General features: G+C 45.4%; 28 non-coding genes and 3 pseudogenes across 28 annotated transcripts; 10 read left to right on the top strand and 21 right to left on the bottom strand.

Annotated features, from left to right (window-relative positions):
- Positions 1-11985: 11985 nt before the first annotated feature.
- On the bottom strand, positions 11986-12148 carry LOC135035395 (U1 spliceosomal RNA). The gene has a single exon (XR_010230438.1). It is a non-coding gene; the product is annotated as a U1 spliceosomal RNA (small nuclear RNA).
- A 7601-nt stretch (positions 12149-19749) lies between these two features.
- Positions 19750-19913, top strand: LOC135035362 (U1 spliceosomal RNA). The gene has a single exon (XR_010230406.1). It is a non-coding gene; the product is annotated as a U1 spliceosomal RNA (small nuclear RNA).
- A 152-nt stretch (positions 19914-20065) lies between these two features.
- Positions 20066-20228, top strand: LOC135035335 (U1 spliceosomal RNA). Its single transcript, XR_010230389.1, has one exon. It is a non-coding gene; the product is annotated as a U1 spliceosomal RNA (small nuclear RNA).
- Positions 20229-20889: 661 nt separating this feature from the next.
- LOC135035365 (U1 spliceosomal RNA) lies at positions 20890-21053 on the top strand. The gene has a single exon (XR_010230409.1). It is a non-coding gene; the product is annotated as a U1 spliceosomal RNA (small nuclear RNA).
- Positions 21054-21205: 152 nt separating this feature from the next.
- On the top strand, positions 21206-21368 carry LOC135035340 (U1 spliceosomal RNA). The gene has a single exon (XR_010230391.1). It is a non-coding gene; the product is annotated as a U1 spliceosomal RNA (small nuclear RNA).
- A 1041-nt stretch (positions 21369-22409) lies between these two features.
- Positions 22410-22573, top strand: LOC135035394 (U1 spliceosomal RNA). The gene has a single exon (XR_010230437.1). It is a non-coding gene; the product is annotated as a U1 spliceosomal RNA (small nuclear RNA).
- Positions 22574-22725: 152 nt separating this feature from the next.
- On the top strand, positions 22726-22888 carry LOC135035336 (U1 spliceosomal RNA). Its single transcript, XR_010230390.1, has one exon. It is a non-coding gene; the product is annotated as a U1 spliceosomal RNA (small nuclear RNA).
- A 671-nt stretch (positions 22889-23559) lies between these two features.
- Positions 23560-23723, top strand: LOC135035370 (U1 spliceosomal RNA). The gene has a single exon (XR_010230414.1). It is a non-coding gene; the product is annotated as a U1 spliceosomal RNA (small nuclear RNA).
- A 152-nt stretch (positions 23724-23875) lies between these two features.
- On the top strand, positions 23876-24017 carry LOC135035351 (U1 spliceosomal RNA; annotated as a pseudogene).
- Positions 24018-24712: 695 nt separating this feature from the next.
- LOC135035380 (U1 spliceosomal RNA) lies at positions 24713-24876 on the top strand. The gene has a single exon (XR_010230424.1). It is a non-coding gene; the product is annotated as a U1 spliceosomal RNA (small nuclear RNA).
- Positions 24877-25028: 152 nt separating this feature from the next.
- LOC135035397 (U1 spliceosomal RNA) lies at positions 25029-25191 on the top strand. Its single transcript, XR_010230440.1, has one exon. It is a non-coding gene; the product is annotated as a U1 spliceosomal RNA (small nuclear RNA).
- Positions 25192-27266: 2075 nt separating this feature from the next.
- LOC135035391 (U1 spliceosomal RNA) lies at positions 27267-27430 on the bottom strand. The gene has a single exon (XR_010230434.1). It is a non-coding gene; the product is annotated as a U1 spliceosomal RNA (small nuclear RNA).
- A 694-nt stretch (positions 27431-28124) lies between these two features.
- On the bottom strand, positions 28125-28266 carry LOC135035349 (U1 spliceosomal RNA; annotated as a pseudogene).
- A 153-nt stretch (positions 28267-28419) lies between these two features.
- LOC135035377 (U1 spliceosomal RNA) lies at positions 28420-28583 on the bottom strand. Its single transcript, XR_010230421.1, has one exon. It is a non-coding gene; the product is annotated as a U1 spliceosomal RNA (small nuclear RNA).
- Positions 28584-29253: 670 nt separating this feature from the next.
- LOC135035359 (U1 spliceosomal RNA) lies at positions 29254-29416 on the bottom strand. Its single transcript, XR_010230403.1, has one exon. It is a non-coding gene; the product is annotated as a U1 spliceosomal RNA (small nuclear RNA).
- A 152-nt stretch (positions 29417-29568) lies between these two features.
- On the bottom strand, positions 29569-29732 carry LOC135035375 (U1 spliceosomal RNA). The gene has a single exon (XR_010230419.1). It is a non-coding gene; the product is annotated as a U1 spliceosomal RNA (small nuclear RNA).
- A 671-nt stretch (positions 29733-30403) lies between these two features.
- LOC135035341 (U1 spliceosomal RNA) lies at positions 30404-30566 on the bottom strand. The gene has a single exon (XR_010230392.1). It is a non-coding gene; the product is annotated as a U1 spliceosomal RNA (small nuclear RNA).
- Positions 30567-30718: 152 nt separating this feature from the next.
- Positions 30719-30882, bottom strand: LOC135035387 (U1 spliceosomal RNA). Its single transcript, XR_010230430.1, has one exon. It is a non-coding gene; the product is annotated as a U1 spliceosomal RNA (small nuclear RNA).
- Positions 30883-31576: 694 nt separating this feature from the next.
- On the bottom strand, positions 31577-31718 carry LOC135035338 (U1 spliceosomal RNA; annotated as a pseudogene).
- A 152-nt stretch (positions 31719-31870) lies between these two features.
- Positions 31871-32034, bottom strand: LOC135035374 (U1 spliceosomal RNA). The gene has a single exon (XR_010230418.1). It is a non-coding gene; the product is annotated as a U1 spliceosomal RNA (small nuclear RNA).
- Positions 32035-32695: 661 nt separating this feature from the next.
- On the bottom strand, positions 32696-32858 carry LOC135035342 (U1 spliceosomal RNA). The gene has a single exon (XR_010230393.1). It is a non-coding gene; the product is annotated as a U1 spliceosomal RNA (small nuclear RNA).
- A 152-nt stretch (positions 32859-33010) lies between these two features.
- Positions 33011-33174, bottom strand: LOC135035350 (U1 spliceosomal RNA). Its single transcript, XR_010230400.1, has one exon. It is a non-coding gene; the product is annotated as a U1 spliceosomal RNA (small nuclear RNA).
- Positions 33175-35804: 2630 nt separating this feature from the next.
- Positions 35805-35967, bottom strand: LOC135035357 (U1 spliceosomal RNA). Its single transcript, XR_010230401.1, has one exon. It is a non-coding gene; the product is annotated as a U1 spliceosomal RNA (small nuclear RNA).
- Positions 35968-36119: 152 nt separating this feature from the next.
- LOC135035389 (U1 spliceosomal RNA) lies at positions 36120-36283 on the bottom strand. The gene has a single exon (XR_010230432.1). It is a non-coding gene; the product is annotated as a U1 spliceosomal RNA (small nuclear RNA).
- A 671-nt stretch (positions 36284-36954) lies between these two features.
- On the bottom strand, positions 36955-37117 carry LOC135035344 (U1 spliceosomal RNA). Its single transcript, XR_010230395.1, has one exon. It is a non-coding gene; the product is annotated as a U1 spliceosomal RNA (small nuclear RNA).
- Positions 37118-37269: 152 nt separating this feature from the next.
- On the bottom strand, positions 37270-37433 carry LOC135035382 (U1 spliceosomal RNA). The gene has a single exon (XR_010230426.1). It is a non-coding gene; the product is annotated as a U1 spliceosomal RNA (small nuclear RNA).
- A 675-nt stretch (positions 37434-38108) lies between these two features.
- On the bottom strand, positions 38109-38271 carry LOC135035403 (U1 spliceosomal RNA). Its single transcript, XR_010230445.1, has one exon. It is a non-coding gene; the product is annotated as a U1 spliceosomal RNA (small nuclear RNA).
- A 152-nt stretch (positions 38272-38423) lies between these two features.
- LOC135035369 (U1 spliceosomal RNA) lies at positions 38424-38587 on the bottom strand. Its single transcript, XR_010230413.1, has one exon. It is a non-coding gene; the product is annotated as a U1 spliceosomal RNA (small nuclear RNA).
- Positions 38588-39258: 671 nt separating this feature from the next.
- Positions 39259-39421, bottom strand: LOC135035400 (U1 spliceosomal RNA). Its single transcript, XR_010230442.1, has one exon. It is a non-coding gene; the product is annotated as a U1 spliceosomal RNA (small nuclear RNA).
- Positions 39422-39573: 152 nt separating this feature from the next.
- LOC135035376 (U1 spliceosomal RNA) lies at positions 39574-39737 on the bottom strand. The gene has a single exon (XR_010230420.1). It is a non-coding gene; the product is annotated as a U1 spliceosomal RNA (small nuclear RNA).
- Positions 39738-63855: 24118 nt separating this feature from the next.
- Positions 63856-64018, bottom strand: LOC135035396 (U1 spliceosomal RNA). Its single transcript, XR_010230439.1, has one exon. It is a non-coding gene; the product is annotated as a U1 spliceosomal RNA (small nuclear RNA).
- Positions 64019-68959: the final 4941 nt, after the last annotated feature.

Raw genomic sequence — 68959 nt, 5'->3', positions numbered from 1 at the left:
GCATTCCCTGTGTGTGTGGTGTGTCGGTACACGTGTGTCGACATGTCTGAGGAAGAAGGCTATATTAGAGAGGAGCGGGAGCAAATGAATGTGGTTTCTCCGCCGACAGCTGATTGGATGGATATGTGGAATGTTTTAAATGCTAGTGTAAACTCATTGCACAAAAGATTAGACAAGGCAGAAGCTTTGGGACAGTCAGGGTCTCAACCCATGCCTGATCCTATGTTGCAGGAACTGTCAGGGTCTCATAAGCGCCCACTATCCCAGTTTGTTGACACAGATACCGACACGGATTCTGACTCCAGTGTCGATTACGATGATGCAAAGTTACAGCCAAAATTGGCAAAATCCATTCGATTTATGATTATGGCAATAAAAGATGTTTTGCACATCACAGAGTAACCCCCTGTCGCTGACAAGAGGGTACATATGTACAAGGGAAAGAAGCCTGAGGTAACCTTTCCCCCCTCACACGAGCTGAACGAGTTATGTAAAAAAGCTTGGAAATCTCCAGATAAAAGACTGCAGATTTCCAAAAGGATTCTTATGGCGTATCCTTTCCCATCAACGGATAGGTTACTATGGGAATCCTCCCCTAGGGTGGACAAAGCATTAACACGCTTATCCAAGAAGGTAGCCCTCCCATCCCAGGATACGGCTACCCTCAAAGAGTGTGCTGACCGCAAACAGGAGATTACCCTGAAGTCCATTTATACACATTCAGGTACCTTACTCAGACCGGCAATTGCGTCGACCTGGGTGTGTAGTGCTGTAGCGGCATGGACAAATGCCTTATCTGAGGGGATGGATAGCCTAGACAAGGATACTATTTTATTGACCCTGGGGCATATAAGAGATGCTGTCCTATATATGTGTGTATGCAAACTACCGGTGGTGCTGCAGTGCCCACACCCTTTTACTTGTCTTGTAGAGCAGCTCTGAAGCTGTTACAGTGCCCAGCTGCTGCAAGAAATCAGCTTGAATGCTTCAGGGGCTTGGGCATGGCCAACATGAGCCCCACACCGAAGGAGGGTGGGGGTGTTTAATGCAAACTTGGGGTTATCCAAGCGCCGCAAAAGACCGCCATGCCCCTTTTCTCTTTTCATATACAGATGAGGGTTCAAGCCAACTTTGGCCCACTGCTTGGATGACATCACTGAATGCAAATCCGTCTGCTGCAGACCTTCCCCCAGGAATGCTTGCAATAGTTGTTGCATATGGTTTAATGTCTGAGGGTGCTTCAGTATTAGGCAGCCTTCCGCCCTCCCATGTTCATCTGAAAAGATGTGGTATCCCTGCAGTTGTTGTCCCCAGACGAGAGCTCCCTTGTGCTTCCTCAGTTAAATCTCCTTAACTTGACGAGGGTGTGCCCGAGCAGCCGCCCTCCCCAGCCCTTTCCCAACACATACTTATCTTGCATATGAGATCTCTTGATCATGAAGATAGTTCTCACAGGTTGAGGTTCATCCTGGCCCCGCTCCCCGCTGGAGAGCGCTGATGGGGACAGCAGCGGGGCTTCAGCAGCAGGGTGAGTATGTGTGGCGAGAGACCTCCCTTCCCATGTGCAGGCCTGCAGAGTGTGCCGCGCAGGATGGGGCATGTGACACTCTCCCTCCCTGGGGCTCTTCCAGATGTAGCTCCTCAGCAGTATTTTTCCCGGGCTGCGCGGCGCTCTCCCCGACTGGCATCTGCCCTGGAACACTGCCTTCCTCAACGCAACATCAGCAGGGGGCCCGGGCCTCATCACCATCCCAGGTCTTTCTCATGTATGTATCATGTATGTGTGTGTGATATATGTATGAATCATATATGTTTGTGATATATATATATATGTATCTATCTATCTATCTATCTATCTATCTATCTATCGTATGTGTGTGTATATATGTATCTATCATGTATGTATGTATGTATGTATGTATGTATGTATGTATCTATCTTGTATGTATGTGTTCTATCTATCTATCTATCTATCTATCTATCTATCTATCGTGTGTGTGATATATGTATGTATCTATCATGTATGTGTTATATGTATGTATCACACCTTCCTCTATACATATACATACATACATACATACATACACACACCTATATCTGTACGTACACTGACATACACACACCAACATCTATACATAAACACGCTGACCCCTAAACGTACACCAACGTACCCACATGTGAATCTATACATACATGTGCTGACACCTGGACATACACTGATGTACCCACACCTAACATCTATACATACACATGCTAACAACTGGACGTATACAGACGTACCCACATTTGCATCCATGCATATATAGATGTAGGTGTGTGTACATCAGTGTACGTCCAGGTGTCAACGCGTGTATGTATAGATGCAGGTGTGGGTACGTCTGTGTATGTCCAGGTGTCAGAATGTGTATGTATAGATGCAGGTGTGGGAACGTCAGTGTAGGTTCAGGTGTCAGCGCGTGTATGTATAGATGCAGGTGCTTGTATGTCCAGATGTCAGTGCATGTATGTATAGATGCAAGTGTGGGTACGTCGGTGTATGTCCATTTGTCAGCGCGTGTATATATAGATGCAGGTGCTTGTATGTTGGTGTATGTCCAGGTGTCAGCATGTGTATGTATAGATGCTGGTGTGGGAATGTTGGTGTATGTCCAGGTGTCAGGGCGTGTATGTATGGATATTAGGTGTGGGTACATCAGTGTATGTCCAGGTGTTAGCGCATGTATGTATAGATGCAGGATAATAATCGCACAGCGTGCCCCCCGCCAACCACAAACCTCCCCCACCCCCCTGTATGACATAAACACCGCTAATTCCACTTACACACAATAATTTCAGTTTGCGACCAGGAGCCGGCAATGTATGTGCACCCAAATGAAGCCACTGTACATGCCCTGCAGGCTGCTATGTACTGCACAGGTGCAACAAATTTAAATGCCCTATCTTTAAAATGGGGCATATTTTACTAAATTAAAAAAACCTGTAACTTTCTGTAAAACCTTAACCCCAAAAGGCACTACACTAACATCGGGGTGTAGAGTTGGATGTTGATCCAAGGCACCAACAGGCTAAAGCTTTGACTGTTCCCAGGATGCCTTGCACCGCCTCCTCTATAACCCTGCCCAGTGGCGTAACTAGACCTTTGTGGGCCCCATAGCAAAATTCTGAATGGGCCCCCCAGCACTCAACAAGAATGAGTGGCGTTTGGGGTCAGAAAAGTAGAGGGGAAGGGGTCTGACAGAGTAGGGGGCAGGACATGAATGAATAGAAACTGAGGTGTCCATTATATAAAGAAATACAGTATGTGTGTCTGTGTGTATATCACACACACACATATAAGGGAAATTCAAATGCCCTCAATTATTGCGCCCATTACACTCTGGTTTAGGTGCACAAAGCACCTAAACCTGAATAAAGTAATGGGCGCGATCGTGAAAAGACACCGTTTGGTTGCCCAAATGGGTCTCTTTGCACACATTTCAGCTTGTTTCCCCTGGGGGTAGCGAGCTGAAATAAACATGTCGCACCCGTTGGCAGCAACATTAGAATAGCTGCTGACGGGCACGATTGAGGGAGGAAAGGGACATTTGAATCCAGCCCATAGATGCAATGTGAATATGTAATTTGTACCTTCCTATCTTAAAATGTATATAGTAGTGTATACACTAGAGGTCTTTCCGAACCCCCTAATCCTAACATTGTAATTTGCTTTAGGGCGCACCTCCAATTAGTCTAGTGTTTCGTATTTTCACATTAAATACTTTCTTGCATTGGTTGATTAAAGATTAGATCGTATATTTTTCTAGATATAGCTGTGCATAGTCTACAAGGCTACATGCTTCTCCCCTAACTAGAGATGTGCAGCGGGCATTTTTCGTGTTTCATGTTTTGGTTTTGGTTTCGGATCCGCAGTTGTGTTTTGGATACGGACGCGTTTTGGCAAAACCACCCTTTCGGGTTTTGGATTCGGGTGATTTTTTTTTAAAACCTCAAACAGCTAAAATCATAGAATTTGGGGGTAATTTTGATCCTATAGTATTAAGCTCAATAACCATAATTTCTACTCCTTTCCAGTCTATTCTGAACACCTCACACCTCCCAATATTATTTTTAGTCCTAAAATTTGCACCAAGGTCCCTGGATGACTAAGCTAAGCGACCCAAGTGGGCAGCACAAACACCTGGCCCATCTAGGAGTGGCACTGCAGTGTCAGACAGGATGGCACTTAAAAAAATAGCCCCAAACAGCACATGATGCAAAGATAAATAAAAAAAGAGGCGCAAGATGAAATTGTAGTGTGTCTCTCCTGCTCAGTGTCAGTTCTCAGTAGTATCCTCATCAGTGCTCAGTATCACTGCTCATTGTCTTGTGCTGCATTGTGGTGCTCAGTATACTAGAGTACATTACTAATAGTCCAGTGCTGCATCTTGCTGCTCAGTGTCAGTTCTAGTATCCTCATCAGTGCTCAGTATCACTGCTCATTGTTTTGTGCTGCATTGTGGTGCTCAGTATACTACAGAACATTACTAATAGTCCAGTGCTGCATCTGGCTGCTCAGTGTCAGTTCTAGTAATCTCATCAGTGCTCCGTATCACTGCTCATTGTCTTGTGGTGCTCAGTATACTACAGTACATTACTAATACTCCAGTGTCTTGTGCCGCATATGGCTGCTGTAGGGTGCTGTGGTAGTGTCCTGTCACTGTGCATATGTCATCATTCCAGTCACAGTGATATCTGGTATCTATCTAGTGGTATCTAATTCCAGACATTACCACCGTCTAATTCCAGATATATTACTGGCATATAATTCCACACATTAAAAAATGGAGAACAAAAAGGTGGAGGGTAAAATAGGGAAAGATCAAGATCCACTTCCACCTAGTGCTGAAGCTGCTGCCACTAGTCAAGGCAGAGACAATTCAATGCCATCAACATTATGTAATGATTATACGATACATTATATATCATATCATTGTATGGTTGTAAAATACAACTTAAAAACTTTAATGAATAAATACATAAAGTAGCTTTTATGTAACCTTTTTAAACCTATTAGCATAGACCGAATCTCATCGTGTGTATAGGCCTTTAGTTCAACAACAGCATGGGACCAGTTAGTGTGTTTTGACCACTGCACAGCACCTGGTGTTATATAGTAAGCACCACTATGGCATAGTATACAGCATTATGGGCCAATTAGGGAGATGTTCTCACCCCGCGAGCAAGCGCAGATATATGCCACACTTATGGTAACATTGGATTTGCAGATATTTTCTTGCAGGGGTGTTTCTAAACAATTTGGCTTCAAATGCGTGCCCCCCGCCACCATTGGCATTAAAAATTGTGCCCCTCCCCCATATATATATATATAAAAAAAACTATATTTGCGTGAGCGCTCCGGATGGGATGGGGGGGCGTGACCTCGCAAAAATGGGTATGGTCTCCATAAAATGGGCGTAGCCTTGCAGGCAAAGACTACCTTACACCCCAGTTCTTGACCCTGCACCAACAGACCTCGGCCACCACAGGGAAAAAAGTACAGTAATTTCCACCATGTTAAGCCCCACACATTAATGCCCTTTGGAACATATTATGTCACTCACCACAATATCTGTGATACACTATGCCCTACAGTAAAGCTTCTAATTACTTTTACAAAAACTGCTCAATGCCAAGAGTTTCACGTGCTGGGTGTCATGCTCATTGCCAGGGGTTTCACTCTCTGGGTGTCATGCTCATTGCCAGGGGGAACGCAGTAGGAGGTGTTATATAGTAAGCACCACTATGGCATAGTATATAGCATTATATATATTGTGAGCACTGGTGATGTTGAGTGCAGTAGAGCTGCTGCTGGGTAATTACAATTGACTACAACCACCAATATATTCTGCTGCACTATATATATGCAAAGCTAATTCTGCTGGGTAATTACAACTGACTACAACCACCAATATATTCTGCTGCACTAAATCTATATTTGCAAAGCTAATTCTGCTGGGTAATTACAATTGACTACAACCACCAATATATTCTGCTGCACTATATCTATATATGCAAAGCTAATTCTGCTGAGTAATTACAATTGACTACAACCACCAATATATTCTGCTGCACTATATCTATATATGCAAAGCTAATTCTGCTGGGTAATGCAAATTGAAACATTATTGCATAGTATGTGATTTTGAAGTACTTTTTTAAAGTTTTGAATGATATAGACCCAGTTTAATCTTTGTGGAATGCCTGGTTGTTGTTTTTAAGGTAATTTATTGCCTGGCATTTGAGGGGGTGGGGTGTGGTTACAGATTTCAATTATTGGTTTCACTTGTAATAGTCTTCTACTTAAGTCCAATGGTGTAGGCTGTGCAAAGCCGTTTGGCTGTGCATTTATTGATCTAAGCGTGCATTTTTATCAAAGCGTGATAAAATTGACACATAACAGCAGTGTTCAATCAGCATTAATTTATCTTCAGCTGATATCGATTGTGAATTGACGTTTCTTCTCTTCTTGTCACCTACAAGTAATTACAATTGACTACAACCACCAATATATTCTGCTGCACTATATCTATATATGCAAAGCTAATTCTGCTGGGTAATGCAAATTGAAACATTATTGCATAGTATGTGATTTTGAAGTACTTTTTTAAAGTTTTGAATGATATAGACCCAGTTTAATCTTTGTGGAATGCCTGGTTGTTGTTTTTAAGGTAATTTATTGCCTGGCATTTGAGTGGGTGGGGTGTGGTTACAGATTTCAATTATTGGTTTCACTTGTAATAGTCTTCTACTTAAGTCCAATGGTGTAGGCTGTGCAAAGCCATTTGGCTGTGCATTTATTGATCTAAGCGTGCATTTTTATCAAAGCGTGATAAAATTGACACATAACAGCAGTGTTCAATCAGCATTCAATCGAAGTGAAAAAGAAGGAAAACAGAAGCACACCAATCTAACAAAACAAATAAAACTGAAGAACTAATAACAAATGTGAGTCACTTACTCCTCAGATCACTCACCTCCTGATTGTTGCATCTGATTACATAGCACAGAACTACCTTACTTGGACATTTCATAAACCATCCATTTCACCTACAAATGCCTGTATCTGTATTATTGTAATTTTGTTTTTTAAGCACAGCTGCACCAATGCAGTTTTACCTGCAAACACTTAAAACATCTAACATAATTACCATTGCTTCTTAAACCTCTCACAATCCTTTCATTTCTTACACTCCAAATACTTTTCTGCACCCACTTTATCTACGCTTTTGACTCATTTCATACTAAATCTACACCCCTTGAGCCTACACTGCTTTTCTCACCTGCATTTCTGCAATTCTTCTGCTCGGATTGCCTTACAGTCTCCTCTCCTACTTCCACTTTCCCTCAACCTATTTACCTACTTAACACTATGTCAAGGTTTTCTTATACTCCCCACATCACTCAGTGTCTACCTAATAATGTATCTTTATCCTTCCCCCCTAGTCTCCTCCACCTCCTCCTCTCTCCCCTCCTCTGTCTCCCCTCCATCCCTCTGTTTCCTTCCCCCACCTTTCCTGTTACCCCACTTTCATTCACCTCTGCCCCATGGTCCTGCTACCCCACAACTCAGCCCTGCTCCCTCTCTCCCTTCCCTGTCACCTCCCCACACCCCCATCCACATCACACTGACCTCCCTCCCTGCCCACCTCCTGCAGTTTCCCCTCCTAGCTCAGGCACCCGTACCATCACTACTCTCTCATCATCCCTGCCCTCAAAGTTAATCCCACCTCATCGCTACAGCAACCCTGAAAATCTAATTCACATCTCTCCCACAAACTCATACCCCCTATCCTGTGCCCTCTGGAATGCCAGATCTGTTTATAACAAACTGGTCCCCACTCATGACCTTTTCATTTCCAACTCCCTACACCTACTAGCCATTACTGAAACTTGGATTACGCCCTCTGACACTACTTCTGCTGCTGCTCTCTCTGCTGGGGGCCTTACATTCACACACACACACCCCGACCTGGGGATCGCCATGGGGGTGGTGTTGGGGTCCTTTTACCTTCTAGTAACTCCTACCAACTCATACCACCAGAACCATCCCTTATATTCTCTACATTTGAGGTCCACGCCATATGCCTCTTCCAACCAGTCCATCTTAGAGTAGCTGTCATTTACCGCCCCCCTGGCACTGCTTCCAAATTAATCGACAACTTTGCTTCCTGGCTTCCTCACTTCCTCTCTTCTGACATTCCCACCATTATCCTAGGCGATTTCAACATCCCTATTGACATCCCCACTCAATCCCCTGCCTCTAAACTCCTTAACCTCACCTCTTCACTTGGTCTCTCCCAGTGGACCTCCTCACCCTCCCATGTGAATGGGAGCTCACTGGATCTGGTCTTCACTCACCGCTGTGATATTTCTGATTTTTCCAACTCCCCATTTCCCCTCTCTGACCACCACCTGCTCTCCTTCAACCTATCTCCCTCGACTTCCCCATCTCTACCTCCTAAGGCTACCATCACTAAGCGTAACATTGAAGCTATTGACACCACATTCCTTTCCTCCCTGTTTGACTCACTTCTCTCTCCTATTCTCTCTCTCTCATGCCCTGAACAAGCCACTTCCACATACAATGCTTCCCTTACTTCTGCTCTTGACTCTGTTGCTCCACCAACCACTATTCACCCTCACAAATTAACACCTCAACCCTGGCACACCAAATGCACCAGATATCTGCAAAAATGCTCACGTACGGCTGAGCGACACTGAAGGAAATCACGCTCTAAGGCAGACTTCCTCCATTTCAAACTTATGCTCTCATCCTTCAGTGCTGCCCTTTCTTTTGCTAAACAGTCATACTTCAAGAACCTCATCTCCTCCCAGTCTTCCAACCCCCGGCGCCTCTTTGCCACTCTCAACTCACTCCTCTGCCCACCTCCACCTCGTCTCCCTTCCTCACTCTCTGCTCTTGACTTTGCCACTTACTTCACATCCAAAATTGACTCCATACGTCAGGACATCACATCACACCAGACTATCAGTAACCAGCCTTCTCCCAACCATTACCAACCCTCCCCATCCCTCGCACCAACTCTGTCATCTTTCTCCCATGCATCTGGAGAGGAAGTCATGGCCCTCATTCGTTCCTGTCCCCTCACCACCTCCCCACTTGACCCAATCCCCTCCCGCCTCCTTTGCCACCTCTCTTCTTCTGCTTTTTCCCATCTTTCCCACCTTCTCAATCTCTCCCTCTCATCAGGCACTGTCCCCTCTGCCTTCAAGCACGCTCTCATCTCTCCTATTCTTAAAAAACCAACCCTTGATCCAAACACTCTCTCCAACTACCGACCCATCTCTCTCCTCCCTTTTGCCTCCAAACTCCTTGAGCGTATTGTCTACAACCGCCTTACTTCCTTTCTTTCCTCACACTCACTGCTTGACCCATTCCAGTCTGGCTTCCGTCCTCTCCACTCCACTGAAACTGCCCTTACAAAAGTATGCAATGACCTCCATGCTGCTAAATCTAAGGGACACTACTCTCTACTTATTCTACTTGATCTCTCTGCTGCTTTTGACACTGTGGACCATCCTCTCCTACTGCAAATCCTTCACTCCATTGGTCTGCGTAACACAGCCCTCTCTTGGTTGTCGTCCTACCTTTCTGACCGTTCATTCTCTGTCTCCTCTCATGACTCCACCTCCCCCTCACTTCCACTAACTGTAGGGGTACCCCAAGGTTCTGTCCTTGGTCCTCTTCTCTTCTCTCTATATACGTCCTCACTAGGTAAGCTCATTAGTTCTTTTGGTTTCCAATATCATCTCTATGCTGATGACACTCAAATCTATCTTTCCTCTCCAGACCTCTCCCCTACTCTCCTCACTCGTATCTCCAACTGTCTCTCTGCTATCTCTTCCTGTATGTCCCAGCTCTTTCTTAAACTTAACATGTCTAAGACCGAGCTGATCATCTTCCCTCCCTCCCGCATAACCTCACCTCCTACAATCTCATTATCTATTGATGGCATTATCTACCCCCCAAGTGCGCTGTCTTGGAGTAAGCCTTGACTCCTCCCTCTCCTTCAAACCACACATTCAGCACCTCTCACAAACCTGCCGTTTTCATCTAAAAAATATTTCCAGGATCAGACCCTTTCTGACCCAGGATGCTACTAAGACTCTTATCCACTCACTGGTCATCTCCAGACTGGACTGCTGTAATCTCTTCCTGACTGGCATTCCTGACAAATACCTCTCTCCACTCCAATCTATCCTCAATGCTGCTTCCCGGCTCATTTTCCTCACCAAACGCACTACGTCCACCTCTCCTCTCTTACTAGTCCTTCACTGGCTCCCCTTCCCTTTCAGAATCCATTTCAAGCTTCTCACACTTGCTTACAAAGCCCTCACCCACTCCTCTCCCATCTACATCTCTGATCTTATCTCGCTTTACACTCCCACCCGTCCTCTTCGCTCTGCTAATGCACACCGACTCCTGCCTACGGATTACTTCCTCCCACTCCTACCTCCAAGATTTTTCACGTGCTGCACCACTTCTCTGGAATTCCCTACCTCTCCCCCTCAGACTCTCCACCTCTCTACAAAACTTCAAACGGACTCTCAAGACCCACTTCTTCACCAAACCCAGCCAAATCTCATCCTAAACCTCTGTTCCACGCTCTCTATGTACCCCATCTGTCTCACCCCTTTCTGTCTGCCCCTCCCTTTTAGAATGTAAGCTCTCACGAGCAGGGCCCTCTTCCCTCATGTGCTTACTCTTTTCTTACTTTAATAATCTTCAGCTGCACCAAATCCAGCAGTCTTCTGCCACCTGATACTTATTCCAGTGTCATCTGCTGATGTAGCTATGTTTATTTACCCTGTACTTGTCCTATATTGTCGTCAACTGTAAGTTGCTGTTTTCCTGTTTGATTATTTGTTTATGTACTCTGTAATTGGGCACTGCGGAACCCTTGTGGCGCCATATAAATAAAGGATAATAATAATAATAAATAATATAATATATAGCAGTACGGTACAGTAGACCACTGCTCTACCTACCTCTGTGTCGTCAAGTATACTATCCATCCATACCTGTGGTGCATTTTAGAAAAAAACATGTCTCGGCAGAGCAATCTATAAATCCATAATTTTTCAGACAGCAACAGTGGGTATTGTAATAGTCACCCAATCCATCACTTTTATAGGGTTACATGCACCCACATGCTACAGCCTGTCTCAATAATTTTACTGTCACGCTGTGTGTGTTTGTGTTTTTATTTGGGTATTTTTTGTTGTTGTAGAACTACAGGTACCAGCAAGCCCGTTATTTCCCCACCTGCTGGTACTTGAGGTTCTCCAAGTACCAGCAAGCGGGGGAGGCTTGCTGGGCCTTATAGTTCCACAACAACAAAAAACAATATTCTTTTTTTACACACATGGCTATCAGCCCGGCACCCACCACCCAGGGGTGCTGGGGACAGCCTCGGGCTTCACCTCTGGCCCTTGGGTGCCTCGAGGGGAGGAACCTCTTGATTTAAGGGGTCCCCACTCCTCCAGGGAACCCCGGCCAGGGATGACTAGTTGGAGCGGTAATGCCAGGGCCGCAGGGACCTACATCTGCATATGAAAAGAGAAAAGGGGCGTGCAGGGCATGGCAGCCTTTTGCGGCGCTTGGATGACCCCTAGTTCGCATTAAACACCTCCACCCTCCTTCGGTGTGGGGCTCATGTTGGCTATGCCCCAGCCCCTGAAGCATTCAAGCTGATTTCTTGCAGCAGCTGGGCACTGTAACAGCTCCAGAGCTGATCTGTAAGGCAAGTAAAAGGGTGTGGGCCCTGCAGCACTACCTGTAGTTCGCATTGTGCGTTGGAAGGCACAAATTAAGCAGACGGGAGAAGTCAGGATAGTGCGCAAGGGCATAGAAGGGAGCGGCTCAAGAAAACAGAAGTGGAAACAGACAGCAAACTAGGCTGGAGAGAGACCTGAGACAAAGAGATCTGAATTATTCGAGAGCCGACCAGGGGAAACACAAATTAAGCAGTCAAGTTTCCCACATTTGGGGAAATCGCAGGAGCAGCACACCCAGAGTGCAATGGGTGAGCCTTGCCCTGGGAGAAGCACCTTCATGATCATAGTATCTCACCTGGCAGGTAAGTAAGATTTGGGATAGAGCTGGGGAGGGTCGCTGCTCGGGCACCCCCCTGTCAAGTGAAGGAGATCCATCCGAGGCACCACAAGGAAACTCTCGAAACGAAGGACACTTTTTCCCGTGCCGGCATTGTAGTTAACAGTGTGAGGGGTAGGGTCCCTTCACACTGCACGGCCCCGGCCCGGCTGCCGGGTTGCAGCCGGGTCTCACCACTGGAAGGTCCGGCGGCCGGGCGGCAGCCGGGCCGTCCTTGGAGCCAGTAAACCATGTGTGTGAAGGGGAGCTTTCACACACAATGGTTTTTTCTGCAGCCGTGTCTGATGCTGCGCATGCGCACAGCATCACACACGGCTCAAAGCCGTCCTGTGTGACAGACACTGCCGGTTTCTCCCGGATGGCAAAAAGCCGGACAAACTTTGTCCGGCTTTTTGCCATCCGGGAAAAACCGGAGTGTGTGTTACAGCCCTTAGGCCATCATCTACACGGCATAGCCCTGAATTTTCCAATGCGCAGCTCTTTGCAAAAGAGAGATATTGGCAAGGAAAAGCTGTCTTGTACCTTTGCATTTTTCTCCCAAACGAAGGACACTGCAAAGAAAATTTTAAAGCCTCCTGTTAGGCCATCATCTACACGGCATAGCCCTGAATTTTCCAATGCGCAGCTTTGTGCAAAAGAGAGATATTGGCAAGGAAAAGCTGTCTTGTACCAATGGATTTTTCTCCCAAATGAAGGACACTAGAATGAAAATTTTAAAGCCTCCTGTTAGTGCTTCATCTACACGGTATAGCCCTGAATTTTCCAATGCGTAGCTCTTTGCAAAAGAGAGATATTGGCAAGGAAAAGCTGTCTTGTACCTTTGCATTTTTCTCCCAAATGAAGGACACTAGAAATAAAATTTTAAAGCCTCCTGTTAGGCCATCATCTACACGGCATAGCCCTGAATTTTCCAATGCGCAGCTCTTTGCAAAAGAGAGATATTGGCAAGGAAAAGCTGTCTTGTACCTTTGCATTTTTCTCCCAAACGAAGGACACTGGAAAGAAAATTTTAAAGCCTCCTGTTAGGCCATCATCTACACGGCATAGCCCTGAATTTTCCAAAGCGCAGCTCTTTGCAAAAGAGAGATATTGGCAAGGAAAAGCTGTCTTGTACCATTGGATTTTTCTCCCAAACGAAGGACACTAGAATGAAAATTTTAAAGCCTCCTGTTAGTGCTTCATCTACACGGTATAGCCCTGAATTTTCCAATGCGTAGCTCTTTGCAAAAGAGAGATATTGGCAAGGAAAAGCTGTCTTGTACCTTTGCATTTTTCTCCCAAACGAAGGACACTAGAAAGAAAATTTTAAAGCCTCCTGTTAGGCCATCATCTACACGGCATAGCCCTGAATTTTCCAATGCGCAGCTCTTTGCAAAAGAGAGATATTGGCAAGGAAAAGCTGTCTTGTACCTTTGCATTTTTCTCCCAAACGAAGGACACTAGAAAGAAAATTTTAAAGCCTCCTGTTAGGCCATCATCTACACGGCATAGCCCTGAATTTTCCAATGCGCAGCTCTTTGCAAAAGAGAGATATTGGCAAGGAAAAGCTGTCTTGTACCTTTGCATTTTTCTCACAAACGAAGGACACTAGAATGAAAATTTTAAAGCCTCCTGTTAGTGCTTCATCTACACGGTATAGCCCTGAATTTTCCAATGCGTAGCTCTTTGCAAAAGAGAGATATTGGCAAGGAAAAGCTGTCTTGTACCTTTGCATTTTTCTCCCAAACGAAGGACACTAGAAAGAAAATTTTAAAGCCTCCTGTTAGGCCATCATCTACACGGCATAGCCCTGAATTTTCCAATGCGCAGCTCTTTGCAAAAGAGAGATATTGGCAAGGAAAAGCTGTCTTGTACCTTTGCATTTTTCTCCCAAACGAAGGACACTAGAAAGAAAATTTCAAAGCCTCCTGTTAAGCCATCATCTACACGGCATAGCCCTGAATTTTCCAATGCGCAGCTCTTTGCAAAAGAGAGATATTGGCAAGGAAAAGCTGTCTTGTACCTTTGCATTTTTCTCACAAACGAAGGACACTAGAATGAAAATTTTAAAGCCTCCTGTTAGTGCTTCATCTACACGGTATAGCCCTGAATTTTCCAATGCGTAGCTCTTTGCAAAAGAGAGATATTGGCAAGGAAAAGCTGTCTTGTACCTTTGCATTTTTCTCCCAAACGAAGGACACTAGAAAGAAAATTTTAAAGCCTCCTGTTAGGCCATCATCTACACGGCATAGCCCTGAATTTTCCAATGCGCAGCTCTTTGCAAAAGAGAAATATTGGCAAGGAAAAGCTGTCTTGTACCTTTGCATTTTTCTCCCAAACGAAGGACACTAGAAAGAAAATTTTAAATCCTCCTGTTAGGCCATCATCTACACGGCATAGCCCTGAATTTTCCAATGCGCAGCTCTTTGCAAAAGAGAGATATTGGCAAGGAAAAGCTGTCTTGTACCTTTGCATTTTTCTCCCAAATGAAGGACACTAGAAAGAAAATTTTAAAGCCTCCTGTTAGGCTATCATCTACACGGCATAGCCCTGAATTTTCCAATGCGCAGCTCTTTGCAAAAGAGAGATATTGGCAAGGAAAAGCTGTCTTGTACCTTTGCATTTTTCTCCCAAACGAAGGACACTAGAAATAAAATTTTAAAGCCTCCTGTTAGGCCATCATCTACACGGCATAGCCCTGAATTTTCCAATGCGCAGCTCTTTGCAAAAGAGAGATATTGGCAAGGAAAAGCTGTCTTGTACCTTTGCATTTTTCTCACAAACGAAGGACACTAGAATGAAAATTTTAAAGCCTCCTGTTAGTGCTTCATCTACACGGTATAGCCCTGAATTTTCCAATGCGTAGCTCTTTGCAAAAGAGAGATATTGGCAAGGAAAAGCTGTCTTGTACCTTTGCATTTTTCTCCCAAACGAAGGACACTAGAAAGAAAATTTTAAAGCCTCCTGTTAGGCCATCATCTACACGGCATAGCCCTGAATTTTCCAATGCGCAGCTCTTTGCAAAAGAGAAATATTGGCAAGGAAAAGCTGTCTTGTACCTTTGCATTTTTCTCCCAAACGAAGGACACTAGAAAGAAAATTTTAAATCCTCCTGTTAGGCCATCATCTACACGGCATAGCCCTGAATTTTCCAATGCGCAGCTCTTTGCAAAAGAGAGATATTGGCAAGGAAAAGCTGTCTTGTACCTTTGCATTTTTCTCCCAAATGAAGGACACTAGAAATAAAATTTTAAAGCCTCCTGTTAGGCCATCATCTACACGGCATAGCCCTGAATTTTCCAATGCGCAGCTCTTTGCAAAAGAGAGATATTGGCAAGGAAAAGCTGTCTTGTACCTTTGCATTTTTCTCCCAAACGAAGGACACTAGAAATAAAATTTTAAAGCCTCCTGTTAGGCCATCATCTACACGGCATAGCCCTGAATTTTCCAATGCGCAGCTCTTTGCAAAAGAGAAATATTGGCAAGGAAAAGCTGTCTTGTACCTTTGCATTTTTCTCACAAACGAAGGACACTAGAATGAAAATTTTAAAGCCTCCTGTTAGTGCTTCATCTACACGGTATAGCCCTGAATTTTCCAATGCGTAGCTCTTTGCAAAAGAGAGATATTGGCAAGGAAAAGCTGTCTTGTACCTTTGCATTTTTCTCCCAAACGAAGGACACTAGAAAGAAAATTTTAAAGCCTCCTGTTAGGCCATCATCTACACGGCATAGCCCTGAATTTTCCAATGCACAGCTCTTTGCAAAAGAGAGATATTGGCAAGGAAAAGCTGTCTTGTACCTTTGCATTTTTCTCCCAAACGAAGGACACTAGAAAGAAAATTTTAAAGCCTCCTGTTAAGCCATCATCTACACGGCATAGCCCTGAATTTTCCAATGCGCAGCTCTTTGCAAAAGAGAGATATTGGCAAGGAAAAGCTGTCTTGTACCTTTGCATTTTTCTCCCAAACGAAGGACACTAGAATGAAAATTTTAAAGCCTCCTGTTAGTGCTTCATCTACACGGTATAGCCCTGAATTTTCCAATGCGTAGCTCTTTGCAAAAGAGAGATATTGGCAAGGAAAAGCTGTCTTGTACCTTTGCATTTTTCTCCCAAACGAAGGACACTAGAAAGAAAATTTTAAAGCCTCCTGTTTGGCCATCATCTACACGGTATAGCCCTGAATTTTCCAATGCGCAGCTCTTTGCAAAAGAGAAATATTGGCAAGGAAAAGCTGTCTTGTACCTTTGCATTTTTCTCCCAAACGAAGGACACTAGAAAGAAAATTTTAAAGCCTCCTGTTAGGCCATCATCTACACGGCATAGCCCTGAATTTTCCAATGCGCAGCTCTTTGCAAAAGAGAGATATTGGCAAGGAAAAGCTGTCTTGTACCTTTGCATTTTTCTCCCAAATGAAGGACACTAGAAATAAAATTTTAAAGCCTCCTGTTAGGCCATCATCTACACGACATAGCCCTGAATTTTCCAATGCGCAGCTCTTTGCAAAAGAGAGATATTGGCAAGGAAAAGCTGTCTTGTACCTTTGCATTTTTCTCCCAAACGAAGGACACTAGAAAGAAAATTTTAAAGCCTCCTGTTAGGCCATCATCTACACGGCATAGCCCTGAATTTTCCAATGCGCAGCTCTTTGCAAAAGAGAGATATTGGCAAGGAAAAGCTGTCTTGTACCTTTGCATTTTTCTCCCAAACGAAGGACACTAGAAAGAAAATTTTAAAGCCTCCTGTTAGGCCATCATCTACACGGCATAGCCCTGAATTTTCCAATGCGCAGCTCTTTGCAAAAGAGAGATATTGGCAAGGAAAAGCTGTCTTGTACCATTGGATTTTTCTCCCAAACGAAGGACACTAGAATGAAAATTTTAAAGCCTCCTGTTAGTGCTTCATCTACACGGTATAGCCCTGAATTTTCCAATGCGTAGCTCTTTGCAAAAGAGAGATATTGGCAAGGAAAAGCTGTCTTGTACCTTTGCATTTTTCTCCCAAACGAAGGAAACTAGAAAGAAAATTGTAAAGCCTCCTGTTAGGCCACCATCTACACGGCATAGCCCTGAATTTTCCAATGCGCAGCTCTTTGCAAAAGAGAGATATTGGCAAGGAAAAGCTGTCTTGTACCTTTGCATTTTTCTCCCAAACGAAGGACACTAGAAAGAAAATTTTAAAGCCTCCTGTTAGGCCATCATCTACACGGCATAGCCCTGAATTTTCCAATGCGCAGCTCTTTGCAAAAGAGAGATATTGGCAAGGAAAAGCTGTCTTGTACCTTTGCATTTTTCTCCCAAACGAAGGACACTAGAATGAAAATTTTAAAGCCTCCTGTTAGTGCTTCATCTACACGGTATAGCCCTAAATTTTCCAATGCGTAGCTCTTTGCAAAAGAGAGATATTGGCAAGGAAAAGCTGTCTTGTACCTTTGCATTTTTCTCCAAAACGAAGGACACTAGAAAGAAAATTTTAAAGCCTCCTGTTAGGCCATCATCTACACGGCATAGCTCTGAATTTTCCAATGCGCAGCTCTTTGCAAAAAAGAGATATTGGCAAGGAAAAGCTGTCTTGTACCTTTGCATTTTTCTCCCAAACGAAGGACACTACAAAGAAAATTTTAAAGCCTCCTGTTAGGCCATCATCTACACGGCATAGCCCTGAATTTTCCAATGCGCAGCTCTTTGCAAAAGAGAGATATTGGCAAGGAAAAGCTGTCTTGTACCTTTGCATTTTTCTCCCAAACGAAGGACACTAGAAATAAAATTTTAAAGCCTCCTGTTAGGCCATCATCTACACGGCATAGCCCAGAATTTTCCAATGCGCAGCTCTTTGCAAAAGAGAGATATTGGCAAGGAAAAGCTGTCTTGTACCTTTGCATTTTTCTCCCAAACGAAGGACACTAGAAAGAAATTTTTAAAGCCTCCAGTTAGGCCATCATCTACACGGCATAGCCCTGAATTTTCCAATGCGCAGCTCTTTGCAAAAGAGAGATATTGGCAAGGAAAAGCTGTCTTGTACCTTTGCATTTTTCTCCAAAACGAAGGACACTACAAAGAAAATTTTAAAGCCTCCTGTTAGGCCATCATCTACACGGCATAGCCGGAGAGTATGCCAGCACACACCAGAGCGCTATATATATATATATATACAGGGATAACCTTATATAAGTGTTTTTCCCCTTATAGCTGCTGTATGTTTTAATACTGCGCCTAATTAGTGCCCCCCTCTCTTTTTTTAACCCTTTCTGTAGTGTAGTGACTGCAGGGAAGAGCCAGGGAGCTTCCCTCCAACTGAGCTGTGAGGGAAAATGGCGCCAGTGTGCTGAGGAGATAGTCTTCGCCCCCTTTTCGGCGGCCTTATCTCCCGTTTTTCTGTATATTCTGGCAGGGGTTAAATGCATCCATATAGCCCAGGAGCTATATGTGATGTATTTTTTGCCATGTAAGGTATTTTTATCATGTTTTATTGCGTCTCAGGGCGCCCCCCCCAGCGCCCTGCACCCTCAGTGACCGGAGTATGAAGTGTGCTGAGAGCAATGGCGCACAGCTGTGCGCTACCTTATTGAAGACAGGAACGTCTTCTGCCGCCGATTTTTCCGGACCTCTTCGCTCTTCTGGCTCTGTAAGGGGGCCGGCGGCGAGGCTCCGGGACCCATCCAGGCTGGGCCTGTGATCGTCCCTCTGGAGCTAATGTCCAGTAGCCAAGAAGCCCAATCCACTCTGCACGCAGGTGAGTTCGCTTCTTCTCCCCTTAGTCCCTCGATGCAGTGAGCCTGTTGCCAGCAGGTCTCACTGAAAATAACAAACCTAAACTAAAACTTTCACTAAGAAGCTCAGGAGAGCCCCTAGTGTGCACCCTTCTCGTCGGGCACAGAAATCTAACTGAGGCTTGGAGGAGGGTCATAGGGGGAGGAGCCAGTGCACACCACATAGTCCTAAAGCTTTCTTTAGATGTGCCCAGTCTCCTGCGGAGCCGCTATTCCCCATGGTCCTTACGGAGTCCCCAGCATCCACTTAGGACGTTAGAGAAAAGAGGCGTTGGTTACAACTGTTGCTGTTCATCCACAAGAAGGAATTTAATGTATCAATTACAATTGGAAAGTAACGATTAAATTACAACAGCTGTATCCAGTAGGATTTTTTGGACCCTTTAATAAACATTCCGTTGTCATCAAGGGCAATATGAAATAGATCCTGATTACATTTAGATATGGATAGTGGTGCCTATATATGTTGACTCCATTGTATTTTATTGAATGTGGGTTTCTTCTGTCTATATATATTTTTTAAAAATAAAGAGCTTGTATATTTTATTTTTTGCGCTCCCTTGATAACAAGTGTGATTATCTTTAAAATTTGGTTTACTATTGGTAGAACAGTACTACCTATGGGAGCAGCATTTTATAATATATGGTGAAAATTAATAGATGTATAAAGATTAAATAAGCAACAAATTGGTGAAATAGATAAGTTTTGATAGGAGCGCTGGGTTCTATATATATATATTGACATTTGGTTATATATATGTATAGACTTTATAAATTCTTGACAGAGATGTGCCTGAGCAGCGGCCCTCCCCAGCCCTATCCCAAATCATACTTATTTTGCATAGGAGATACCATGGTCATGAAGATTGTTCTCCCAGGGTGAGGTTCATTCATTGCATTCTGGGTATGCTGACCCCTGTGATTTCCCCAAATGTGGGAAACTCGACTGCATTATTTGTGGTAGTGGGGGACTGTTTTTGTGCTTTCCTCTGGTCAGCTCTGGTAAAAGTCAGATTTATTTGTCTCAGATCTTCCTCTAGCCTTGTTCTTCTTTCGAGAGTTTCCATGTGCTGCCTCAGTTGGATCTCCTTCACTTGACAGGGGGGTGCCCGAGCAGCGACCCTCCCCAGCTCTAGCCCAACTCCTACTTACCTGCCAGGTGAGATACTATGATCATGAAGGTGCTTCTCCCCGGGCAAGGCTCACCCATTGCACTCTGGGTGTGCTGCTCCTGCGGTTTCCCCAAATGTTGGACACTTGACTGCATAATTTGTGTTTCCCCTGGTCGGCTCTCGTATAATTCAGATCTCTTTGTCTCAGGTCTCTCTCCAGCCTAGTTTGCTGTCTGTTTCCACTTCACTTTTCTTGAGTTGCTCCCTTCTATGCCCTTGCGCACTATCCTGACTTCTCCCGTCTGCTTACTTTGTGCCTTCCAACGCACAATGCAAACTACAGGTAGTGCTGCAGGGCCCACACCCTTTTACTTGCCTTACAGAGCAGCTCTGGAGCTGTTACAGTGCCCAGCTGCTGCAAGAAATCAGCTTGAATGCTTCAGGGGCTGGGGCATAGCCCCACACCGAAGTAGGGTGGAGGTGTTTAATGCGAACTAGGGGTCATCCAAGCGCCGCAAAAGGCCGCCATGCCCTGCACGCCCCTTTTCTCTTTTCATATGCAGACGAGGGTTGAAGCCAACTTTGACCCACTGCTTGGATGACATCACCATATGCAAATCCATCTGCTGCAGGCCTTCCCCCAGGAATACTTGCACTAGTTGTTGCATTTGGTTTGTTGTTTGGGGGTGCTTCAGTATTAGGCAGCCTTCTGCCCTCCCATGTTCATCTGAAAATATGTGTTCTCCCTGCAGTTGTTGTCCCCAGATGAGAGTTCCCTTGTGCTGCCTCAGTTGAATCTCCTTTACTTGACAGAGATGTGCCTGAGCAGCGGCCCTCCCCAGCCCTATCCCAAGTCATACTTATTTTGCATAGGAGATACCATGGTCATGAAGATTGTTCTCCCAGGGTGAGGTTCATTCATTGCATTCTGGGTATGCTGACCCCTATGATTTCCCCAAATGTGGGAAACTCGACTGCATTATTTGTGGTAGTGGGGGACTGTGTTTGTTCTTTCCTCTGGTCAGCTCTGGTAAAAGTCAGATTTATTTGTCTCAGATCTTCCTCTAGCCTTGTTCTTCTATCGAGAGTTTCCTTGTGCTGCCTCAGTTGGATCTACTTCACTTGACAGGGGGGTGCCCGAGCAGCGACCCTCCCCAGCTCTATCCCAAATCCTACTTACCTGCCAGGTGAGATACTATGATCATGAAGGTGCTTCTCCCAGGGCAAGTCTCACCCATTGCACTCTGGGTGTGCTGCTCCTGCGATTTCCCCAAATGTGGGAAACTTGACAGCATAATTTGTGTTTCCCCTGGTCGGCTCTCGTATAATTCAGATCTCTTTGTCTCAGGTCTCTCTCCAGCCTAGTTTGCTGTCTATTTCCACTTCTTTTTTCTTGAGCCGCTCCCTTCTATGCCCTTGCGCACTATCCTGACTTCTCCCGTCTGCTTAATTTGTGCCTTCCAACGCACAATGCGAACTACAGGTAGTGCTGCAGGGCCCACGCCCTTTTACTTGCCTTACAGAGCAGCTCTGGAGCTGTTACAGTGCCTAGCTTCTGCAAGAAATCAGCTTGAATGCTTCAGGGGCTGGGGCATAGCCAACATGAGTCCCACACCGAAGGAGGGTGGAGGTGTTTAATGCGAACTAGGGGTCATCCAATCGCCGCAAAAGTCCGCCATGCCCTGCACGCCCCTTTTCTCTTTTCATATGCAGACGAGGGTTGAAGCCAACTTTGACCCATGAAGCCAATTATTGAAGTGTGGAATCTTATATAATATATTGATTTATGCTTTATGTATCTTACATCTGCAAATATATTATAATAGGCTTACAAATTAGGTTGGCTCATAGCTAAAGGGGCAGAGATTAGCACTAGTCCAATCACACAGCAATGTACATTATATGAACATTCCTATACATATGCATGTGATTGGCTCATTTGGGTTTAGGAATTATATATCTACTTGTCCAAGAGATATGTCAAGGTAAAGTGTAATTATACTTTACAGAGATATATAATCCTGGCTCATTGACTATGTGGGTATGAATATAGCTACTGAAAACAATTACTGTCCAAGCAATACATCTGTGCACATGGTAAATATACTTTATGCAGGGATGTATCCTTCTGGCTCATTTGATATATCAATGCTCTATACCTTAGGGGTATAAATATATTGTCCAACTTTGCAGAGCCTTATATAATATATGCAGATTTGTATGATTTAGAGATTCCAAAAAATGAGTTTGAACCATGGAATAATAGCTGCAGTTGTTGTCCCCAGATGAGAGTTCCCTTGTGCTGCCTCAGTTGAATCTCCTTTACTTGACAGAGATGTGCCTGAGCAGCGGCCCTCCCCAGCCCTATCCCAAATCATACTTATTTTGCATAGGAGATACCATGGTCATGAAGATTGTTCTATCAGGGTGAGGTTCATTCATTGCATTCTGGGTATGCTGACCCCTGTGATTTCCCCAAATGTGGGAAACTTGACTGCATTATTTGTGGTAGTGAGTGACTGTGTTTGTGCTTTCCTCTGGTCAGCTCTGGTAAAAGTCAGATTTCTTTGTCTCTGATCTTCCTCTAGCCTTGTTCTTCTTTCGAGAGTTTCCTTGTGCTGCCTCAGTTGGATCTCCTTCACTTGACAGGGGGCTGCCCGAGCAGCGACCCTCCCCAGCTCTAGCCCAACTCCTACTTATCTGCCAGGTAAGATACTATGATCATGAAGGTGCTTCTCCCAGGGCAAGGCTCACCCATTGCACTCTGGGTGTGCTGCTCCTGCGATTTCCCCAAATGTGGGAAACTTGACTGCATAATTTGTGTTTCCCCTGGTCGGCTCTCGTATAATTCAGATCTCTTTGTCTCTGGTCTCTCTCCAGCCTAGTTTGCTGTCTGTTTCCACTTCTCTTTTCTTGAGCCGCTCCCTTCTATGCCCTTGCGCACTATCCTGACTTCTCCCGTCTGCTTACTTTTTGCTTTCCAACGCACAATGCGAACTACAGGTAGTGCTGCAGGTCCCACACCCTTTTATTTGCCTTACAGAGCAGCTCTGGAGCTGTTACAGTGCCCAGCTGCTGCAAGAAATCAGCTTGAATGCTTCAGGGGCTGGGGCATAGCCAACATGAGCCCCACACCGAAGGAGGGTGGAGGTGTTTAATGCGAGCTAGGGGTCATCCAAGCGCCGCAAAAGGCTGCCATGCCCTGCACGCCCCTTTTCTCTTTTCATATGCAGACGAGGGTTGAAACCAACTTTGACCCACTGCTTGGATGACATCACCATATGCAAATCCATCTGCTGCAGGCCTTCCCCCAGGAATGCTTGCACTAGTTGTTGCATTTTGTTTGTTGTTTTGGGGTGCTTCAGTATTAGGTAGCCTTCGGCCCTCCCATGTTCATCTGAAAATATGTGTTCTCCCTGCAGTTGTTGTCCCCAGATGAGAGTTCCCTTGTGCTGCCTCAGTTGAATCTCCTTTACTTGACAGAGATGTGCCTGAGAGGCGGCCCTCCCCAGCCCTATCCCAAATCATACTTATTTTGCATAGGAGATACCATGGTCATGAAGATTGTTCTCCCAGGGTGAGGTTCATTCATTGCATTCTGGGTTTGCTGACCCCTGTGATTTCCACAAATGTGGGAAACTCGACTGCATTATTTGTGGTAGTGGGGGACTGTGTTTGTGCTTTCCTCTGGTCAGCTCTGGTAAAAGTCAGATTTCTTTGTCTCAGATTTTCCTCTAGCCTTGTTCTTCTTTCGAGAGTTCCCTTGTGCTACCTCAGTTGGATCTCCTTCACTTGACAGGGGGCTGCCCGAGCAGCGACCCTCCCCAGCTCTAGCCCAACTCCTACTTACCTGCCAGGTGAGATACTATGATCATGAAGTTGCTTCTCCCTGGGCAAGGATCACCCATTGCACTCTGGGTGTGCTGCCCCTGTGATTTCCCCAAATGTGGGAAACTTGACTGCGTAATTTGTGTTTCCCCTGGTCGGCTCTCATATAATTCAGATCTCTTTGTCTCAGGTCTCTCTCCAGCCTAGTTTGCTGTCTGTTTCCACTTCTTTTTTCTTGAGCCCCTCCCTTCTATACCCTTGTGCACTATCCTGACTTCTCCTCCCGTCTGCTTACTTTGTGCCTTACAATGCACAATGCAAACTACAGGTAGTGCTGCAGGGCCCACACCCTTTTACTTGCCTTACAGAGCAGCTCTGGAGCTTTTACAGTGCCCAGCTGCTGCAAGAAATCAGCTTGAATGCTTCAGGGGCTGGGGCATGGCCAACATGAGCCCCACACAGAAGGAGGGTGGGGGTATTTAATGCAAACTAGGGGTCATCCAAGCGCCGCAAAAGGCCGCCATGCCCTGCATACCCCTTTTCTCTTTTCATATGCAGATGAGGGTTCCAGCCAACTTTGGCCCACTGCTTGGATGACATCACCGTATGCAAATCCGTCTTCTGCAGACCTTCCCCCAGGAATGCTTGTACTAGTTGTTGCATTTGGTTTGTTGTTTGGGGGTGCTTCAGTATTAGGCAGCCTTCTGCCCTCCCATGTTCATCTGAAAATATGTGTTCTCCCTGCAGTTGCTGTCCCCAGATGAGAGTTCCCTTGTGCTGCCTCAGTTGAATCTCCTTTACTTGACAGAGATGTGCCTGAGCAGCGGCCCTCCCCAGCCCTATCCCAAATCATACTTATTTTGCATAGGAGATACCATGGTCATGAAGATTGTTCTCCCAGGGTGAGGTTCATTCATTGCATTCTGGGTATGCTGACCCCTGTGATTTCCCCAAATGTGGGAAACTTGACTGCATTATTTGTGGTAGTGAGGGACTGTGTTTGTGCTTTCCACTGGTCAGCTCTGGTAAAAGTCAGATTTCTTTGTCTCAGATCTTCCTCTAGCCTTGTTCTTCTTTCGAGAGTTTCCTTGTGCTGCCTCAGTTGGATCTACTTCACTTGACAGGGGGGTGCCCGAGCAGCGACCCTCCCCAGCTCTAGCCCAACTCCTACTTACCTGCCAGGTGAGATACTATGATCATGAAGGTGCTTCTCCCAGGGCAAGGCTCACCCATTGCACTCTGGGTGTGCTGCTCCTGCGATTTCCCCAAATGTGGGAAACTTGACTGCATAATTTGTGTTTCCCCTGGTCGGCTCTCGTATAATTCAGATCTCTTTGTCTCAGGTCTCTCTCCAGCCTAGTTTGCTGTCTGTTTCCACTTCTCTTTTCTTGAGCCGCTCCCTTCTATGCCATTGCGCACTATCCCAGGATAATTATTGTAGCTGGTCTGCGGGTAACAGCTCTCAGATCCACTTCTAGAAAAAATGCAACAATGTAATTTGAGTGACAAACTGCAGAGAAGAACCCTTTCTGTGACTGCTGCACAGGGATCACACAAACTCTATTCATAGGGCTGACTTCACTTAGGGGAGATGTTCTCGCCCCGCAAAGAAGTGCGAGTATATACCGCACTTACGGTACCATTGGATTTACAGATATTTTCTTGCAGTACACTATGGGGGTCATTCTGAGTTGATTGCTCGCTAGCAGTTTTTAGCAGCCTTAAAACGGTGGAGTTAACATATCTCACGTGGAAGGTGGTCATGTTATTAGCCTTGGCTTCGGCTAGGCGAGTGTCGGAATTAGCGGCTTTGTCACATAAAAGCCCATATTTGGTGTTCCATGTGGATAGAGCGGAATTGCGGACCCATCCTCAATTCCTACCAAAAGTGGTCTCATCTTTTCATATGAACCAATCTATTGTGGTGCCTTTGGCTACGCGTGACTTGGAGGATTCCGAGTTACTTGATGTGGTCAGGGCTTTGAAAATTTACGTGGCCAGGACGGCTAGAGTCAGGAAAACTGAAGCGCTGTTTGTCCTGTATGCAACCAACAAGATTGGTGCCCCTGCTTCAAAGCAGGCTATTGCTCGCTGGATTTGTAACACGATTCAGCAAGCGCATTCTATGGCTGGATTGCAGTTACCAAAATCGGTCTAGGCCCATTCCACGAGGAAAGTGGGCTCTTCTTGGGCGGCTGCCCGAGGGGTCTCGGCACTACAGCTGTGTCGAGCTGCTACTTGGTCAGGTTCAAACACCTTTTCAAAATACTATAAGTTTGATACCCTGGCTGAGGAGGAACTCATGTTTGCTCAATCGGTGCTGCAGAGTCATCCGCACTCTCCCGCCCGTTTTGGAGCTTTGGTATAATCCCCATGGTCCTTACGGAGTCCCCAGCATCCTCTAGGACGTTAGAGAAAATAAGATTTTAAACCTACCGGTAAATCTTTTTCTCGTAATCCGTAGAGGATGCTGGGCGCCCGTCCCAAGTGCGGACTACTTCTGCAATACTTGTATATAGTTATTGCTTCAATAAGGGTTATGTTATAGTTGCATCGGTCCTGCACTGATGCTACAGTATGTTGTTTTTTCGTACTCATAACTGGATAGTTTATCACAAGTTATACGGTGTGATTGGTGTGGCTGGTATGAATCTTGCCCTGGATTAACAAAATCCTTTCCTCATACTGTCAGTCTCCTCTGGGCACAGTTTCTCTAACTGTGGCATAGAGGCGCATAGAGGGAGGAGCCAGTGCACACCCAGAACTAAAGTCTTTCTTAAAGTGCCCATGTCTCCTGCGGAGCCCGTCTATCCCCATGGTCCTTACGGAGTCCCCAGCACCCTCTACGGACTACGAGAAAAAGATTTACCGGTAGGTTTAAAATCTTATTTTCTACTTTATTCTTTTCTATCCTAGTTTATTACGACCAACTCTCATCCAAGGAGTTTGATATTCTACTACCTGCATGCAATTTAAATTGCTTAAATTGTTTATATGGTTGATTTGTCCTTCACAACCCATAATCTGCAACTTGGATGTACTTGTGTCATTGAAAATCTTATAATAAAAATGTTTATATATTGAAAAAAAAAGTTATAAGACATATGCATTCAATATTTGAAGAAACAAAATAAAATAAAGCTATGTATTGGGTTTCACTAACAAGCACATTGGAAGACTTGACTACTGTTAAAAGACATGCATTACATGGTATAGAGCCACAAACCACAATGTAGTAAAATAAAAACAAACTTACATGTGCTAGAGCTGGGGAGGGTCGCTGCTCGGGCAGCCCCCTGTCAAGTGAAGGAGATCCAACTGAGGCAGCACAAGGGAACTCGCGAAAGAAAAACAAGGCTAGAGGAAGATCTGAGACAAAGAAATCTGACTTTTACCAGAGCTGACCAGAGGAAAGCACAAACACAGTCACTCACTACCACAAATAATGCAGTCAAGTTTCCCACATTTGGGGAAATCACAGGGGTCAGCATACCCAGAATGCAATGAATGAACCTCACCCTGAGAGAACAATCTTCATGACCATGGTATCGCCTATGCAAAATAAGTATGATTTGGGATAGGGCTGGGGAGGGCCGCTGCTCAGGCACATCTCTGTCAAGTAAAGGAGATTCAACTGAGGCAGCACAAGGGAACTCTCATCTGGGGACAACAACTGCAGGGAGAACACATATTTTCAGATGAACAAGGGAGGGCAGAAGGCTGCCTAATACTGAAGCACCCCCAAACAACAAACCAAATGCAACAACTAGTGCAAGCATTCCTGGGGGAAGGCTGCAGCAGATGGATTTGCATATGGTGATGTCATCCAAGCAGTGGGTCAAAGTTGGCTTCAACCCTCGTCTGCATATGAAAAGAGAAAAGGGGTATGCAGGGCATGGCGGCCTTTTGCGGCGCTTGGATGACCCCTAGTTTGCATTAAATACCCCCACCCTCCTTCTGTGTGGGGCTCATGTTGGCCATGCCCCAGCCCCTGAAGCATTCAAGCTGATTTCTTGCAGCAGCTGGGCACTGTACCAGCTCAAGAGCTGCTCTGTAAGGCAAGTAAAAGGGTGTGGGCCCTGCAGCACTACCTGTAGTTTGCATTGTGCATTGTAAGGCACAAAGTAAGCAGACGGGAGGAGAAGTCAGGATAGTGCACAAGGGTATAGAAGGGAGGGGCTCAAGAAAAAAGAAGTGGAAACAGACAGCAAACTAGGCTGGAGAGAGACCTGAGACAAAGAGATCTGAATTATATGAGAGCCGACCAGGGGAAACACAAATTACGCAGTCAAGTTTCCCACATTTGGGGAAATCACAGGGGCAGCACACCCAGAGTGCAATGGGTGATCCTTGCCCAGGGAGAAGCAACTTCATGATCATAGTATCTCACCTGGCAGGTAAGTAGGAGTTGGGCTAGAGCTGGGGAGGGTCGCTGCTCGGGCACCCCCCCTGTCAAGTGAAGGAGATCCAACTGAGGCAGCACAAGGGAACTCTCGAAAGAAGAACAAGGCTAGAGGAAAATCTGAGACAAAGAAATCTGACTTTTACCAGAGCTGACCAGAGGAAAGCACAAACACAGTCCCCCACTACCACAAATAATGCAGTCGAGTTTCCCACATTTAGGGAAATCACAGGGGTCAGCATACCCAGAATGCAATGAATGAACCTCACCCTGAGAGAACAATCTTCATGACCATGGTATCGCCTATGCAAAATAAGTATGATTTGGGATAGGGCTGGGGAGGGCCGCTGCTCAGGCACATCTCTGTCAAGTAAAGGAGATTCAACTGAGGCAGCACAAGGGAACTCTCATCTGGGGACAACAACTGCAGGGAGAACACATATTTTCAGATGAACATGGGAGGGCAGAAGGCTGCCTAATACTGAAGCACCCCCAAACAACAAACCAAATGCAACAACTAGTGCAAGCATTCTTGGGGGAAGGCTGCAGCAGATGGATTTGCATATGGTGATGTCATCCAAGCAGTGGGTCAAAGTTGGCTTCAACCCTCGTCTGCATATGAAAAGAGAAAAGGGGCGTGCAGGGCATGGCGGCCTTTTGCGGCAATTGGATGACCCCTAGTTCGCATTAAACACCTCCACCCTCCTTCGGTGTGGGGCTCATGTTGGCTATGCCCCAGCCCCTGAAGCATTCAAGCTGATTTCTTGCAGCAGCTAGGCACTGTAACAGCTCCAGAGCTGCTCTGTAAGGCAAGTAAAAGGGCGTGGGCCCTGCAGCACTACCTGTAGTTCGCATTGTGCGTTGGAAGGCACAAATTAAGCAGACGGGAGAAGTCAGGATAGTGCGCAAGGTCATAGAAGGGAGCGGCTCAAGAAAAAAGAAGTGTAAACAGACAGCAAACTAGGCTGGAGAGAGACATGAGACAAAGAGATCTGAATTATACGAGAGCCGACCAGGGGAAACACAAATTATGCAGTCAAGTTTCCCACATTTGGGGAAATCGCAGGAGCAGCACACCCAGAGTGCAATTGGTGAGCCTTGCCCTGGGAGAAGCACATTCATGATCATAGTATCTTACCTAGCAGGTAAGAAGGAGTTGGGCTAGAGCTGGGGAGGGTCGCTGCTCGGGCACCCCCCTGTCAAGTGAAGGAGATCCAACTGAGGCAGCACAAGGGAACTCTCGAAAGAAGAACAAGGCTAGAGGAAGATCTGAGACAAAGAAATCTGACTTCTACCAGAGCTGACCAGAGGAAAGCACAAACACAGTCCCCCACTACCACAAATAATGCTGTCAAGTTTACCACATTTGGGGAAATCACAGGGGTCAGCATACCCAGAATGCAATGAATGAACCTCACCCTGGGAGAACAATCTTCATGACCATGGTATCTCCTATGCAAAATAAGTATGATTTGGGATAGGGCTGGGGAGGGCCGCTGCTCAGGCACATCTCTGTCAAGTAAAGGAGATTCAACTGAGGCAGCACAAGGGAACTCTCATCTGGGGACAACAACTGCAGGAGGTACACATATTTTCAGATGAACATGGGAGGGCAGAAGGCTGCCTAATACTGAAGCACCCCCAAACAACAAACCAAATGCAACAACTAGTGCAAGCATTCCTGGGGGAAGGCCTGCAGCAGATGGATTTGCATATGGTGATGTCATCCAAGCAGTGGGTCAAAGTTGGCTTCAACCCTCGTCTGCATATGAAAAGAGAAAATTGGCATGCAGGGCATGGCGGCCTTTTGCGGTGCTTGGATGACCCCTAGTTCGCATTAAACACCTCCACCCTCCTTCGGTGTGGGGCTCATGATGGCTATGCCCCAGCCCCTGAAGCATTCAAGCTGATTTCTTGCAGCAGCTGGGCACTGTAACAGCTCCAGAGCTGCTCTGTAAGGCAAGTAAAAGGGTGTGGGCCCTGCAGCACTACCTGTAGTTTGCATTGTGCGTTGGAAGGCACAAAGTAAGCAGACGGGAGAAGTCAGGATAGTGCGCAAGGGCATAGAAGGGAGCAACTCAAGAAAAGAGAAGTGGAAACAGACTGCAAATTAGGCTGGAGAGTGACCTGAGACAAAGAGATCTGAATTATACGAGAGCCGACCAGGTGAAACACAAATTATGCAGTCAAGTGTCCAACATTTGGGGAAACCGCAGGAGTAGCACACCCAGAGTGCAATGGGTGAGCCTTGCCCGGGGAGAAGCACCTTCATGATCATAGTATCTCACCTGGCAGGTAAGTAGGAGCTGGGCTAGAGCTGGGGAGGGTCGCTGCTCGGGCACCCCCCTGTCAAGTGAAGGAGATCCAACTGAGGCAGCACAAGGGAACTCTCGAAAGAAGAACAAGGCTAGAGGAAGATCTGAGACAAAGAAATCTGACTTTTACCAGAGCTGACCAGAGGAAAACACAAACACAGTCCCTCACTACCACAAATAATGCAGTCCAGTTTCCCACATTTGGGGAAATCACAGGGGTCAGCATACCCAGAATGCAATGAATGAACCTCACCCTGGGAAAACAATCTTCATGACCATGGTATCTCCTATGCAAAATAAGTATGATTTGGGATAGAGCTCGGGAGGGCCACTGCTCAGGCACATCTCTGTCAAGTAAAGGAGATTCAACTGAGGCAGCACAAGGGAACTCTCATCTGGGGACAACAACTGCAGGGAGTACACATATTTTCAGATGAACATGGGAGGGCAGAGGCTGCCTAATACTGAAGCACCCCCAAACAACAAACCAAATGCAACAACTAGTGCAAGCATTCCTGGGGGAAGGCCTGCAGCAGATGGATTTGCATATGGTGATGTCATCCAAGCAGTGGGTCAAAGTTGGCTTCAACCCTCGTCTGCATATGAAAAGAGAAAAGGGGCGTGCAGGGCATGGCGGCCTTTTGCGGTGCTTGGATGACCCCTAGTTCGCATTAAACACCTCCACCCTCCTTCGGTGTGGGGCTCATGTTGGCTATGCCCCAGCCCCTTAAGCATTCAAGCTGATTTCTTGCAGCAGCTGGGCACTGTAACAGCTCCAGAGCTGCTCTGTAAGGCAAGTAAAAGGGTGTGGGCCCTGCAGCACTACCTGTAGTTTGCATTGTGCATTGTAAGGCACTAAGTAAGCAGACGGGAGGAGAAGTCAGGATAGTGCACTAGGGTATAGAAGGGAGGGGCTCAAGAAAAAAGAAGTGGAAACAGACAGCAAACTAGGCTGGAGAGAGACCTGAGACAAAGAGATCTGAATTATATGAGAGCTGACCAGGGGAAACACAAATTATGCAGTCAAGTTTCCCACATTTGGGGAAATCGCAGGAGCAGCACACCCAGAGTGCAATGGGTGATCCTTGTCCTGGGAGAAGCAACTTCATGATCATAGTATCTCACCTGGCAGGTAAGTAGGAGTTGGGCTAGAGCTGGGGAGGGTCGCTGCTCGGGCACCCCCCTGTCAAGTGAAGTAGATCCAACTGAGGCAGCACAAGGAAACTCTCGATAGAAGAACGAGGCTAGAGGAAGATCTGAGACAAATAAATCTGACTTTTACCAGAGCTGACCAGAGGAAAGAACAAACACAGTCCCCCACTACCACAAATAATGCAGTCGAGTTTCCCACATTTGTGGAAATCACAGGGGTCAGCATACCCAGAATGCAATGAATGAACCTCACCCTGGGAGAACAATCTTCATGACCATGGTATCTCCTATGCAAAATAAGTATGACTTGGGATAGGGCTTGGGAGGGCCGCTGCTCAGGCACATCTCTGTCATGTAAAGGAGATTCAACTGAGGCAGCACAAGGGAACTCTCATCTGGGGACAACAACTGCAGGGAGAACACATATTTTCAGATGAACATGGTAGGGCAGAAGGCTGCCTAATACTGAAGCACCCCAAAACAACAAACCAAATGCAACAACTAGTGCAAGCATTCCTGGGGGAAGGCCAGCAGCAGATGGATTTGCATATGGTGATGTCATCCAAGCAGTGGGTCAAAGTTGGCTTCAACCCTCGTCTGCATATGAAAAGAGAAAAGGGGCGTGCAGGGCATGGCGGCCTTTTGCGGCGCTTGGATGACCCCTAGTTCGCATTAAACACCTCCACCCTCCTTCGGTGTGGGGCTATGCCCCAGCCCCTGAAGCATTCAAGCTGATTTCTTGCAGCAGCTGGGCACTGTAACAGCTCCAGAGCTGCTCTGTAAGGCAAGTAAAAGGGTGTGGGCCCTGCAGCACTACCTGTAGTTTGCATTGTGCGTTGGAAGGCACAAAGTAAGCAGACGGGAGAAGTCAGGATAGTGAGCAAGGGCATAGAAGGGAGCAACTCAAGAAAAGAGAAATGGAAACAGACAGCAAACTAGGCTGGAGAGAGACCTGAGACAAAGAGATCTGAATTATACGAGAGCCGACCAGGGGAAACACAAATTATGCAGTCAAGTGTCCAACATTTGGGGAAACCGCAGGAGCAGCACACCCAGAGTGCAATGGGTGAGCCTTGCCCTGGGAGAAGCACCTTCATGATCATAGTATCTCACCTGGCAGGTAAGTAGGATTTGGGCTAGAGCTGGGGAGGGTCGCTGCTTGGGCACCCCCCTGTCAAGTGAAGGAGATCCAACTGAGGCAGCACATGGAAACTCTCAAAAGAAGAACAAGGCTAGAGGAAGATCTGAGACAAATAAATCTGACTTTTACCAGAGCTGACCAGAGGAAAGCACAAACACAGTCCCCCACTACCACAAATAATGCAGTCGAGTTTCCCACATTTGGGGAAATCACAGGGGTCAGCATACCCAGAATGCAATGAATGAACCTCACCCTGGGAGAACAATCTTCATGACCATGGTATCTCCTATGCAAAATAAGTATGATTTGGGATAGCGCTGGGGAGGGCCGCTGCTCAGGCACATCTCTGTCAAGAATTTATAAAGTCTATACATATATATAACCAAATGTCAATATATATATATAGAACCCAGTGCTCCTATCAAAACTTATCTATTTCACAAATTTGTTGCTTATTTAATCTTTATACATCTATTAATTTTCACCATATATTATAAAATGGTGCTCCCATAGGTAGTACTGTTCTACCAATAATAAACCAAATTTTAAAGATAATCACACTTGTTATCAAGGGAGCGCAAAAAATAAAATATACAAGCTCTTTATTTTTAAAAAATATATATAGACAGAAGAAACCCACATTCAATAAAATACAATGGAGTCAACATATATAGGCACCACTATCCATATCTAAATGTAATCAGGATCTATTTCATATTGCCCTTGATGACAACGGAATGTTTATTAAAGTGTCCAAAAAATCCTCCTGGATACAGCTGTTGTAATTTAATCGTTACTTTACAATTGTAATTGATACATTAAATTCCTTCTTGTGGATGAACAGCAACAGTTGTAACCAACGCCTCTTATTTACTGCAGTTAAAGTTCATATGTAACTCACGTGAGTAATGAAAGAAAACAGGGGGAGAGCGCTGTGATGGTTGGTGAAACACAGCGGTATGCTACGACCCCCGTTAACCGTGGCTGGATCTTATTGGCACTCGCGGTCGGGATATTTCTTCCTGCCGTGGGGTAGAGACCTCCTTTTGCTCGGTCTCAAATTGCTTTTTCCCCTTCACCGCTGTCTTTACATCAGACGTCCGCCGTGATGTAGCTCGTTCATGAACGGGCTTATATCTCAGCAATCAGAGTGTCCGGTAATCACCTTCCTTACGCGTTTCTCCGCTGTTATCCAAGAGCGGTTTCGTCAGAGGATACATCAGCAGCCTAGCAGGCTCTTTTTAAAATGCACCGGACCAATAGTATTACTAATTAGTTGATTGGATACATACATGTACTAATTGGATGCATACATGTAATGACTCACATATGGAACAACTTTCTAATTGCAATTGCACATATAAAGGCATTTCATAATATAAAAATAAGCAACATGGTGATTAAAAATAATAATAAAATAAGCAACAAGGTGGTTTAAAAAATAACAGAAAATATATAATCTATATACAGATTAACCTATAATCTTTCAATCAATACCTCATATCTATAATCACATATACATAATTCAGAGACTCAGCACTAAGGATCCCCATTTACTTATATAAAACCTTTTAGGGTAACATAAATCCATGCCACTACTAAAGCAGTTCTTGTGGCGCAGGGGAAACATCAAATGCACTCTATGCAGCTAGTCCCATGTTCGAATCCAACCCACTCAGCTTAACATCCATATTATTTATTTACTTTTAATGGGATCATTCTATCAATTCATTTTTACCTTTAATTTTTGTTAATATTATTTCTATATTTCATTATTTTAACCCCTGGAATAATTACATTGCTGTTTAAACAACAAAAAGAATTGAAGAAAAAATAAATATTAAACAGACAATTTAAGGATTCGAAGATTTAAATATTTAAAGATTTTAAAATTTAAAACAGGGAGGGGGGGGGGGGAGGGAGGGGGGCCTTTTGGGAGAAGGAGGGGGGAAAAATAAAAATAGAAAAAAAAATATATATATAGAACCAAGAGAAAGTGTAAAAAGAGGATGGAGGAAGAAATCTGATGTTCATCATTATTAGTGGATTTTACTAAGGAATTTTAAAGGAATACACACAACAGGATTATACAGTTTCATCCTAAGAGGAAAGCTGTTTCCAAAATAGCTACTTCTAATAATTTTGTTTATTTATTAAACATACAATAAATGGATATTCAATAAATAATATATTAGGTAAATCAATAGATAAAATCTTCAGAGACTGCCAATGTTGTTCAGTTCAATGCTCTCATTCAGACCATCAGGTGTAAGGGTACCCAAAGAAAAAATCCAAAATGCCTCCCTTGTCAAGTAAAGGAGATTCAACTGAGGCAGCACAAGGGAACTCTCATCTGGGGACAACAACTGCAGGGAGAACACATATTTTCAGATGAACATGGGAGGGCAGAAGGCTGCCTAATACTGAAGCACCCCCAAACAACAAACCAAATGCAACAACTAGTACAAGCATTCCTGGGGGAAGGCCTGCAGCAGATGGATTTGCATATGGTGATGTCATCCAAGCAGTGGGTCAAAGTTGGCTTCAACCCTCGTCTGCATATGAAAAGAGAAAAGGGGCGTGCAGGGCATGGCGGCCTTTTGCGGCGCTTGGATGACCCCTAGTTCGCATTAAACACCTCCACCCTACTTCGGTGTGGGGCTCATGTTGGCTATGCCCCAGCCCCTGAAGCATTCAAGCTGATTACTTGCAGCAGATGGGCACTGTAATAGCTCCAGAGCTGCTCTGTAAGGCAACTAAAAGGGTGTGGGCCCTGCAGCACTACTTGTAGTTCGCATTGTGCGTTGGAAGGCACAAAGTAAGCAGACGGGAGAAGTCAAGATAGTGCGCAAGGGCATAGAAGGGAATGCCTCAAGAAAAGAGAAGTGTAAACAGACAGCAAACTAGGCTGGAGAGAGACATGAGACAAAGAGAACTGAATTATACGAGAGCCGACCAGGGGAAACACAAATTATGCAGTCAAGTTTCCCACATTTGGGGAAATCGCAGGAGCAGCACACCCAGAGTGCAATTGGTGAGCCTTGCCCTGGGAGAAGCACCTTCATGATCATAGTATCTTACCTAGCAGGTAAGAAGGAGTTGGGCTAGAGCTGGGGAGGGTCGCTGCTCGGGCACCCCCCTGTCAAGTGAAGGAGATCCAACTGAGGCAGCATAAGGGAACTCTCGAAAGAAGAACAAGGCTAGAGGAAGATCTGAGACAAAGAAATCTGACTTTTACCAGAGCTGACCAGAGGAAAGCACAAACACAGTCCCCCACTACCACATATAATGCTATCAAGTTTACCACATTTGGGGAAATAACAGGGGTCAGCATACCCAGAATGCAATGAATGAACCTCACCCTGGGAGAACAATCTTCATGACCATGGTATCTCCTATGCAAAATAAGTATGATTTGGGATAGGGCTGGGGAGGGCCGCTGCTCAGGCACATCTCTGTCAAGTAAAGGAGATTCAACTGAGGCAGCACAAGGGAACTCTCATCTGGGGACAACAACTGCAGGAGGTACACATATTTTCAGATGAACATGGGAGGGCAGAAGGCTGCCTAATACTGAAGCACCCCCAAACAACAAACCAAATGCAACAACTAGTGCAAGCATTCCTGGGGGAAGGCCTGCAGCAGATGGATTTGCATATGGTGATGTCATCCAAGCAGTGGGTCAAAGTTGGCTTCAACCCTTGTCTGCATATGAAAAGAGAAAATTGGCATGCAGGGCATGGCGGCCTTTTGCGGTGCTTGGATGACCCCTAGTTCGCATTAAACACCTCCACCCTCCTTCGGTGTGGGGCTCATGATGGCTATGCCCCAGCCCCTGAAGCATTCAAGCTGATTTCTTGCAGCAGCTGGGCACTGTAACAGCTCCAGAGCTGCTCTGTAAGGCAAGTAAAAGGGTGTGGGCCCTGCAGCACTACCTGTAGTTTGCATTGTGCGTTGGAAGGCACAAAGTAAGCAGACGGGAGAAGTCAGGATAGTGCGCAAGGGCATAGAAGGGAGCAACTCAAGAAAAGAGAAGTGGAAACAGACTGCAAATTAGGCTGGAGAGAGACCTGAGACAAAGAGATCTGAATTATACGAGAGCCGACCAGGTGAAACACAAATTATGCAGTCAAGTGTCCAACATTTGGGGAAACCGCAGGAGTAGCACACCCAGAGTGCAATGGGTGAGCCTTGCCCTGGGAGAAGCACCTTCATGATCATAGTATCTCACCTGGCAGGTAAGTAGGAGCTGGGCTAGAGCTGGGGAGGGTCGCTGCTCGGGCACCCCCCTGTCAAGTGAAGGAGATCCAACTGAGGCAGCACAAGGGAACTCTCGAAAGAAGAACAAGGCTAGAGGAAGATCTGAGACAAAGAAATCTGACTTTTACCAGAGCTGACCAGAGGAAAGCACAAACACAGTCCCTCACTACCACAAATAATGCAGTCCAGTTTCCCACATTTGGGGAAATCACAGGGGTCAGCATACCCAGAATGCAATGAATGAACCTCACCCTGGGAAAACAATCTTCATGACCATGGTATCTCCTATGCAAAATAAGTATGATTTGGGATAGAGCTGGGGAGGGCCGCTGCTCAGGCACATCTCTGTCAAGTAAAGGAGATTCAACTGAGGCAGCACAAGGGAACTCTCATCTGGGGACAACAACTGCAGGGAGAACACATATTTTCAGATGAACATGGGAGGGCAGAAGGCTGCCTAATACTGAAGCACCCCCAAACAACAAACCAAATGCAACAACTAGTACAAACATTCCTGGGGGAAGGTCTGCAGAAGACGGATTTGCATACAGTGATGTCATCCAAGCAGTGGGCCAAAGTTGGCTGGAACCCTCATCTGCATATGAAAAGAGAAAAGGGGTATGCAGGGAATGGCGGCCTTTTGCGGCGCTTGGATGACCCTTAGTTTGCATTAAACACCCCCACCCTCTTTCGGTGTGGGGCTCATGTTGGCAATGCCCCAGCCCCTGAAGCATTCAAGCTGATTTCTTGCAGCAGCTTGGCACTGTAACAGCTCCAGAGCTGCTCTGTAATGCAAGTAAAAGTTTGTGGGCCCTGCAGCACTACCTGTAGTTTGCATTGTGCATTGGAAGGCACAAAGTAAGCAGACAGGAGGAGAAGTCAGGATAGTGCACAAGGGTATAGAAGGGAGGGGCTCAAAAAAAAAAGAAGTGGAAACAGACTGCAAACTAGGCTGAAGAGAGACCTGAGACAAAGAGATCTGAATTATATGAAAGCCGACCAGTGGAAACACAAATTATGCAGTCAAGTTTCCCACATTTGGGGAAATCACAGGGGCAGCACACCCAGAGTGCAATGGGTGAGCCTTGCCCTGGGAGAAGCACCTTCATGATCATAGTATCTCACCTGGCAGGTAAGTAGGATTTGGGCTAGAGCTGGGGAGAGTCGCTGCTTGGGCACCCCCTTGTCAAGTGAAGTAGATCCAACTGAGGCAGCACAAGGGAACTCTCGAAAGAAGAACAAGGCTAGAGGAAGATCTGAGACAAAGAAATCTGACTTTTACCAGAGCTGACCAGAGGAAAGCACAAACACAGTCCCCCACTACCACAAATAATGCAGTCAAGTTTCCCACATTTGGGGAAATAACAGGGGTCAGCATACCCAGAATGCAATGAATGAACCTCACCCTGGGAGAACAATCTTCATGACCATGGTATCTCCTATGCAAAATAAGTATGATTTGGGATAGGGCTGGGGAGGGCCGCTGCTCAGGCACATCTCTGTCAAGTAAAGAAGATTCAACTGAGGCAGCACAAGGGAACTCTCATCTGGGGACAACAACTGCAGGGAGAACACATATTTTCAGATGAACATGGGAGGGCAGAAGGCTGCCTAATACTGAAGCACCCCCAAACAACAAACCAAATGCAACAACTAGTACAAGCATTCCTGGGGGAAGGCCTGCAGCAGATGGATTTGCATATGGTGATGTCATCCAAGCAGTGGGTCAAAGTTGGCTTCAACCCTCGTCTGCATATGAAAAGAGAAAAGGGGCGTGCAGGGCATGGCGGCCTTTTGCGGCGCTTGGATGACCCCTAGTTCGCATTAAACACCTCCACCCTCCTTCGGTGTGGGGCTCATGTTGGCTATGCCCCAGCCCCTGAAGCATTCAAGCTGATTTCTTGCAGAAGCTTGGCAATGTAACAGCTCCAGAGCTGCTCTGTATGGCAAGTAAAAGGGTGTGGGCCCTGCAGCACTACCTGTAGTTCGCATTGTGCGTTGGAAGGCACAAAGTAAGCAGATGGGAGAAGTCAGGATAGTGCGCAAGGGCATAGAAGGGAGCGGCTCAAGAAAAGAGAAGTGGAAACAGACAGCAAACTAGGCTGGAAAGAGACCTGAGACAAAGAGATCTGAATTATACGAGAGCCGACCAGGGGAAACACAAATTATGCAGTCAAGTGTCCCACATTTGGGGAAATCGCAGGAGCAGCACACCCAGAGTGCAATGGGTGAGCCTTGCCCTGGGAGAAGTACCTTCATGATCATAGTATCTCACCTGGCAGGTAAGTAGGAGTTGGGCTAGAGCTGGGGAGGATCGCTGCTCAAGCACCCCCCTGTCAAGTGAAGGAGATCCAACTGAGGCAGCACAAGGGAACTCTCAAAAGAAGAATAAGGCTAGAGGAAGAAATGAGACAAAGAAATCTGACTTTTACCAGAGCTGACCAGAGGAAAGCACAAACACAGTCCCCCACTACTACAAATAATGCAGTCAAGTTTCCCACATTTGGGGAAATCACAGGGGTCAGCATACCCAGAATGCAATGAATGAACCTCACCCTGGGAAAACAATCTTCATGACCATGGTATCTCCTATGCAAGATGAGTATGATTTGGGATAGGGCTGGAGAGGGCCGCTGCTCAGGCACATCTCTGTCAAGTAAAGGAGATTCAACTGAGGCAGCACAAGGGAACTCTCATCTGGGGACAACAACTGCAGGGAGAACACATATTTTCAGATGAACATGGGAGGGCAGAAGGCTGCCTAATACTGAAGCACCCCCAAACAACAAACCAAATGCAACAACTAGTGCAAGCATTCCAGGGGGAAGGCCTGCAGCAGATTGATTTGCATATGGTAATGCCATCCAAGCAGTGGGTCAAAGTTGGCTTTAACCCTCGTCTGCATATGAAAAGAGAAAAGGGGCGTGCAGGGCATGGCGGCCTTTTGCGGCGCTTGGATGACCTCTAGTTCGCATTAAACACCTCCACCCTCCTTCGGTGTGGGGCTCATGTTGGCTATGCCCCAGCCCCTGAAGCATTCAAGCTGATTTCTTGCAGCAGCTGGGCACTGTAACAGCTCCAGAGCTGCTCTGTAAGGCAAGTAAAAGGGTGTGGGCCCTGCAGCACTACCTGTAGTTTGCATTGTGCATTGGAAGGCACAAAGTAAGCAGACGGGAGAAGTCAGGATAGTGCACAAGGGCATAGAAGGGAGCGGCTCAAGAAAAGAGAAGTGGAAACAGACAGCAAACTAGGCTGGAGAGCTCTTCTGTCTATATTTTGCAAACCTGCTCTTGTCCTCTCCAGCTGCTCCATGTAGATTTGACGTCTGGAAAGGTGCATAACCCACTGACAAGCAGGCACACTCCTGCATGAGTTTTCTCTCTCACTAGCTGGATGATACACAATCATTTGCATGTGCTCCACCTCCGACACACCACCCACCCAACCACCCAGTGACCAGAGCCACCCACAAGCCAACTGGCTCCGTGATTTAATTTGCACAGTGTAGTCATCCAGGCAGCATGTCCTTCTCAATGGAAGGATCTCTGGTTCCATGGAATCTTCCACATTGGAATGCTGCGGAACAAAAAGGATTTAAATATTCAGCTTGCTAGCATTCAATGTACCTGCGGCTTGGCTCTAGCACATGGGTCTTCATCCTGTAGCCCTCCAGCTGCTGTGAAACTACACATCCCAGCATGCCCTGCCACAGTTTTGCTATTAAGGTATGCTAAAACTGAGGCAGGGCATGCTGGGATGTCTAGTTCCACAGCAGCTGGAGGGTCGCAGGTTGAAGACCCATGTTCTAGCATGCCTGTTCTATGATGCATGTACCGTGATGTCACAATCAGCTTGGAATGGGGTGTCTAGCAGGCATTTGCTGACAGCCACTTGAGGGAGACACACATCAGGAGATGCAGCATATCGGAGGTCTTCGATGCCTTTCCAGCAAATGCACACCACCTGCTGCTGGTCTGGACACAAAACAATGCCCACAATCGAAGTCCCAAAATGCCCAACTACAGGATTCATGTAAGTAGTGAATTTAGGAATGAATTTAGAAGTAGGAAATTAAGTTAGTTCACAAGTACATTCAAATTCAGATCTAAAGTCTAGGTAGGCCTCACGTCCTGGCAGCCCCCAGCACTTAAAAATGCCTTGATTAGAGGTAGAGAATTAAATGTAGATAAAAAGTAGACACAAAATAAGACTCCACAGAGCAGTTATCAGGTGTCTTTATCAATTGTTGCATTTAAAAAATCAAGCAATTAGGGAACACAATGTTGCAACAATGTAACCCTATTTGCAAAATAGTACTAAATAAGTTTGTCGATGTAAGACATTTGCAAAGGCGCATCCAAAACACGCTGGAAAATGCAACTGAATCTGTTTTTGGAGGCTAGAATAGGAAATGTGCATCGGTCCAACAAGTACTGAAAGCTCTTCTACCATCTTCCTTTTCTGAAAAGCCATTTAATATATGGTTCCCAGATAGGGGACATATCAGATATTGCCTTTCAAAAGCAGCAAATATCATACCACTTCTATTGCCATCAAAGATAAACATTGATTGTTTTCAGATATTGGATTGAAAAAGCAGTCTTTATTGACATAAAGAAGCAAAAAAACATACATAAACATTACACACATAAGTACTGTGTTGCAGCACAGATAAAACACAGTACAAATGCTGTCGGTATAGTACAGTTCAAGAACTACAGCACAGGCCAGCCTACACTATAAATCATGAACTGCACTATACATTTAAACTATACAATAATACAACAGTTAATAAGGCTATGTGTGTGGAGTGTAAGAGGGTGAGGGAATCACAAGCCCGAAGCTTTATTGAAAGACAGACACATATAAAGGGAGGATTAATAAATACAAAGATATCCTTTACCATAGAATGTAGTCCAATCCGGTCTTTCAACTCTTCCACAACTGAAAAACGGATAGTGTTCCCAAGCCTTCCATCCTGGAATATCTTCAGTCTCTCGCCAATGAAGAAAACAATCCCTCCAGCAGACTCTTCAACCACGATACAAGATCACAGCCAAAAGGGCGAGAAGCAACTACACTTGCGTTTATCCAAAATGGCTAAAACTTAGTGAAGGAAAGTGCAGTGCACCAAAACATAAGCTGACACAATCATGGAGAATGCGCCAGCATATATGCTCTTCTATCTATATTTTGCAAACCTGCTCTTGTCCCCTCCAGCTGCTCCATGTAGATTTGACGCCTGGCAAGGTGCATAACCCACTGACAAGCAGGCACACTCCTGCATGAGTTTTCACTCTCACTAGCTGGATGATACACATTCATTTGCATGTGCTCCACCTCCGACACACCGCCCACCCAACCACCCAGTCACCAGAGCCACCCACAAGCCAACTGGCTCCGTGATTTAATTTGCACAGTGCAGTCATCCAGGCAGCATGTCCTTCTCAATGGAATAATCTCTGGTTCCATGGAATCTTCCGCATTGGAATGCTGCGGAACAAAAAGGATTTAAACATTCAGCTTGCTAGCATTCAATGTACCTGCGGCTTGGCTCTAGCACATGGGTCTTCATCCTGTGGCCCTCCAGCTGCTGTGAAACTACACATCCCAGCATGCCCTGCCACAGTTTTGCTATTAAGGTATGCTAAAACTGAGGCAGGGCATGCTGGTATATGTAGTTCCACAGCAGCTGGAGGGTCGCAGGTTGAAGACCCATATTCTAGCATGCCTGTTCTATGATGCATGTTCCGTGATGTCACAATCAGCTTGGAATGGGGTGTCTAGCATGCATTTGCTGACAGCCACTTGAGGGAGACACACATCAGGAGATGCAGCATATCGGAGGTCTTCGATGCCTTTCCAGCAAATGCACACCACCAGCTGCTGGTCTGGACACAAAACAATGCCCACAATTGAAGGCTCAAAATGCCCAACTACAGGATTAATGTAAGTAGTGAATTTAGGAATGAATTTAGAAGTAGGAAATTAAGTTAGTTCACAAGTACTTTCAAATTCAGATCTAAAGTCTAGGTAGGCCTCACGTCCTGGCAGCCCCCAGCATTTAAAAATGCCTTGATTAGAGGTAGGGAATTAAATGTAGATAAGAAGTAGACACAAAATAAGACTCCACAGAGCAATTATCAGGTGTCTTTATCAATTGTTGCATTTAAAAAAATCAAGCAATTAGGGAACACAATGTTGCGACAATGTAACCCTATTTGCAAAATAGTACTAAATAAGTTTGTCGATGTAAGACATTTGCAAAGGCGCAAACAAAACACGCTGGAAAATGCAACTGAATCTGTTTTTGGAGGTTAGAATAGATGCAGGATCAAGTAGCTCAATGGGTAGGGTATTTGATTAGAATTCAACATGGTTATAGGTTTGAATCCTGGGTATGATAGTTTGAGGTGTTATTTAATAAAGTATGTTTATATATTAGTCACACATGGCTTACTTGTACAAATGGCATGTCACCAGTTAGTGCTGACTGCTGATATGCCATTTGCACAAACACGCCATGTGTGACTGTATATGCATTTAAGGAGGGCACCCCGGCAATACCACAAACCATTGAGTGTCAAGTATACTAGATATATCTTCATATCTCATGTGCTTTCTCTGAGACCAATCTTGTTATGCCCCTTCCCCACAAGGCATGCGCCTTTTGTCCATATTGCAATAATGGGGAGGGGGGCATATAATTATCTGTCACAGGGCACCAAAAAGTCTAGTTATGGCTCTGGTAAGCATTATGTAATCTGGCAGACCATATCTCCAACACTGGCTGGTTGGAATAGAAATCCGGTTATCTATGTGAGCAAATGACCATCAACGATTTACTCTCAAACACTAGAAAATGGACAAAAATGGTCCCCTAAACAAATTGGTTAAATTTTGGGTTTAACCAATTTGTGTTATGACCATTTTTGACCACTTTTCTAGTGTTTGGGAGCAAATGGTTAATTGACATTTGCTCCTATACATTACCAGATTTTCATTCCATCCATCCAGACTGGATAGATAGCCTGACAGATAATTGTGTAGTGTACGCCCAGGATAACTGTCAGTTGTGCTTTCTTTTATGACGGCACATAAATGGGTGGGCAGATCCAGAGCAAGCACTGCCCACTCATGCATAGTTGTCAACTGATGTGAAGTTCCAGGGGGCAATCTCAGTTATAAAGAAAAGTATCTGGAAATTGTCCCTAGTTTGAAAAAAAATAAAAAAGAAATTGATCAACTCCATTTATTTAGTATGATATCCCAGGTGATAGGATGCCGGCAGTCAGAACAACATACTTTATTAAATAACACATCTCAAACTACCATACCCAGGATTCAAACCTATAACCTGTTGAATTCTAATCAAACACCCTACCTATTGAGCTATTTGATCCTGCATAAAAATTGTGAACATTATATGAAGCTATTGGTACTTTGAAAAAAAAAAGTATCAGCATTACAACGCAGCAGATCCATGCAGTTTGCAGCCACACACTACATGTATCTGCTCAGCCACAATGCTGATTATTTCTTCACAAAGTACAAGGTGAGCTCCAAACAGAATTCTCTAGCTTAGAATTATGCCAAACCTAGAAGTCGGGCCCCCCACCCTGGGATCCCCCAGAGGGAGGCCTGCACCGTCATGCGGCAGGCTTGTCCGTTTTGGAAGCAGGCTGATGGGCAGCCCAGGCTTGCTTCAGTCTGGGCTTGTCAGGTCTGGAAGCATGAGCTTGCTTTGGGTATGCCTGACCTTGGGTACGCTTTACCTTGAGGATGAAAGGGCCAAGGGAAAGTACTTTTAGCCTTCTGCGTGGTAGGAGTCATACTAGGTAGGCAAGCTGTTTTAGCAGTAGCCAGATCAGCTACAATCTTATTGAGGTCTTCTCCAAAGAGAGTGTCTCCCTTGAAAGGAAGCACCTCCAGGGTTTTCTTGGAATCCATATCCACCGACCAGGATCTCAACCAGCTGTATAAAGTATTACCTTGGAACTGGCTCTCCACTCCCCATTATCTGGTTATCATGGCTTCCTCCGCCAGTGTCCAGACTCGCTTGCTGAAGCTCGGCCACTTCTTCCTAGCAGCAGGCTCCTGGATCACTGGGCAGCAGAGGTGCTTGGGAGCCGGAAGGGGGCGGAGCAATCAGGCAGGCAGTTGCAGTGCTGCCCAGCTATCTGTTGTGTGAGAAGAAGCAGGGGCACCCCACCGCTGGCAGTGCTGCAGCTAGCGGTGGTGGCAGCGGCGAGGCTGCTGGGCTGGGTCTTTAAAAAGGTGGAAAGAAGGGTGTTACGGCATGGAATGTACAAACTGCGAGACCCTGCTGGTAGCGCCTTTGTCTATTTAGTAGGAAGGGCACGTAACAGCCGGAGGGCAATGGAGGAAGCCCCTTTAGGGCTGGAGCCCGGCGGCAACTGACTCCGTTGTCTCTGGCAGTTCCGCCCCTGGACTAGAGGAATGGTCAAGAACATGGCAACATTTAATGCCAAAAAATGCAAAATCATACACGTCTCAAAAATACAAAGGCTAACTATAATATTAAGGGCATTATAATGGCAAGAGGAAAGCTATCTAAGTATTACTATTTCAGGTGAGCAATGTAACAAAGCAATAGGAAAGGCAAGTCAGATGCTTGTTTGCATAGGTAAAGAACCAGTAGCAGAAAAAAGTAATACAGGTTGAGTATCCCATATCCAAATATTCCGAAATACGGAATATTCCGAAATACGGACTTTTTTGAGTGAGACTGAGATAGTGAAACCTTTGTTTTTTGATGGCTCAGTGTACACAAACTTTGTTTAATACTCAAAGTTATTAAAAATATTGTATTAAATGAACTTCAAACTGTGTGTATAAGGTGTATATGACACATAAATGAATTCTGTGAATGTACACACACTTTGTTTAATGCACAAAGTTATAAAAAATATTGGCTAAAATGACCTTCAGGCTGTGTGTATATGGTATATATGAAACATAAATGCATTCTGTGCTTAGATTTAGGTCCCATCACCATAATATCTCGTTATGGTATGCAATTATTCCAAAATACAGAAAAATCCGATATCCAAAATTCCTCTGGTCCCAAGCATTTTGGATAAGGGATACTCAACCTGTAATGCCACTGTATAGGTCCTTGGTAGAGCCACATTTAGAATCCTGTGTTCAGTTCCAGAAGCCATATCTCAAGCGCCTTGAGTCCTGTTGGAGAAAGAGCACTATATAAATAAATAGTATCAAAATTTGTTTCACGGCACCCCTAGGCCAAAGTTTTTTTTATTGAGAAATTCAGAAAAAAATATAAAATTAAGTAAATTGTGTTTATAGCATGTCATCCTCAGGTTCAGTTATGTTGTGAGGGAATGGTTTTGCCAATTTAATAAAGTATAAATAATTTTAATTGGTCCTGGACCACCAAACTATGCTACCAGTGCAAGAACCCCAGTTTGGAAACTACTGCCATAAAATAAACCTTTTTTGTTTTTTTTAAACTACATGTAATACACCTTAGATCTCAGTTCCTAAAAGGTTTTAAACCCTTGCATACAGTAAACTACACATATTTAAAAATCCTACACCGGGCACAAGTGCTCACGGGCCAATTTCATGGCAGTCTCGGATAGGAGGGCATTGTGGATTCACCAAGGGAATGCTGATGCTGACTCCAAGAAGCCTCTTCAAGATCGCAGGAGCAGAGTCCTCTGCTTCTGCCAAATCCACTGCATGACGCTGGAGCTCTCTTGCAGGAGCCCACACCAGTGGGGGGCACCAGGGGCGGAACTACTGGCAGGGCAGGCAGTGCATTGCACTGGGGCCCCGCCGCACTCAAGGGCCCACAGCCGCCGGCATTACAATGAGTCACAATGACTCATTGTATCATGCCGCAGCCGCACACCAGCGCTCCCGTCGGGTCTGCGTCCTGCGACTCCCGCCGCCCGCCCGTCGTAACGAACAGATCAGGCCAGGGCACTACGGGCAGCAGCCGCAGCACCAGACACGCTGCCGCCTCTGTAACACACGAAGAGGGAGGAGGGTCGCTTGGAGATGAGAGGAGCAGCGGCACGGGGGGGAGGAGGAGACGGGAGGTGAAGGAAGGAGCCGCAGCAGCGCTTTGTTACTGGTGGAGGCGCTGCTGCTGCTGCCCCTCTGCTTCACTATAGGCTGTCTTCCGAGAACAGCCTATAGTGAAGCAGAGGGGCAGCAGCAGCAGCGCCTCCTCCAATAACACAGCGCTGCTGCGGCTCCCTCCTCCACCTCCCTTCTCCTCCTTCTCTACTGCCCGGGAATCGTCAAGCTGCACGAGGAGCCTGAGCCAGCGGAGAGGGTAAGTATAATTCTTCTTTCTTTCTTTCTTTCTTTCTTTCTTTCTTTCTTTCTTTCTTTCTTTCTTTCTTTCTTTCTTTCTTTCTTTCTTTCTTTCTTTCTTTCTTTCTTCTCTTTCTTTCTTTGTTGGGACTGCCTGCCGCTATGTGTAAAAAGGGGGAATCTGCCTGCCGCTATGTGTAAAAAGGGGGAATCTGCCTGCCGCTATGTGTAAAAAGGGGGAATCTGCCTGCCGCTATGTGTAAAAAGGGGGAATCTGCCTGCCGCTATGTGTAAAAAGGGGGAATCTGCCTGCAGCTATGTGTAAAAGGGGGGAATCTGCCTGCAGCTATGTGTTAAAAGGGGGAATCTGCCTGCAGCTATGTGTAAAAAGGGGGACTGCCTGCCGCAATGTGTAAAAAGGAGGAATCTGCCTGCCGCTATGTGTAAAAAGGGGGAATCTGCCTGCAGCTATGTGTAAAAAGGGGGACTGCCTGCCGCAATGTGTAAAAAGGGGGAATCTGCCTGCCGCAATGTGTAAAAAGGGGGAAGCTGCTTGCCGCAATGTGTAAAAAGGGGGAATCTGCTTGCCGCAATGTGTAACAAGGGGGAATCTGCCTGCCGTAATGTGTAACAAGGGGGATGCTGTCTGCCGTAATGTGTAACAAGGGCACGCTGTCTGCCATAATGTGTAACAAGGGCAAGCTGTCTGCTGTAATGTGTAACAAGGGCAAGCTGTCTGCTGTAATGTGTAAAAAGTGTACGATGTCTGCCATTATGTGTAACAAGGGCAGGCTGACTGCTGTTATGTGAAAAAAGTGTACGCTGTCTGCCGCTATGTTTAACAAGGGCAGGCTGTCTGCCGTTATGTGTAAAAAGTGTACGCTGTCTGCCGCTATGTTTAACAAGGGCAGGCTGTCTGCCGTTATGTGAAAAAAATGTACGCTGTCTGCCGCTATGTGTAACAAGGGCACGCTGTCTGCCGTTGTGTAAAAAAGGGGGATGCTGTCTGCCGTAATGTGTAAAAAGGGGACGCTGTCTGCTGTAATGTGTAAAAAGAGGACGCTGTCTGCTGTAATGTGTAAAAAGAGGAATCTGTCCGCCATAAGGTGTAAAAGGGTCTCTACCTGGTGTAGTGGTGCTACTGTGCTGCGTAATTTGAATAATGGAGACTACTGTGCACCGTTTTATGAATTGGTATTATTTTGTGGCCACACCCCTTAACCACGAAGCCACGCCACTATGTTTTTTTGCGCGCGCCTACGGCGCGCACTGCCCCTGTTTTGCATGCAGGGGTGGGGCTCCAATGCCGTTTCTTGCACACACTGCTAAAATGTCTAGTTACGGCACTGTTGCTAGGTATCCACTTCCCTGAGCAGGCCCCCCTCACCAGATCCTCTCCAGGAGTGAGGGGGTGGACTTGGATGGGATGGGATGGGGGGGGGGCCCAAGCCATTTTGTCGCACATGGGCCCACTGCTCGCTAGTTCCGCCACTGGGGGGCACGTCTAAAACTCTTCAGACAGTTCTGGATTCATTCGGACCTGGACTCGTGGGTTTTACAAATAGTGTCCCAAGGGTACAAACTGGGGTTTCAAGAAGTTCCCCCTCACCAATTGTTCAAATCAGCCTTAGTCAGCAGGGAGAAGGTTTTTATTCAAGCCTCTTCGTGGTCCCGAAGCCGGACGGCTCAGTCAGACCAATCTTAAATCTGAAATCCCTTAATTTCTACCTAAAGAAATTCAATTTCAAGATGGAATCTCTCAGGGTAGTGATCTCCAGTCCGGGGGATAAAGGAGATTTTATGGTTTTGGTAGACATAAAGGATGCCTACTTACATGTTCCCATTTAGCCACTGCATCAAGCTACCTGAGGTTTGGAATTCAGGATTGTCATTACCAATTTCAGACGTTGCCGTTTGGTCTGTCCACGGCTCCGAGGATTTTCACCAGGGTGATGGCGGAAATGATGGTTCTCCTTCGCAAGCAAGGAGTCACAATTATCCCGTACTTGGATGATCTCCTGATAAAGGACGCGATCCCGGTACCAGCTGGTGCAAAACATCTACTCTCCCTGACAGTTCTTTAACAACATGGTTGGCTCCTAAACTTGCCAAAATCGCAGTTGGTCCTAATGATGCGGTTGTTGTTTTTGGGAGTGATACTGGACACAGAAGAGGTTTTCTTCTAGTGGAATGGCTCTGGAGATCCAGAGTCTGGTCAAACAAATTCTGAAACCAGCAAGAGTGTTAATCCATCAATGCATTCGGTTGCTGGGGAAGATGGTTGCGGCCTACGAGGCCATTCAGTTTGGCAGGCTCCATGCCAGAGTGTTCCAGTGGGACCTGTTGGACAAGTGGTCCGGATCCCACCTACACATGCACCGGAGGATAATCCTGTCTTCCAAGACCAGAATCTCACTCCATTGGTGGCTGCACAGTTCTCACCACCTAGAGGGGCGATGGTTTGGGATCCAGGACGGGATCCTAGGGACCACGGATGCAACCCTCTGAGGCTGGGGAGCAGTCACACAGGGGGAAACATCCAAGGAAGATGGTCAAGTCAGGAAAGTTGTCTCCACATAAATGTTCTGGAGTTAAGGGCCATTTAATAACTGCAGACACAGTACGCACTGGGACGGGTGCCCAGCATCCTCTACGGAATAAGAGAAAAGGATTTACCAGTAGGTATTAAAATCCTATTTTCTCTAAAGTCCTAGAGGATGCTGGGGACTCCGTAAGGACCATGGGGATAGACGGGCTCCGCAGGAGACATGGGCACTTTAAGAAAGACTTTAGTTCTGGGTGTGCACTGGCTCCTCCCTCTATGCCCCTCCTCCAGACCTCAGTTTGATACTGGGTGCTTTTCAGGAGCTCTCCTGAGCTTTCTGACAGAAAGTATTTTGTTAGGTTTTTAATTTTCAGGGAGCACTGCTGGCAACAGACTCCCTCATCGAGGGACTGAGGGGAGAGAAGCAGCCCTACTCTCTGAGTTGCAAGGTCCTGCTTCTTAGGCTACTGGACACCATTAGCTCCAGAGGGATTGGTACGCAGGATCTCACCCTCGCCGTCCGTCCCAGAGCCGCGCCGCCGTCCCCCTCGCAGAGCCGGAAGATAGAAGCCGGGTGAGTATGAGAAGAAAAGAAGACTTCAGAGGCGGCAGAAGACTTCATGATCTTCACTGAGGTAACGCACAGCACTGCAGCTGTGTGCCTTTGCTCCCATACACCTCACATACTCCGGTCACTGTAAGGGTGCAGGGCGCAGGGGGGGCGCCCTGGGCAGCAATATAAACCTCTTTCGCAAAAATATAACATATATACAGCTGGGCACTGTATAAATGTATGAGCCCCCACCAATTTTACAGTTTAAGCGGGACAGAAGCCCGCCTCCGAGGGGGCGGGGCTTCTCCCTCAGCACTCACCAGCGCCATTTTTTCTCCACAGCACCGCTGAGAGGAAGCTCCCCGGACTCTACCCTGCTTATACCACGTTAGACAAGAGGGTTGAAAAGAGGGGGGGGGGGCACATAATTTGCAAATTACATACAGCAGCACTACTGGGCAAACATTAAGTTACTGTTTTATTCCTGGGTTATATAGCGCTTGGGTGTGTGCTGGCATACTCCCTCTCTGTCTCTCCAAAGGGCCTTGTGGGGAAACTGTCTTCAGAAAAAGCATTCCCTGTGTGTGTGGTGTGTCGGTACACGTGTGTCGACATGTCTGAGGAAGAAGGCTATATTAGAGAGGAGCGGGAGCAAATGAATGTGGTGTCTCCGCCGACAGCTGATTGGATGGATATGTGGAATGTTTTAAATGCTAGTGTAAACTCATTGCACAAAAGATTAGACAAGGCAGAAGCTTTGGGACAGTCAGGGTCTCAACCCATGCCTGATCCTATGTTGCAGGGACTGTCAGGGTCTCATAAGCGCCCACTATCCCAGTTTGTTGACACAGATACCGACACGGATTCTGACTCCAGTGTCGATTACGATGATGCAAAGTTACAGCCAAAATTGGCAAAATCCATTCGATTTATGATTATGGCAATAAAAGATGTTTTGCACATCACAGAGTAACCCCCTGTCGCTGACAAGAGGGTACATATGTACAAGGGAAAGAAGCCTGAGGTAACCTTTCCCCCCTCACACGAGCTGAACGAGTTATGTAAAAAAGCTTGGAAATCTCCAGATAAAAGACTGCAGATTTCCAAAAGGATTCTTAAGGCGTATCCTTTCCCATCAACGGATAGGTTACGATGGGAATCCTCCCCTAGGGTGGACAAAGCATTAACACGCTTATCCAAGAAGGTAGCCCTCCCATCCCAGGATACGGCTACCCTCAAAGAGTGTGCTGACCGCAAACAGGAGATTACCCTGAAGTCCATTTATACACATTCAGGTACCTTACTCAGACCGGCAATTGCGTCGACCTGGGTGTGTAGTGCTGTAGCGGCATGGACAAATGCCTTATCTGAGGGGATGGATAGCCTAGACAAGGATACTATTTTATTGACCCTGGGGCATATAAGAGATGCTGTCCTATATATGTGTGTATGCAAACTACCGGTGGTGCTGCAGGGCCCACACCCTTTTACTTGTCTTGTAGAGCAGCTCTGAAGCTGTTACAGTGCCCAGCTGCTGCAAGAAATCAGCTTGAATGCTTCAGGGGCTTGGGCATGGCCAACATGAGCCCCACACCGAAGGAGGGTGGGGGTGTTTAATGCAAACTTGGGGTTATCCAAGCGCCGCAAAAGACCGCCATGCCCCTTTTCTCTTTTCATATACAGATGAGGGTTCAAGCCAACTTTGGCCCACTGCTTGGATGACATCACTGAATGCAAATCCGTCTGCTGCAGACCTTCCCCCAGGAATGTTTGCAATAGTTGTTGCATATGGTTTAATGTCTGAGGGTGCTTCAGTATTAGGCAGCCTTCCGCCCTCCCATGTTCATCTGAAAAGATGTGGTCTCCCTGCAGTTGTTGTCCCCAGACGAGAGTTCCCTTGTGCTTCCTCAGTTAAATCTCCTTAACTTGACGAGGGTGTACCCGAGCAGCCGCCCTCCCCAGCCCTTTCCCAACACATACTTATCTTGCATATGAGATCTCTTGATCATGAAGATAGTTCTCACAGGTTGAGGTTCATCCTGGCCCCGCTCCCCGCTGGAGAGCGCTGATGGGGACAGCAGCGGGGCTTCAGCAGCAGGGTGAGTATGTGTGGCGAGAGACCTCCCTTCCCATGTGCAGGCCTGCAGAGTGTGCCGCGCAGGATGGGGCATGTGACACTCTCCCTCCCTGGGGCTCTTCCAGATGTAGCTCCTCAGCAGTATTTTTCCCGGGCTGCGCGGCGCTCTCCCCGACTGGCATCTGCCCTGGAACACTGCCTTCCTCAACGCAACATCAGCAGGGGGCCCGGGCCTCATCACCATCCCAGGTCTTTCTCATGTATGTATCATGTATGTGTGTGTGATATATGTATGAATCATATATGTTTGTGATATATATATATATATATGTATCTATCTATCTATCTATCTATCTATCTATCTATCTATCTATCTATCTATCTATCTATCTATCGTATGTGTGTGTATATATGTATCTATCATGTATGTATGTATGTATGTATGTATCTATCTATCTATCTTGTATGTATGTGTTCTATCTATCTATCTATCTATCTATTTATCTATCTATCTATCTATCTATCTATCTATCTATCTATCTATCTATCTATCTATCGTGTGTGTGATATATGTATGTATCTATCATGTATGTGTTATATGTATGTATCACACCTTCCTCTATACATATACATACATACATACATACATACACACACCTATATCTGTACGTACACTGACATACACACACCAACATCTATACATAAACACGCTGACCCCTAAACGTACACCAACGTACCCACATGTGAATCTATACATACATGTGCTGACACCTGGACATACACTGATGTACCCACACCTAACATCTATACATACACATGCTAACAACTGGACGTATACAGACGTACCCACATTTGCATCCATGCATATATAGATGTAGGTGTGTGTACATCAGTGTACGTCCAGGTGTCAACGCGTGTATGTATAGATGCAGGTGTGGGTACGTCTGTGTATGTCCAGGTGTCAGAATGTGTATGTATAGATGCAGGTGTGGGAACGTCAGTGTAGGTTCAGGTGTCAGCGCGTGTATGTATAGATGCAGGTGCTTGTATGTCCAGATGTCAGTGCATGTATGTATAGATGCAAGTGTGGGTACGTCGGTGTATGTCCATTTGTCAGCGCGTGTATATATAGATGCAGGTGCTTGTATGTTGGTGTATGTCCAGGTGTCAGCATGTGTATGTATAGATGCAGGTGTGGGAATGTTGGTGTATGTCCAGGTGTCAGGGCGTGTATGTATGGATATTAGGTGTGGGTACATCAGTGTATGTCCAGGTGTTAGCGCATGTATGTATAGATGCAGGATAATAATCGCACAGCGTGCCCCCCGCCAACCACAAACCTCCCCCACCCCCCTGTATGACATAAACACCGCTAATTCCACTTACACACAATAATTTCAGTTTGCGACCAGGAGCCGGCAATGTATGTGCACCCAAATGAAGCCACTGTACATGCCCTGCAGGCTGCTATGTACTGCACAGGTGCAACAAATTTAAATGCCCTATCTTTAAAATGGGGCATATTTTACTAAATTAAAAAAACCTGTAACTTTCTGTAAAACCTTAACCCCAAAAGGCACTACACTAACATCGGGGTGTAGAGTTGGATGTTGATCCAAGGCACCAACAGGCTAAAGCTTTGACTGTTCCCAGGATGCCTTGCACCGCCTCCTCTATAACCCTGCCCAGTGGCGTAACTAGACCTTTGTGGGCCCCATAGCAAAATTCTGAATGGGCCCACCAGCACTCAACAAGAATGAGTGGCGTTTGGGGTCAGAAAAGTAGAGGGGAAGGGGTCTGACAGAGTAGGGGGCAGGACATGAATGAATAGAAACTGAGGTGTCCATTATATAAAGAAATACAGTATGTGTGTCTGTGTGTATATCACACACACACATATAAGGGAAATTCAAATGCCCTCAATTATTGCGCCCATTACACTCTGGTTTAGGTGCACAAAGCACCTAAACCTGAATAAAGTAATGGGCGCGATCGTGAAAAGACACCGTTTGGTTGCCCAAATGGGTCTCTTTGCACACATTTCAGCTTGTTTCCCCTGGGGGTAGCGAGCTGAAATAAACATGTCGCACCCGTTGGCAGCAACATTAGAATAGCTGCTGACGGGCACGATTGAGGGAGGAAAGGGACATTTGAATCCAGCCCATAGATGCAATGTGAATATGTAATTTGTACCTTCCTATCTTAAAATGTATATAGTAGTGTATACACTAGAGGTCTTTCCGAACCCCCTAATCCTAACATTGTAATTTGCTTTAGGGCGCACCTCCAATTAGTCTAGTGTTTCGTATTTTCACATTAAATACTTTCTTGCATTGGTTGATTAAAGATTAGATCGTATATTTTTCTAGATATAGCTGTGCATAGTCTACAAGGCTACATGCTTCTCCCCTAACTAGAGATGTGCAGCGGGCATTTTTCGTGTTTCATGTTTTGGTTTTGGTTTCGGATCCGCAGTTGTGTTTTGGATACGGACGCGTTTTGGCAAAACCACCCTTTCGGGTTTTGGATTCGGGTGATTTTTTTTTAAAACCTCAAACAGCTAAAATCATAGAATTTGGGGGTAATTTTGATCCTATAGTATTAAGCTCAATAACCATAATTTCTACTCCTTTCCAGTCTATTCTGAACACCTCACACCTCCCAATATTATTTTTAGTCCTAAAATTTGCACCAAGGTCCCTGGATGACTAAGCTAAGCGACCCAAGTGGGCAGCACAAACACCTGGCCCATCTAGGAGTGGCACTGCAGTGTCAGACAGGATGGCACTTAAAAAAATAGCCCCAAACAGCACATGATGCAAAGATAAATAAAAAAAGAGGCGCAAGATGAAATTGTAGTGTGTCTCTCCTGCTCAGTGTCAGTTCTCAGTAGTATCCTCATCAGTGCTCAGTATCACTGCTCATTGTCTTGTGCTGCATTGTGGTGCTCAGTATACTAGAGTACATTACTAATAGTCCAGTGCTGCATCTTGCTGCTCAGTGTCAGTTCTAGTATCCTCATCAGTGCTCAGTATCACTGCTCATTGTTTTGTGCTGCATTGTGGTGCTCAGTATACTACAGAACATTACTAATAGTCCAGTGCTGCATCTGGCTGCTCAGTGTCAGTTCTAGTAATCTCATCAGTGCTCCGTATCACTGCTCATTGTCTTGTGGTGCTCAGTATACTACAGTACATTACTAATACTCCAGTGTCTTGTGCCGCATATGGCTGCTGTAGGGTGCTGTGGTAGTGTCCTGTCACTGTGCATATGTCATCATTCCAGTCACAGTGATATCTGGTATCTATCTAGTGGTATCTAATTCCAGACATTACCACCGTCTAATTCCAGATATATTACTGGCATATAATTCCACACATTAAAAAATGGAGAACAAAAAGGTGGAGGGTAAAATAGGGAAAGATCAAGATCCACTTCCACCTAGTGCTGAAGCTGCTGCCACTAGTCAAGGCAGAGACAATTCAATGCCATCAACATTATGTAATGATTATACGATACATTATATATCATATCATTGTATGGTTGTAAAATACAACTTAAAAACTTTAATGAATAAATACATAAAGTAGCTTTTATGTAACCTTTTTAAACCTATTAGCATAGACCGAATCTCATCGTGTGTATAGGCCTTTAGTTCAACAACAGCATGGGACCAGTTAGTGTGTTTTGACCACTGCACAGCACCTGGTGTTATATAGTAAGCACCACTATGGCATAGTATACAGCATTATGGGCCTGATATGAGTGTAACCAGCGGTGATGTGGAATGCAGTAGGAGGTGCTGTTTAGTAAGCACCACTTCTATATTCACCATGCAGTATATTGTGTGAATATAGAAGTGTTGGCTGTGTTATGTATTAGAGTAATTATTGCAGCTCCCAGCTAAAATTGCAACAATGTAATTTAGTGACAAGCTGCAGAGATTAACCCTTTCTGTGGCTGCTGCACAACCTCTATTCATATCGCTGAATTCAATTAGGGAGATGTTCTCACCCCGCGAGCAAGCGCAGGTATATGCCACACTTATGGTAACATTGGATTTGCAGATATTTTCTTGCAGGGGTGTTTCTAAACAATTTGGCTTCAAATGCGTGCCCCCCGCCACCATTGGCATTAAAAATTGTGCCCCTCCCCCATATATATATATATATATATAAAAAAAACTATATTTGCGTGAGCGCTCCGGATGGGATGGGGGGGCGTGACCTCGCAAAAATGGGTATGGTCTCCATAAAATGGGCGTAGCCTTGCAGGCAAATACTACCTTACACCCCAGTTCTTGACCCTGCACCAACAGACCTCGGCCACCACAGGGAAAAAAGTACAGTAATTTCCACCATGTTAAGCCCCACACATTAATGCCCTTTGGAACATATTATGTCACTCACCACAATATCTGTGATACACTATGCCCTACAGTAAAGCTTCTAATTACTTTTACAAAAACTGCTCAATGCCAAGAGTTTCACGTGCTGGGTGTCATGCTCATTGCCAGGGGTTTCACTCTCTGGGTGTCATGCTCATTGCCAGGGGGAACGCAGTAGGAGGTGTTATATAGTAAGCACCACTATGGCATAGTATATAGCATTATATATATTGTGAGCACTGGTGATGTTGAGTGCAGTAGAGCTGCTGCTGGGTAATTACAATTGACTACAACCACCAATATATTCTGCTGCACTATATATATGCAAAGCTAATTCTGCTGGGTAATTACAACTGACTACAACCACCAATATATTCTGCTGCACTAAATCTATATTTGCAAAGCTAATTCTGCTGGGTAATTACAATTGACTACAACCACCAATATATTCTGCTGCACTATATCTATATATGCAAAGCTAATTCTGCTGAGTAATTACAATTGACTACAACCACCAATATATTCTGCTGCACTATATCTATATATGCAAAGCTAATTCTGCTGGGTAATGCAAATTGAAACATTATTGCATAGTATGTGATTTTGAAGTACTTTTTTAAAGTTTTGAATGATATAGACCCAGTTTAATCTTTGTGGAATGCCTGGTTGTTGTTTTTAAGGTAATTTATTGCCTGGCATTTGAGGGGGTGGGGTGTGGTTACAGATTTCAATTATTGGTTTCACTTGTAATAGTCTTCTACTTAAGTCCAATGGTGTAGGCTGTGCAAAGCCGTTTGGCTGTGCATTTATTGATCTAAGCGTGCATTTTTATCAAAGCGTGATAAAATTGACACATAACAGCAGCGTTCAATCAGCGTTAATTTATCTTCAGCTGATATTGATTGTGAATTGACGTTTCTTCTCTTCTTGTCACCTACAGGTAATTACAATTGACTACAACCACCAATATATTCTGCTGCACTATATCTATATATGCAAAGCTAATTCTGCTGGGTTATGCAAATTGAAACATTATTGCATAGTATTTGATTTTGAAGTACTTTTTTAAAGTTTTGAATGATATAGACCCAGTTTAATCTTTGTGGAATGCCTGGTTGTTGTTTTTAAGGTAATTTATTGCCTGGCATTTGAGGGGGTGGGGTGTGGTTACAGATTTCAATTATTGGTTTCACTTGTAATAGTCTTCTACTTATGCCCAATGGTGTAGGCTGTGCAAAGCCGTTTGGCTGTGCATTTATTGATCTAAGCGTGCATTTTTATCAAAGCGTGATAAAATTGACACATAACAGCAGTGTTCAATCAGCATTAATTTATCTTCAGCTGATATCGATTGTGAATTGACGTTTCTTCTCTTCTTGTCACCTACAGGTAATTACAATTGACTACAACCACCAATATATTCTGCTGCACTATATCTATATATGCAAAGCTAATTCTGCTGGGTAATGCAAATTGAAACATTATTGCATAGTATGTGATTTTGAAGTACTTTTTTAAAGTTTTGAATGATATAGACCCAGTTTAATCTTTGTGGAATGCCTGGTTGTTGTTTTTAAGGTAATTTATTGCCTGGCATTTGAGGGGGTGGGGTGTGGTTACAGATTTCAATTATTGGTTTCACTTAAAATAGTCTTCTACTTAAGTCCAATGGTGTAGGCTGTGCAAAGCCATTTGGCTGTGCATTTATTGATCTAAGCGTGCATTTTTATCAAAGCGTGATAAAATTGACACATAACAGCAGTGTTCAATCAGCGTTCAATCGAAGTGAAAAAGAAGGAAAACAGAAGCACACCAATCTAACAAAACAAAGAAAACTGAAGAACTAATAACAAATGTGAGTCACTTACTCCTCAGATCACTCACCTCCTGATTGTTGCATCTGATTACATAGCACAGAACTACCTTACTTGGACATTTCATAAACCATCCATTTCACCTACAAATGCCTGTATCTGTATTATTGTAATTTTGTTTTTTAAGCACAGCTGCACCAATGCAGTTTTACCTGCAAACACTTAAAACATCTAACATAATTACCATTGCTTCTTAAACCTCTCACAATCCTTTCATTTCTTACACTCCAAATACTTTTCTGCACCCACTTTATCTACGCTTTTGACTCATTTCATACTAAATCTACACCCCTTGAGCCTACACTGCTTTTCTCCCCTGCATTTCTGCAATTCTTCTGCTCGGATTGCCTTACAGTCTCCTCTCCTACTTCCACTTTCCCTCAACCTATTTACCTACTTAACACTATGTCAAGGTTTTCTTATACTCCCCACATCACTCAGTGTCTACCTAATAATGTATCTTTATCCTTCCCCCCTAGTCTCCTCCACCTCCTCCTCTCTCCCCTCCTCTGTCTCCCCTCCATCCCTCTGTTTCCTTCCCCCACCTTTCCTGTTACCCCACTTTCATTCACCTCTGCCCCATGGTCCTGCTACCCCACAACTCAGCCCTGCTCCCTCTCTCCCTTCCCTGTCACCTCCCCACACCCCCATCCACATCACACTGACCTCCCTCCCTGCCCACCTCCTGCAGTTTCCCCTCCTAGCTCAGGCACCCGTACCATCACTACTCTCTCATCATCCCTGCCCTCAAAGTTAATCCCACCTCATTGCTACAGCAACCCTGAAAATCTAATTCACATCTCTCCCACAAACTCATACCCCCTATCCTGTGCCCTCTGGAATGCCAGATCTGTTTATAACAAACTGGTCCCCACTCATGACCTTTTCATTTCCAACTCCCTACACCTACTAGCCATTACTGAAACTTGGATTACGCCCTCTGACACTACTTCTGCTGCTGCTCTCTCTGCAGGGGGCCTTACATTCACACACACACCCCGACCTGGGGGTCGCCATGGGGGTGGTGTTGGGGTCCTTTTACCTTCTAGTAACTCCTACCAACTCATACCACCAGAACCATCCCTTATATTCTCTACATTTGAGGTCCACGCCATATGCCTCTTCCAACCAGTCCATCTTAGAGTAGCTGTCATTTACCGCCCCCCTGGCACTGCTTCCAAATTAATCGACAACTTTGCTTCCTGGCTTCCTCACTTCCTCTCTTCTGACATTCCCACCATTATCCTAGGCGATTTCAACATCCCTATTGACATCCCCACACAATCCCCTGCCTCTAAACTCCTTAACCTCACCTCTTCACTTGGTCTCTCCCAGTGGACCTCCTCACCCTCCCATGTGAATGGGAGCTCACTGGATCTGGTCTTCACTCACCGCTGTGATATTTCTGATTTTTCCAACTCCCCATTTCCCCTCTCTGACCACCACCTGCTCTCCTTCAACCTATCTCTCTCGACTTCCCCATCTCTACCTCCTAAGGCTACCATCACTAAGCGTAACATTGAAGCTATTGACACCACATTCCTTTCCTCCCTGTTTGACTCACTTCTCTCTCCTATTCTCTCTCTCTCATGCCCTGAACAAGCCACTTCCACATACAATGCTTCCCTTACTTCTGCTCTTGACTCTGTTGCTCCACCAACCACTATTCACCCTCACAAATTAACACCTCAACCCTGGCACACCAAATGCACCAGATATCTGCAAAAATGCTCACGTACGGCTGAGCGACACTGAAGGAAATCACGCTCTAAGGCAGACTTCCTCCATTTCAAACTTATGCTCTCATCCTTCAGTGCTGCCCTTTCTTTTGCTAAACAGTCATACTTCAAGAACCTCATCTCCTCCCAGTCTTCCAACCCCCGGCGCCTCTTTGCCACTCTCAACTCACTCCTCTGCCCACCTCCACCTCGTCTCCCTTCCTCACTCTCTGCTCTTGACTTTGCCACTTACTTCACATCCAAAATTGACTCCATACGTCAGGACATCACATCACACCAGACTATCAGTAACCAGCCTTCTCCCAACCCTTACCAACCCTCCCCATCCCTCGCACCAACTCTGTCATCTTTCTCCCATGCATCTGGAGAGGAAGTCATGGCCCTCATTCGTTCCTGTCCCCTCACCACATCCCCACTTGACCCAATCCCCTCCCGCCTCCTTTGCCACCTCTCTTCTTCTGCTTTTTCCCATCTTTCCCACCTTCTCAATCTCTCCCTCTCATCAGGCACTGTCCCCTCTGCCTTCAAGCACGCTCTCATCTCTCCTATTCTTAAAAAACCTACCCTTGATCCAAACACTCTCTCCAACTACCGACCCATCTCTCTCCTCCCTTTTGCCTCCAAACTCCTTGAGCGTATTGTCTACAACCGCCTTACTTCCTTTCTTTCCTCACACTCACTGCTTGACCCATTCCAGTCTGGCTTCCGTCCTCTCCACTCCACTGAAACTGCCCTTACAAAAGTATGCAATGACCTCCATGCTGCTAAATCTAAGGGACACTACTCTCTACTTATTCTACTTGATCTCTCTGCTGCTTTTGACACTGTGGACCATCCTCTCCTACTGCAAATCCTTCACTCCATTGGTCTGCGTAACACAGCCCTCTCTTGGTTGTCGTCCTACCTTTCTGACCGTTCATTCTCTGTCTCCTCTCATGACTCCACCTCCCCCTCACTTCCACTAACTGTAGGGGTACCCCAAGGTTCTGTCCTTGGTCCTCTTCTCTTCTCTCTCTATACGTCCTCACTAGGTAAGCTCATTAGTTCTTTTGGTTTCCAATATCATCTCTATGCTGATGACACTCAAATCTATCTTTCCTCTCCAGACCTCTCCCCTACTCTCCTCACTCGTATCTCCAACTGTCTCTCTGCTATCTCTTCCTGGATGTCCCAGCTCTTTCTTAAACTTAACATGTCTAAGACCGAGCTGATCATCTTCCCTCCCTCCCGCATAACCTCACCTCCTACAATCTCATTATCTATTGATGGCATTATCTACCCCCCAAGTGCGCTGTCTTGGAGTAAGCCTTGACTCCTCCCTCTCCTTTAAACCACACATTCAGCACCTCTCACAAACCTGCCGTTTTCATCTAAAAAATATTTCCAGGATCAGACCATTTCTGACCCAGGATGCTACTAAGACTCTTATCCACTCACTGGTCATCTCCAGACTGGACTGCTGTAATCTCTTCCTGACTGGCATTCCTGACAAATACCTCTCTCCACTCCAATCTATCCTCAATGCTGCTTCCCGGCTCATTTTCCTCACCAAACGCACTACGTCCACCTCTCCTCTCTTACTAGTCCTTCACTGGCTCCCCTTCCCTTTCAGAATCCATTTCAAGCTTCTCACACTTGCTTACAAAGCCCTCACCCACTCCTCTCCCATCTACATCTCTGATCTTATCTCGCTTCACACTCCCACCCGTCCTCTTCGCTCTGCTAATGCACACCGACTCCTGCCTACGGATTACTTCCTCCCACTCCTACCTCCAAGATTTTTCACGTGCTGCACCACTTCTCTGGAATTCCCTACCTCTCCCCCTCAGACTCTCCACCTCTCTACAAAACTTCAAACGGACTCTCAAGACCCACTTCTTCACCAAACCCAGCCAAATCTCATCCTAAACCTCTGTTCCACGCTCTCTATGTACCCCATCTGTCTCACCCCTTTCTGTCTGCCCCTCCCTTTTAGAATGTAAGCTCTCACGAGCAGGGCCCTCTTCCCTCATGTGCTTACTCTTTTCTTACTTTAATAATCTTTAGCTGCACCAAATCCAGCAGTCTTCTGCCACCTGATACTTATTCCAGTGTCATCTGCTGATGTAGCTATGTTTATTTACCCTGTACTTGTCCTATATTGTCGTCAACTGTAAGTTGCTGTTTTCCTGTTTGATTATTTGTTTATGTACTCTGTAATTGGGCACTGCGGAACCCTTGTGGCGCCATATAAATAAAGGATAATAATAATAATAAATAATATAATATATAGCAGTACGGTACAGTAGACCACTGCTCTACCTACCTCTGTGTCGTCAAGTATACTATCCATCCATACCTGTGGGGCATTTTAGAAAAAAACATGTCTCGGCAGAGCAATCTATAAATCCATAATTTTTCAGACAGCAACAGTGGGTATTGTAATAGTCACCCAATCCATCACTTTTATAGGGTTACATGCACCCACATGCTACAGCCTGTCTCAATAATTTTACTGTCACGCTGTGTGTGTTTGTGTTTTTATTTGGGTATTTTTTGTTGTTGTAGAACTACAGGTACCAGCAAGCCCGTTATTTCCCCACCTGCTGGTACTTGAGGTTCTCCAAGTACCAGCAAGCGGGGGAGGCTTGCTGGGCCTTATAGTTCCACAACAACAAAAAACAATATTCTTTTTTTACACACATGGCTATCAGCCCGGCACCCACCACCCAGGGGTGCTGGGGACAGCCTCGGGCTTCACCTCTGGCCCTTGGGTGCCTCGAGGGGAGGAACCTCTTGATTTAAGGGGTCCCCACTCCTCCAGGGAACCCCGGCCAGGGATGACTAGTTGGAGCGGTAATGCCAGGGCCGCAGGGACCTACATCTGCATATGAAAAGAGAAAAGGGGCGTGCAGGGCATGGCAGCCTTTTGCGGCGCTTGGATGACCCCTAGTTTGCATTAAACACCTCCACCCTCCTTCGGTGTGGGGCTCATGTTGGCTATGCCCCAGCCCCTGAAGCATTCAAGCTGATTTCTTGCAGCAGCCGGGCACTGTAACAGCTCCAGAGCTGATCTGTAAGGCAAGTAAAAGGGTGTGGGCCCTGCAGCACTACCTGTAGTTCGCATTGTGCGTTGGAAGGCACAAATTAAGCAGACGGGAGAAGTCAGGATAGTGCGCAAGGGCATAGAAGGGAGCGGCTCAAGAAAAGAGAAGTGGAAACAGACAGCAAACTAGGCTGGAGAGAGACCTGAGACAAAGAGATCTGAATTATACGAGAGCCGACCAGGGGAAACACAAATTATGCAGTCAAGTTTCCCACATTTGGGGAAATCGCAGGAGCAGCACACCCAGAGTGCAATGGGTGAGCCTTGCCCTGGGAGAAGCACCTTCATGATCATAGTATCTCACCTGGCAGGTAAGTAAGATTTGGGACAGAGCTGGGGAGGGTCGCTGCTCGGGCACCCCCCTGTCAAGTGAAGGAGATCCATCCGAGGCACCACAAGGAAACTCTCGAAACGAAGGACACTAGAATGAAAATTTTAAAGCCTCCTGTTAGTGCTTCATCTACACGGTATAGCCCTGAATATTTCAATGCGCAGCTCTTTGCAAAAGAGAGATATTGGCAAGGAAAAGCTGTCTTGTACCTTTGCATTTTTCTCCCAAACGAAGGACACTAGAAAGAAAATTTTAAAGCCTCCTGTTAGGCCATCATCTACACGGCATAGCCCTGAATTTTCCATTGCGCAGCTCTTTGCAAAAGAGAGATATTGGCAAGGAAAAGCTGTCTTGTACCTTTGCATTTTTCTCCCAAACGAAGGACACTAGAAAGAAAAATTTAAAGCCTCCTGTTAGGCCATCATCTACACGACATAGCCCTGAATTTTCCAATGCGTAGCTCTTTGCAAAAGAGAGATATTGGCAAGGAAAAGCTGTCTTGTACCTTTGCATTTTTCTCCCAAACGAAGGACACTAGAAAGAAAATTTTAAAGCCTCCTGTTAGGCCATCATCTACACGGCATAGCCCTGAATTTTCCAATGCGCAGCTCTCTGCAAAAGAGAGATATTGGCAAGGAAAAGCTGTCTTGTACCTTTGCATTTTTCTCCCAAACGAAGGACACTAGAAAGAAAATTTTAAAGCCTCCTGTTAGGCCATCATCTACACGGCATAGCCCTGAATTTTCCAATGCGCAGCTCTCTGCAAAAGAGAGATATTGGCAAGGAAAAGCTGTCTTGTACCATTGGATTTTTCTCCCAAACGAAGGACACTAGAATGAAATTTTTAAAGCCTCCTGTTAGTGCTTCATCTACACGGAATAGCCCTGATTTTTCCAATGCGTAGCTCTTTGCAAAAGAGAGATATTGGCAAGGAAAAGCTGTCTTGTACCTTTGCATTTTTCTCCCAAACGAAGGACACTAGAAAGAAAATTTTAAAGCCTCCTGTTAGGCCATCATCTACACGGCATAGCCCTGAATTTTCCAATGCGCAGCTCTTTGCAAAAGAGAGATATTGGCAAGGAAAAGCTGTCTTGTACCTTTGCATTTTTCTCCCAAACGAAGGACACTAGAAAGAAAATGTTAAAGCCTCCTGTTAGGCCATCATCTACACGGCATAGCCCTGAATTTTCCAATGCGCAGCTCTCTGCAAAAGAGAGATATTGGCAAGGAAAAGCTGTCTTGTACCATTGGATTTTTCTCCCAAACGAAGGACACTAGAATGAAATTTTTAAAGCCTCCTGTTAGTGCTTCATCTACACGGTATAGCCCTGATTTTTCCAATGCGTAGCTCTTTGCAAAAGAGAGATATTGGCAAGGAAAAGCTGTCTTGTACCTTTGCATCTTTCGCCCAAACGAAGGACACTAGAAAGAAAATTTTAAAGCCTCCTGTTAGGCCATCATCTACACGGCATAGCCCTGAATTTTCCAATGCGCAGCTCTTTGCAAAAGAGAGATATTGGCAAGGAAAAGCTGTCTTGTACCTTTGCATTTTTCTCCCAAACGAAGGACACTAGAAAGAAAATTTTAAAGCCTCCTGTTAGGGCTTCATCTACACGGCATAGCCCTGAATTTTCCAATGCGCAGCTCTCTGCAAAAGAGAGATATTGGCAAGGAAAAGCAGTATTGTACCTTTGCATTTTTCTCCCAAACGAAGGACACTAGAAAGAAAATTTTAAAGCCTCCTGTTAGGCCATCATCTACACGGCATAGCCCTGAATTTTCCAATGCGCAGCTCTCTGCAAAAGAGAGATATTGGCAAGGAAAAGCTGTCTTGTACCATTGGATTTTTCTCCCAAACGAAGGACACTAGAATGAATTTTTTAAAGCCTCCTGTTAGTGCTTCATCTACACGGTATAGCCCTGATTTTTCCAATGCGTAGCTCTTTGCAAAAGAGAGATATTGGCAAGGAAAAGCTGTCTTGTACCTTTGCATTTTTCTCCCAAACGAAGGACACTAGAAAGAAAATTTTAAAGCCTCCTGTTAGGCCATCATCTACACGGCATAGCCCTGAATTTTCCAATGCGCAGCTCTTTGCAAAAGAGAGATATTGGCAAGGAAAAGCTGTCTTGTACCTTTGCATTTTTCTCCCAAACGAAGGACACTAGAAAGAAAATTTTAAAGCCTCCTGTTAGGGCTTCATCTACACGGCATAGCCCTGAATTTTCCAATGCGCAGCTCTCTGCAAAAGAGAGATATTGGCAAGGAAAAGCAGTATTGTACCTTTGCATTTTTCTCCCAAACGAAGGACACTAGAAAGAAAATTTTAAAGCCTCCTGTTAGGCCATCATCTTCACGGCATAGCCCTGAATTTTCCAATGCGCAGCTTTCTGCAAAAGAGAGATATTGGCAAGGAAAAGCTGTCTTGTACCATTGCATTTTTCTCCCAAACGAAGGACACTGGAATGAAAATTTTAAAGCCTCCTGTTAGTGCTTCATCTACACGGCATAGCCCTGAATTTTCCAATGCGTAGCTCTTTGCAAAAGAGAGATATTGGCAAGGAAAAGCTGTCTTGTACCTTTGCATTTTTCTCCCAAACGAAGGACACTAGAAAGAAAATTTTAAAGCCTCCTCTTAGGCCATCATCTACATGGCATAGCCCTGAATTTTCCAATGCGCAGCTCTTTGCAAAAGAGAGATATTGGCAAGGAAAAGCTGTCTTGTACCTTTGCATTTTTCTCCCAAACGAAGGACACTAGAAAGAAAATTTTAAAGCCTCCTGTTAGGCCATCATCTACACTGCATAGCCCTGAATTTTCCAATGCTCAGCTCTTTGCAAAAGAGAGATATTGGCAAGGAAAAGCTGTCTTATACCTTTGCATTTTTCTCCCAAACGAAGGACACTAGAAGGAAAATGTTAAAGCCTCCTGTTAGTGCTTCATCTACACGGTATAGCCCTGAATTTTCCAATGCGTAGCTCTTTGCAAAAGAGAGATATTGGCAAGGAAAAGCTGTCTTGTACCTTTGCATTTTTCTCCCAAACGAAGGACACTAGAAAGAAAATTTTAAAGCCTCCTGTTAGGCCATCATCTACACGGCATAGCCCTGAATTTTCCAATGCGCAGCTCTTTGCAAAAGAGAGATATTGGCAAGGAAAAGCTGTCTTGTACCTTTGCATTTTTCTCCCAAACGAAGGACACTAGAAAGAAAATTTTAAAGCCTCCTGTTAGGCCATCATCTACACGGCATAGCCCTGAATTTTCCAATGCGCAGCTCTTTGCAAAAGAGAGATATTGGCAAGGAAAAGCTGTCTTGTACCATTGGATTTTTCTCCCAAACGAAGGACACTAGAATGAAAATTTTAAAGCCTCCTGTTAGTGCTTCATATACACGGTATAGCCCTGAATTTTCCAATGCGTAGCTCTTTGCAAAAGAGAGATATTGGCAAGGAAAAGCTGTCTTGTACCATTGGATTTTTCTCCCAAACGAAGGACACTAGAATGAAAATTTTAAAGCCTCCTGTTAGTGCTTCATCTACACGGTATAGCCCTGAATTTTCCAATGCGTAGCTCTTTGCAAAAGAGAGATATTGGCAAGGAAAAGCTGTCTTGTACCTTTGCATTTTTCTCCCAAACGAAGGACACTAGAAAGAAAATTTTAAAGCCTCCTGTTAGGCCATCATCTACACGGCATAGCCCTGAATTTTCCAATGCGCAGCTCTTTGCAAAAGAGAGATATTGGCAAGGAAAAGCTGTCTTGTACCTTTGCATTTTTCTCCCAAACGAAGGACACTAGAAAGAAAATTTTAAAGCCTCCTGTTAAGCCATCATCTACACGGCATAGCCCTGAATTTTCCAATGCGCAGCTCTTTGCAAAAGAGAGATATTGGCAAGGAAAAGCTGTCTTGTACCTTTGCATTTTTCTCACAAACGAAGGACACTAGAATGAAAATTTTAAAGCCTCCTGTTAGTGCTTCATCTACACGGTATAGCCCTGAATTTTCCAATGCGTAGCTCTTTGCAAAAGAGAGATATTGGCAAGGAAAAGCTGTCTTGTACCTTTGCATTTTTCTCCCAAACGAAGGACACTAGAAAGAAAATTTTAAAGCCTCCTGTTAGGCCATCATCTACACGGCATAGCCCTGAATTTTCCAATGCGCAGCTCTTTGCAAAAGAGAAATATTGGCAAGGAAAAGCTGTCTTGTACCTTTGCATTTTTCTCCCAAACGAAGGACACTAGAAAGAAAATTTTAAAGCCTCCTGTTAGGCCATCATCTACACGGCATAGCCCTGAATTTTCCAATGCGCAGCTCTTTGCAAAAGAGAGATATTGGCAAGGAAAAGCTGTCTTGTACCTTTGCATTTTTCTCCCAAATGAAGGACACTAGAAATAAAATTTTAAAGCCTCCTGTTAGGCCATCATCTACACGGCATAGCCCTGAATTTTCCAATGCGCAGCTCTTTGCAAAAGAGAGATATTGGCAAGGAAAAGCTGTCTTGTACCTTTGCATTTTTCTCCCAAACGAAGGACACTAGAAAGAAAATTTTAAAGCCTCCTGTTAGGCCATCATCTACACGGCAAAGCCCTGAATTTTCCAATGCGCAGCTCTTTGCAAAAGAGAGATATTGGCAAGGAAAAGCAGTCTTGTACCTTTGCATTTTTCTCCCAAACGAAGGACACTAGAAAGAAAATTTTAAAGCCTCCTGTTAGGCCATCATCTACACGGCATAGCCCTGAATTTTCCAATGCGCAGCTCTTTGCAAAAGAGAGATATTGGCAAGGAAAAGCTGTCTTGTACCATTGGATTTTTCTCCCAAACGAAGGACACTAGAATGAAAATTTTAAAGCCTCCTGTTAGTGCTTCATCTACACGGTATAGCCCTGAATTTTCCAATGCGTAGCTCTTTGCAAAAGAGAGATATTGGCAAGG

Source organism: Pseudophryne corroboree, unplaced genomic scaffold, assembly GCF_028390025.1.
Source record: "Pseudophryne corroboree isolate aPseCor3 unplaced genomic scaffold, aPseCor3.hap2 scaffold_599, whole genome shotgun sequence".
NCBI lineage: Eukaryota > Metazoa > Chordata > Amphibia > Anura > Myobatrachidae > Pseudophryne > Pseudophryne corroboree.
The sequence above is the reverse complement of the archived record's forward strand: the minus strand, read 5'-3'. Positions and strand labels throughout refer to the sequence as shown.